This window comes from Asparagus officinalis, chromosome 4 (genome assembly GCF_001876935.1).
Source record: "Asparagus officinalis chromosome 4, Aspof.V1, whole genome shotgun sequence".
NCBI classification, from domain to species: domain Eukaryota; kingdom Viridiplantae; phylum Streptophyta; class Magnoliopsida; order Asparagales; family Asparagaceae; genus Asparagus; species Asparagus officinalis.
This window is the reverse complement of record NC_033797.1, coordinates 28,814,356-28,881,857: the sequence shown is the minus strand read 5'-3', so window position 1 is coordinate 28,881,857 and position 67,502 is coordinate 28,814,356. Positions and strand designations below refer to the sequence as shown.

At 37.4% G+C, this 67,502-nt stretch overlaps 3 protein-coding genes across 3 annotated transcripts; 2 read left to right on the top strand and 1 right to left on the bottom strand.

The window, feature by feature from the left end:
* Window positions 22,117–22,987, top strand: LOC109835871 (heavy metal-associated isoprenylated plant protein 45-like). The gene is made up of 3 exons (XM_020403854.1): window positions 22,117–22,228; window positions 22,322–22,397; window positions 22,478–22,987. Exons 1-3 carry the CDS (start codon window positions 22,181–22,183, stop codon window positions 22,795–22,797), a joined length of 444 nt encoding a protein of 147 aa, XP_020259443.1. The 5' UTR covers window positions 22,117–22,180; the 3' UTR covers window positions 22,798–22,987.
* On the top strand, window positions 30,460–35,776 carry LOC109838413. The gene is made up of 3 exons (XM_020406863.1): window positions 30,460–30,562; window positions 35,007–35,408; window positions 35,681–35,776. The coding sequence occupies exons 2-3, from the start codon at window positions 35,007–35,009 to the stop codon at window positions 35,774–35,776; spliced, it is 498 nt and encodes a 165-aa protein (XP_020262452.1). The 5' UTR covers window positions 30,460–30,562.
* LOC109838412 lies at window positions 44,541–45,152 on the bottom strand. Its single transcript, XM_020406862.1, has one exon. It carries the CDS (start codon window positions 45,150–45,152, stop codon window positions 44,541–44,543), a length of 612 nt encoding a protein of 203 aa, XP_020262451.1.

Genomic DNA, 67,502 nt, shown 5'->3' with positions numbered 1-67,502 from the left:
TCCATGGGTGAAGATGAGGCTGGGAAGATGAAGTTCAGGAGCGAGCTTCGAGCAAACGAGGGTCAGCTTCAGACGAGGTTCAGGCGGTCGAGGTTCGTGGTTCGAGTGGGCGACATTCGAGTTCGAACGAGCTTCGGCGAACGAGGCTCGAGCTCAGCGCATGAGCTGGCGACAGACTATCACCAGCGTAACCCTAGGGTTTCCCTATAAAAGGGAAACCCAGCGCTCGAGCTCTGTGTGCTCTCCCTTTCTCTCGTGTGCTCTTCTCCAGCGGCGGCGGATCCAAATCGCAGTTGTGATTTCTCCCCAGGCGGCGACCATTTTTCCCTCCTACTCTTTTTCTTTTTTCCTCCAGCACTCTCGATTTGGGGGGAGGATTTTAGAGAGAGAGAAGAAATTAAAGGGAAATTAAAGGGGTTCCTAAGAGCATTGAATAGGGATTATTCCCTTTGGTTATTTAACACTGTAGCTACAGTGTTTGTTTGAGATATCTCAGTTTGAGATCTGCTCTTGTGGTGTAATTTCTTGTTGATTAATAAGAAATTTATTGTGTGGCTCCCGAGGACGTAGGCAGTTGTCGAACCTCGTTAAATCTTGGTGTACTTTTTCTATTTTGCATTTTTGCTGCATTTGGGGGTTTCGGCGTTAAATTCCCAACAACTGGTATCAGAGCGTGAACAATCTAGAGGAAGTCAGATTCAAATGGGAGTCATGGCCGTAGATGAAGGAAAAATGAGACTTGAGAAGTTTGATGGAATAGATTTCGGATTCTGGAAAATACAGATAGAGGATAATTTGTATCAAAAAAATCTGTATCAACTACTCTCGGGGAAGAAGCCAAATTCTATGAAGGCAGATGAGTGGAACCTTCTAGATAGACAAGCCCTCGGAGTTATCATATTAACGTTGACTCGCAATGTTACGTTCAATATAGAGAAGGAGAAGACCACGGCGGGTCTTATGGCAGCACTCTCAAACATGTATGAAAAGCCATCAGCCACGAACAAAGTTCATTTGATACGGCGGTTATTCAATCTGAGAATGGCAGAAGGTGCGTCAGTAGCACAATACCTCAATGAACTCAACACGGCCACAACCCAATTGAGTTCAGTTGAAATTGAGTTTGATGAGGAAGTTCGGGCGTTGATACTTTTATCTTCCCTACCAGAGAGTTGGAACGCTACAGTCATAGCTGTGAGTAGCTCGTCGGGAAGCACCAAGTTAAAGTTCGACGACATTCGTTATCTGGTTCTCAGTGAGGAGATCCGACGGAGAGAGTCGGGTGAAGTTACAACCTCTTCAGTATTACATACAGAGTCAAGAGGTAGAAATTCAACCAGAGGGAACGGACGAGGTAGATCAAACTACAGAGGTAGATCAAAGGACAGGAGGTCCAAGTCAAGGAATCTAAGCAACAGCTCGAATGCTATCGAGTATTGAAATTGTGGAAAGACCGGACATTATAAGAATCAGTGCAAGAGTGCTCAGAAGGAGAAGGAGGCGAAGACAGAGATGAATATCACTTCCACCTCAGGAGGAGACGACGCATTGATATGCTCTTTAGAGAGCAAGGAGGAATCTTGGGTGTTAGATTCAGGAGCGTCGCTCCATGCTACTTCTCAGAAAGAATTCTTTGAGAAGTATGTTCCCGAAAATCTTAGATACGTATACCTTGGTGATGATCAACCGTGTGCTATTGTGGACAAAGGTGTGGTGAAAATTAAGTTGAACGGGTCAGTATGGGAGCTGCAGGATGTCAGACATATTCCCGATCTGAGAAAGAACTTGATATCCGTAGGCCAGTTGGCTGGCGAAGGATACACTATGACCTTTCATGAAGATGATTGGTAGATCTCAAAGGGCACAATGATGATTGCCCAAGGCAAGAAGACTGGTATACTGTATATGACAGCTGGTGCATATTGTTTGATCTCAGTTGCAGCAGGCAATGAGACTTCAAAGCTGTGGCACCAGAGACTCGGTCATATGAGTGAGAAGGGGATGAAAATCATGCACACAAAGGGAAAACTGTGAGAAGGGGATGAAAATCATGCACACAAAGGGAAAACTCCCAGGACTGCAGTCAGTGGAGATGGATATATGTGAAGAATGCATACTTGAAAAGCAGAATAGAGTCAGCTTTCATACAAGTGGCAGAACCCCTAGGAAAGAAAAGCTAGAGCTCGTTCACTCAGATGTTTGGGGACCAACCACCACCACGTCCATTGGTGGTAAACATTACTTCGTGACTTTTATCGATGATCACTCTCGGAAAATATGGGTCTACTTTCTGAAGCATAAGTCAGAAGTGTTTGAAGCTTTCAGGAGATGAAAAGCTATGATCGAGAATGAGACCGGTCTAAGAATAAAGAAGCTCAGGACCGACAATGGCGGTGAGTATGAAGACACCAGATTCAAGAAGTTCTGCTATGAGCATAGGATCAGAATGGAGAGAACCATTCCCGGTACACCTCAGCAAAATGGTGTAGCTGAGCGGATGAACCGAACGCTAACAGAGAGAGCCAGAAGCATTCGGGTACAGTCAGGCCTACCGAAGCAGTTCTGGACAGAAACAGTCAACACAGCAGCTTACTTGATCAACCGAGGTTCATCGGTTCTATTGGAGCACAGAATACCAGAGGAGGTATGGTGCGAAAAAGAGGTAAAACTCTCACATATTAAAGTTTTCAGTTGTATAGCTTACGTGCATATTAGTGATCAAGGTAGGAATAAGCTTGATCCCAAGTCAAAGAAATGCACTTTCATCGGCTATGGTGAAGATGAGTTCGGCTACCGCATTTGGGACAACGAAAACAAGAAAGTGATTAGGAGCAGAGATGTGATATTCAACGAGAAGGTGATGTACAAGGACATGCACAAGACAGGTGACTCAGAGAGCGAGTCAATATTTGTAGATGCAGATGATGTCCCGAGTAACCTCTCGGAAGAACCCAATGCAGAAGGTCCTCAGCCAGAAGAGCCTGTTGGACAAGATGGTGCGCAAGAGCCCGACACACCAGCTCCGATTTTAAGGAGATCTTCACGGCCTCCTGTGCCCAACAGGAGATACATGAACTATTTGTTTTTGACAGATGGAGGGGAGCCTGAAAGCTATGATGAAGCTTGTCAGGGTGGAGATGCGAGCAAGTGGAAGCTTGCTATGAAAAATGAGATGAAGTCTCTCATCTCAAACCAGACGTGGGAACCAGTTGAGTTACCTACGGGTAAGAAGGCACTTCACAATAAAATGGGTGTACCAGGTGAAAGAGGAGCAGGATGGTTCCAGAAGATATAAAGCCCGGCTAGTTGTCAAAGGATTCCAGCAGAAGGAAAGAATTGATTACACCGATATTTTCGGTCCCGTGGTGAAGCTAAATACTATCAGGACAGTTATGGGTATTGTAGCAATTGAAGATCTTCATCTCGAGCAGTTAGACGTGAAGACGGTGTTTCTTCATGGAGATCTAGAAGAGGAGATATACATGTACCAGCCAGAAGGTTTCTCAAAAGAAAAGAAGAAGAACCTGGTGTGCAGAGTCAAGAAGAGCTTGTATGGCCTGAAACAAGCCCCAAGGCAGTGGTATAAGAAGTTTGACGGCTTCATGCACAAGGAAGGTTTTCAGAAGTGCAACGCCGACCACTGTTGCTACTTCAAAAGATATCAGTCCAGTTATATCATCCTACTGCTGTATGTTGATGATATATTGGTGTTTGGTGGAAAATTTGTAATAAGAAAACAAGGAAAGAACTGTATTTGATTTTATTCTCTCTAACTGCTTAGAAAAAGAATGATTACAATTCTCTTAACTCTCGATTACAATTTGAATTCCTGGTTACAAAAGAGAAGAGAATGATCTAGATTCTCCCCTTTGTTTAATTCTGGGTTCTTCACGGTAGCGATGGAGTGCCTTCCTCGAATGCTCGCGTCGAGTTTGCTCTCCGTTGACGATCCGAATGTCTTAATTCACTGGAACAACAGTCTTGTCTTGTTGATAACTCTTGACGAGTTTTGTGATTCAAACTCTAATAACAGTAATAGAGATGTTCAGACCGAAAATGATTCGGTTAATAAGCCAAGTATTCGAAGATCTGGAATTCTCAATGGATGTTGATTCCCCAGACTGTGTAAGAAATCAATCCCCTTTTTCTAATCAAAATTCGATGCTATCTTCCGACCCTTCGATCTGATTCTTAAAAATCCGATCCTTAACTCTGTTGAGTTTGTTGATATTTATAGGAGGATTAGGGGTGTAACCCCCCCCCCATAATCCGCTCCTAAATGAGGGTTTAGTTACCTCATTAATCGGTTGTAACAACCCACGTAAGCCACTCCTCAAATTGTGGGTGAAGAGCAGTTTTCTAAACTGCTTAGATCGTGTTTGAACAGGTCAGAGCTTTGACGTGCGTTCTGGCATAGATTCTGTGTTTGAACGCAGCATCTAGAGGTGCGTTCTGCAGTGATGTTGAGCTGCGTTTGAGCTGTGCTTGGCAGCGGTTGGAGCTGCGTTTGAGCTGTGCTTGGCAGCGGTTGGAGCTGCGTTTGAGCTGTGCTTGGCAGCGGTTGGAGCTGCGTTCGACGGCGCTGATGAGCTGCGTTCGAGCAGCGGTTGATGAGTTGCGTTCAGGTTTCTCTATCTTTCTATATGGATGACACTAATGATCAATAAAGAAGGTCTTATTCAGGTCATTTGTGACAATTGAGGTATCTCAATAACGCTCTATCAACTGCAAGTCACGATCTCCACTAAAATTTCATGTTTTAACCATGTGCTCCTCAGTGTGTCGAATATTTGTTCACAGCTCTCTAGATCTTCCTGCTTTTCTAAAATCATTACACTGCTCATCAGCATCTCTAATGGTTGCTAATATGATATTAGTCATGTTATTGTCGCAGCCATCAAGATCAATCCTCCCACATAAGAAGCGGCATTGGTGTTCGAATTGGTGTTATATCTTGACGATGGTATTCAGTAAGAGCTTCTACGTCTTGGTTTGAAGAGATCGTCGATTTGTAATCTCTTTCTGTCAGAGCGTTGCTAAAGATCGTCGTTTCGTAATCCTTGCTTCAACTCCTTGATATAGGAAAGTCTTCAAGTCGTAGCCTTCTGGAAGTCGTCAGATTATAATTTCCATGATGGGTGTTTGATGGGGAATCAGCTATCTCTTTTGAAAGGATTATTTATGTGATAAGCTGAGTTCGATCGCCAGAACGCATGTTTATATCATGCATTCTACGGTTTGGATGTGAGGGTGTGTTCGGTAACTGAAGCCCCTCTTTTTTGAAAACGCGAAAATCACGTTTCAGGTGAGATTTTGCCTAAAATCCCGCTTTGATTTGACAGCTATAGCTGTTTATAAATGGGCCATTGAGGTCAAATCAGAAAGTCATTCGACTTTTTCCCCTTTTCTCGATTTCTAAACAGAGCTCCTGTTCATCTTCTCCAGCGCTTCAACGGAGGAAAGGATCCGTTCTTAAATACTTCACTCATCTTCATCTTCTTCGTCACGGTTGCCATGGGACTTAAGAAGAAAACTACTTCTAAGCCGAAGTTCGCCGAAGCTCAGGGTGTTCCTTCGGCCAAGATCTCCGGGGATGATCAGGTTCTCCCGCCTTCGTCGTTGGTTTCTTCAACTAATGGTAAGATTGAACCATTGGGAGTGGGTTTAATAGATCTCCTCTCCCTGATCCCTGATTGACGATCTGTATTTAAGCTCAAGAGATAATTCTGGGCTGGTAATCAATTCCAAGAAAACGTATGGCTAGTTCCATCATTCATAAAATTTCAACGCAGGTTTAGACCCTGTGTTTAAAATCCATCGTTCAGAAAATTTCAACACAGGTTCAGACCCTATGTTTAAAACCTTAGATGTATGTTGAGACCCTGCGTTCAAGACTCCGAACGCATGTCCGAACTTTACGTTCACAACCTTAGACGTGGGTTGAGACCCTGCGTTCAAGACTCCGAACGCAAAGTCTAAACTTGGACTTCTTTTGACTAGCTTTTCTATTTGCAGTATGCTACTCCAAAGAGCCTCTTTCCTTCAACCACTACTTCGGTCATGCGGGAGGCGCGGTGAAAAATACAATCTTCAGTTTTGTCTTCGAGTATCCCATATTCCAGGATACCCACAAGGAACGGGCAAAACTCATCACTCAGGCTTTTCCTAGGACTCTCAGGTCTTTGGTTACGAATGCCAAATTTGAAAACACAGAGCGTGAGATTTTAAAGAAGCCATCTTTCCTCTTCGGGGATTCTGTTAAGATGGACCCCAAGCGAGTGTCGGAAGGGAACTACAAATGGCTGAAAGTTGTCAACAACCGTCATCTTTTCCTCCCCAATTTGGAATGGATGTGGCCGATCTCTTATTATCAGTGCGCTTCTATCCCGCGGTCGATGAATTGGGAACTTGTTCAGGACCAAGGCGGTGTTGCTACGGGGCACATCACTCATCGGGGTACTCATCCCGCTGGCTTCAATAATTTTATGGCTTTGAAGCCAGGTTTATTCCAAAAAGAGCATCCTGTCGGAGAGCCTGCTAAATTGGCGGAGGGGGTCATTAGAACATTCATCTCTGTCAAAGGAGAGTTCCCTGCTCGGGATTTCAGGGCCCCTACTTGGGTTCACTCCAGTGATGCGGACTGGTGGGCCCGGATGATAAATTTCGTTTTGAAGGAACTGGAAGAACCTTTGAGAATTTCGGACTTGAGAGTTCCTATAACAGCCACTAGATACGGCATTTCTCCGAACTACAGCGGACTCTTTGCTATGCTGGAATTCTACAACCCTCACACCGGCACCTTTTTCACCCCTGTTGGTGAATTAGGCTTCGCTCTTCACGAGATGTTCGAGATCTCTGGCTTATCTTTCGGAGAGTTGCCTTATGAGGAGTTCGTTCCCGGTAGCAGGGAATTAGAGATCCTAAAAAATGGTGCTCCCGATATCTACAACACTTATTGGGAATTGATGTGTCATTTCCAGATCTGTGCGCAAACAACCGGTAAAAGAGCAAGCGGCGTAAAACAAGGACAGTGGGCGGAGTATCTTTTCCGAAATCTGTGGGACAAGGAGGCTGAGGTGACTCGTTTGGCCGCCAGCACTCTCGAGGAGATCACTGAACGCATCAACGATACAACCTCTCATTATACTTGCGAGGTAGAGGAGGATGTCTTCCCCGCGTTTACCACGTTCGAAAGCTTCCACTATCAGGCAGAAGTCCCGATTTCTGACATGGCTTTGTTCGCTGGTTTTCTGACCCTTTGGTTGAAGCGTTGCGTGGTACCCACAAGACCGGTGGATGCTATTACAGTAGAAGTCTTGTATCCCGCCGTTCTATTGGCTTATGGACGACCCTTGAACCTTCTTTCAGCCATGGTGTGCTGCTTACAAAGTGGCTTGAGGGAACTATCTTCTGAGTTTATTGCTGTCAGGAAAGTGGATTCTGACGGGAAGACTATCATTCAAACCCCCACTCCTCGAGTGCTGATGCCATACATTTATTTGGTATCTTGGTTCGTGTTGCACTGTCCTCCAATAATGACTACTCCTGAATCCAGTGGCACTTCAAATCCTCTTGTTCAGCAATTAGAAACCTCTGAATGGGCTGGTTGGTATCAAGTTAAATTCCGTGAAATATTGAGACGGGATTATAACTATGAGATCGCTTGCACGTTTCCCGCTTTCGAGGGTGGCGCGTATGGAGAACTTCATCAAGACACTCCGGGACCGAATTAGCAGAGGTGCCTTTTGGTGGCTCATAAATATTCGTCCGGGCTATCTTATTTTTCGACAAGGGAGGAAGTGTTTCATTGAACCATATCAACCTTATCGCTTTTCTCAGCAATTTGGCTATGATCAACTCTATGTTGGGAACCCCAACCCTACTCTTGCATACACAGGTAATGTGTACGAAGGAGCGAGAGCTTGGTTCTACTCAGTGGCTGGTTGTACCAGAGCAAAATTCCGACTGCCACATAAGATGCCCAATGCCCGTACTTCTCTGAGCTTCTGTACCTGGTACTAGGCCGCTTCTCAGATTTCTGCTTACAATATGAATACTTCTTGTTTGAAGGCCATCCGCAAATGGTATGCTTCGAAAAGAGAGGCTAAAAGGTTTCGTGCCCGAGGTGCCAACGAATATTTCTTCGAAAAGAGAGGCTAAAAGGTTTCGTGCCCGAGGTGCCAACGAATATTTGTCATATGAAAAGTCAATCACAGAGGGCGAACAACAACAGTCACCGGAGCGAGCTCAGGGAGAGGTCAGGGTGCCGGAGACTCACGTGGTGGAACCTTCAAGAATTCTGACTCGGAGTAAGAGTGCTCTTGGAAAAAGGGCGCTAGGGCCGGTTGACGAAGCCAAGTATGACAAAAGAGCTCGTCGGAAGTTAGCACTTGAACCTCCTGCTTCCAAGCTTATGTCGGACGCTCAGAAAGCATGGCGTATCGAAGAAGAGGAACAAGAATCGACTGCCGTGGATCTCTCGCCTCGGCTGGGTCTCCCCACTGTTGGTCCTGCTTTAGGAGGCCATGATTCTTCTGCTCACTCATTGCACGAAGAAGAGCGTGGAGATGAGTCTTTTGCAGGGGGCGCAGAGCTTATCCCTGAAGACACGCTTCATGACACTGCCTCTACTGACTCTCATGTTGCAGGAGACATACCTCATGTCCAAGAACCTCCAGAGGTTGCCCAGCAAGACTTAACAGCGGACAAGTCTCCTTCCACTTCTGTGTTATTGCCAATTGTAAACGACTCACAGCCTAGCCCCACTACTGGAATCATAGCAAAGCCCACTGTTAGTGAAGATGTGCCAACATTCCCTCCCGTATGTGAAGAGGAACCTATGGATCACAGCGATGGTGCAGATGCCACAGATGATGATGGTGACCGAAGTGGAAATGAAGGGAATGATGACAACCTGAGTGATGACAGCGATGATCCTGATGATTGGGATATTCCACCACCATCTTTTTCTGACAAGGCGTCAATCTACGTTCCCCTGCCTCTCACTGGTAAGCATCATTTGTTTCAACTTAACTAATCTTTAATCTGTATTTAAACAGTTTTCTCATACAGATCCTATGATACATGAAGCGAGTACTGTCACCCCTCCTTCATCGCAACAGCTTATGCTACTACCGGCTGAGGTGTCAGAGCCACCTCATTTGGAGACCTCAACGACGACTCTCCCACCGACGACTTTATTGACAATTTCTTTAGCTTCTACGGAGGTTGTAGATGTGCCAAGGTCGTCTCAAATGGGGGAACTGCTTATGCTACTACCGGCTGAGGTGTCAGAGCCACCTCATTTGGAGACCTCAACGACGACTCTCCCACCGATGACTTTATTGACAATTTCTTTAGCTTCTACGGAGGTTGTAGATGTGCCAAGGTCGTCTCAAATGGGGGAACTGATGGCTTTGCAATCGAGCCCATCTCAGCTGGATATTGGTACTCCTTCCCAAGCTACTACACCAAAATCACCTGCCGGTCTTTTACTTGGCTTTGCGTCTTCAGAAGTTTCTGTACCGTCTCCTATCGCCGCTTCGAGTCCCACGGACGTGCCGGATTTTCTCAAAATTTCTCTTGGCTATTTGGAAAGTCTTACCAAGAAAGTGATTGAGGTTGTGCTGGCAGGGCGAGATACCTTTGATACCTACAAGCCTATGCTCACAAATGGTTTGAACAACCTCAAGTTCGTAGGCGAGGTCGATGTTGTTCAGCGTTGCGCGGAAGCCATCTCACGTCTAGAGGGACAACTCAGATTCTTGGAGGCTTTGGGTCGCGCTGATATCCAAGCGCGGATTGCATCTACTTTTGAGGATATTCGAGCCGAAGAACTCAATAAGTATGAAGCCGCTCGACGTCATATAGCTGAGGAAGAGGTTGAGGTTGAACAACTGCAACAGCTACATGCTCAAAAACAAGTTGAGCTGACACTTTCGAATACTTCGGATTTATCGCTCTATTGATGAGAGTCGATAAGTTAGAAGTGTTGCGATCTGAGCAACTTTGAGAACTTATCGCTTTATTGATGAGAGTCGATAAGTTAGAAGTGTTGCGATCTGAGCAACTTTGAGAACTTATCGCTTTATTGATGAGAGTCGATAAGTTAGAAGTGTTGCGATCGGAGTAACTTTGCGGATTTATCGCTCTATTGATGAGAGTCGATAAGTTAGAAGTGTTGCGATCGGAGTAACTTTGCGGATTTATCGCTCTATTGATGAGAGTCGATAAGTTAGAAGTGTTGCGATCTGAGCAACTTTGAGAACTTATCGCTTTATTGATGAGAGTCGATAAGTTAGAAGTGTTGCGATCTGAGCAACTTTGAGAACTTATCGCTTTATTGATGAGAGTCGATAAGTTAGAAGTGTTGCGATCTGAGCAACTTTGAGGACTTATCGCTCTATTGATGAGAGTCGATAAGTTAGGAGTGTTGCGATCTGAACAACTTTGAGGACTTATCGCTCTATTGATGAGAGTCGATAAGTTAGAAGTGTTGCGATCTGAGCAACTTTGAGGACTTATCGCTCTATTGATGAGAGTAGATAAATTAGAAGTGTTGCGATCTGAGCAACTTTGAGGACTTATCGCTCTATTGATGAGAGTCGATAAGTTAGGAGTGTTGCGATCTGAGCAACTTTGAGGACTTATCGCTCTATTGATGAGAGTCGATAAATTAGAAGTGTTGCGATCTGAGCAACTTTGAGGACTTATCGCTCTATTGATGAGAGTCGATAAGTTAGGAGTGTTGCGATCTGAGCAACTTTGAGGACTTATCGCTCTATTGATGAGAGTCGATAAGTTAGAAGTGTAACAGAATTCCGATTGCAGCTGTAAGGGTTCAAAGGAACAGAACTACCCCCTGCGTTTGGGGTCTTTGAATTGGATTGTATATGCTGTGTATTTGAACGCACCTTCAGACTATTGCGTTTGGCTTCCTCTATACATTTTCCAAACGCAAGGCTTTGTCTTGCGTCTCATCAAAAGTCTAAACGACTGTAATGATGATGAAGAGACCTCCTTTGGGCGGGAGTCTTGGGACTCCATACTACCCACAGTAATTATATATATAAATAGTCTTGATTGGTCTTGTCAAGAGCCTTAATCACTTCGGCTTCCTTCTTGAAATTAGAAACGAGTTTCTTCTCGTTAATTCCAAAAGCTGTTCGGCAGTTGCGTTTCATCTTCCAGCGATGGCTCCCAAGAGATCTTGCTCGAGCGATGACGACAAGATGGTGCATCCTACCTCGCCGTCAGAGAAGGTTTTTGGGTCCTCTTCCAGGCCGACGTCGACGCCTCCCATACCTGGTCCTCGATGTATGTCCTGCTGCCTTCATCGTTTTAAGCACTCTTTGTCAATGGGTTTTCTTGAAATTCTCTAGATGAATTCTGGTTGAAGATGACGAATAAAATTCGTCTTTTTAATCTTGAATACGAAAAGAATTTGCATGTCTCTTGATGAAGACTGTTCATCTTCTTGACTTTGGATCCCGAAAGAGCTTCTTGTGTCCATTGTAATAACGAAAAATTAAACCCTTGACGTAGAACACACAGGAAAGTTTTTGTGTTCGTTGAAAAGATTTGTTCATCTTAGATACAAACAACCATTCATGTGTTCTTTGATCTTGAATGAGGAAGAGGACTTCCGTGTTTATTGATAAGATGAAAGATTGATCCCTTAATCTTGAACGCAAGAGGAACTCTTGCGTTCATAGCTGTTCAACGCAGGTTTAGTTTACTGCGTTCCAGCTGATCTTGACGCATGCTCAACTTACTGCGTTTGCATTTATCTGCATTTCTGACTTTGCTTTTTATTTGGCTGTAAGGTGGGACTTCTGCTGCTGATCCCCTCATTGTATCTGATGATGAAGAAGAAGGGGTGCTCCAAGAGGACGCCCCTCTGATCACGCCCCTTGCTATGGTCCCTCGTGGTAAAGTGTTCACACCCGACTTCGAGAGTGTGCATTTCCTCACGGAGCTTCTGGAAAACATGGTGAAGCAAGCCTACCTCATCTCTGAGCAAGGATGGGCCCCCTTTTCAGATTTTCTGGATTCGTTCTTTGAGGTGATGGACTTGCTTGAGCGTATCAATCGTAGCTGGACTGATCACTGCGCCAAAAAGGTTTTCTTGTTCAGACGTACTGTGGAAGCCTTAGAGAAGCTGCAGAGCTCCAACTTGAAGCCTGAGATAGAGGAGGCCCTTCGGGCTTTGCAATCAGAAGCTGACGCTACTGCTCTTACCGCTGAAGAATTAAGGGGGAGGGCTGAGGCAGAGGTTCGAGCCAAGCATGCTGCACGTATAGCTCAGGCCAAAGCTCGTCTTACATCCTTTTCCCTTCGAGAACCACCTTTTTATATTAAATAGCTTTTTAGTCTGTAATAACTTTTTGGTACTCTTGTGACCATTATTATTTTTGTCTGTGATGACCTATGGACGTCTCTTGAAACGATATAGTCTTTCTTGTGGTCTGAAAAATTATTCCCTTGCGTCTGAATGATTTGAACGCAGGTCCATTAAGGACATTTGACTTTGTCAAACAGGTTCGACTGCAACTTCAAGACTTGGGTTATAGTCATAACTTGATTTCTTCCAGCTTGTAGAGTACCTTCTAGAAGTTGAAATGATCCTGTTGTGTGTTTGTTGATCCGAACGCAGTGTCGGGTTCTGCAGCTGTAGGACTTGAAACGCAGTTGTTTTGAACGCAACCGTAGGACTTGCGTTTAGGAGGGCTGAACGCAGTCAGGTCTTGCAGTTGTAGGACTTGACATGCCGCTGTAGACTTGTTTTGAACGCAGCCGTAGGACTTGCGTTTAGGAGGACTGAACGCAGTCAAAATTTTAGACTTTTTCACCAACCAAATTATGCTGATAGCTATCTGAAAGACTTTGAAAAATTCTTTTATTATAATGATTCTCAATAACTTAAATCGTCAGAGGTGTAATGTTAACTTGACGACATACAAAGTAGGAGAACTTCTTTATTCAAACGAACATTTGATAAGCAAACCTCCAGCTAAACTCAAGAGACTTGCAGCTTACGGGTAATATTTCTTAAGAAACTTCCCATTAATTGGCATCATAAGTCTGTCGCCTTTCTTATTGATGAGACGGTAAGCTCCGTTGGAATAGACTGTCTCAACGACAAAAGGCCCTTCCCATTTAGGGTTAAACTTCCCTTTAGTTTTATGAGTCATCACCATGGGTCGTCGATTGACCAAAACCAGATCGCCCTTCTTGAAAATCCGTTCTTTAATCTTTTTGTTGTAGGCTTTGGAAATACGGGCTTGATAAAGCTCAATCTGTTGCTGGGCTTGAAGTCGTTTGTCGTCTAAGGCTTCAAGTTCTTGCAGACGTCGTTGATGTTTTTCTTCTTCTGTTAGTCCCATTGTAATAGCAACCCTCAGAGAAGGGATCTGGATCTCAAGTGGTAATACAGCTTCACAGCCGTATACTAAGGGGAATGGCGTAGCTCTGGTAGAGGTCCTCACTGTTGTTCGGTAGGCCCATAAACACTCCCCAAGTCTTTCGTCCCAATCACGTCGGCTTTTGGAGACAAACTTTTTGAGAAGCTTTACTATGGTTTTGTTGAAAGCTTCCGCAAGACCATTTGCTGGCGGATAGTATGCCGTAGATGCAACACTTTGGATGCGAAATTTATCACAGAATCTCTGAAATCCAAAGCTGACGAATTGTGTCCCATTGTCGTGGACTATCCGTCTCGGGACTCCAAAACGGTAGATGACGTGATGCTTGATGAACTTGATCACGTTCGAAGTCTTGACTTCTTTCAACGGGATTGCTTCCGCCCATTTGGAGAAATAGTCGGTCACGGCCAGAATGAACCGGTGTCCTTTGGAAGTTGGGGGAGAAATTGGTCCCACAATATCCATGCCCCACATCTCAAATGGCCAAGTTGCAGATGTAGGATGTAAATTACCTGGCGCTTGATGGATAAAATCTCCATGAATTTGGCATGCGTGACAGCGTTTAGCATAGTCAACTGCGTCTGAAAACATCTTTGGCCAATAATAGCCAATTCGTCGAAGACGATCTCCTAATTTAGCTCCGGGCTGATGAGCCCCGCACATTCCATCGTGAGCTTCCTTAAGGGCCTCCTTCGCTTCCTTTCGAGAGAGACATCGAAGCAAAACTCCGTCGTGTGATTTACGATATAGGGTTCGAGAAACCGCATCATAATAGAACTGGAGGGCCTTTCGTTTGATAGTGGCCGCTTCCTTAGGGTCATCAGGCAATATTCCGTATATGGCATAGTCGATATACGGGAATCGCCAATCTCTAGCTTCAAACTCCATCGAGGTTGTACAGACTTCCCCTGTCATCGTCTCATCGGAGCTTTAAGCAGTATAACTCGCGTCCTGTAACCGAGATTGTAGTTTCAGCCCCTGGAGGTAACGCTAATGAAGTTGCCAGCGAGGCTAAAGCGTCTGCGTAAGCATTCTGAGTTCGTGGAATGTATCCGATAAAGAAACCTTTAAACTTCTCAGCTTGCTTTAACACTGCGATATGATACGGGATAAGATCCTCATGCCGCACTTCGTATTCCCCTCGGACTTGATTAACGATGAGCTGAGAGTCACCGTAAGCTTCGAGGTGCTGAACATTAAGTTCTTCGGCAAATTGCATCCCTAATAGCAGAGTATTATACTCAGCTACATTGTTGGTACAGGGTTCGATTAGGGAGAACCCCCTTGGGATTACGTGACTGTTCGGAGAAACGAGTACGACTCCCACTCCTGCAGTGATTGCTCTGTGAGGGTTTGCTCTAGATGTCCCGTCGAAGAATAATTTCCACACATGCGTGGTTTCTTGAGTAACGCAAGTTTCAGCGACTTCATCAGGCAACTCTTCATACAACTTGGATGTCCCTGGTACCGGGTGATCAGCTAAGAAATCTGCCAGTGCTTGACCCTTGACAGCCTTTTGGGGCATAAACTGCATATCATATTGTGACAAGAGAATGGCCCACTTTGCGAGTCGGCAATTTAGAGATGATGGTTTCGTCATCAAAACTCTCAACGGATTCACCTTAGAGATGACGTGAATTGTCTGTCCCACTAGGTAATGTCGCATCTTTTGAACCGCGAAAACCAAAGCGAGACATTCTTTTTCAACTGGATTGTATCGGTGTTCGGCTCCCATCATAGTCCTGCTTAGGTAATAGATGGCTTGCTCTTGACCCTGATCGTTATTCTGGGCCAACAGAGCTCCAAGCGAATGTTCCATGGCTCTCACGTATAGCAGGAATGGTTTTCCTGATATTGGGGCCACAAACAAGAACTGGTGGTTGAGTAAGGTACTCTTTAATCTCCTCGAATGCTTTTTGACATTCTGTATCCCAGACAAATGATACTCCTTTCTTCATGATCTTAGAGAAAGGTTGACAGCGTCCTGAGAGATTCGATATAAATCTACGAATATAGGCCAATCTCCCTTGCAAACCCCTGAGCTCTTTGAGATTCTTAGGCGGTGGCATGTCTTGGATAGCACGCACTTTTTCCGGGTCGAGGGAAATTCCCTTGGAGGTAACGATAAATCCCAGGAATTTTCCACTTGATACCCCGAGAAACGATTTTGTCGGGTTCATCTTCAATTGATGTGTTCGCATAATATCGAACATTGTCTTCAAGTCTGTAAGATGATCATTTTTGTGTTGGCTTTTTACAGCTATATCGTCAACATAGCACTCAATTTTCTTACGTAGGTGCTCGTGAAAGATGACATTCATTGCACGTTGATAAGTTGCACCCGCGTTTTTCAGGCCGAATGGCATTACTGTGTAGCAATACACCCCCAGTGGTGTTCTAAAAGCGGTATGCTTTTCATCTTTTGGGTGCATCTTGATCTGATTGTACCCGGAAAACCCGTCCATGAAAGACATCCTTTCATATCCACAGGTGTTATCGATCATGACGTCGGTGATAGGAAGCGGAAACTCATCTTTTGGACAAGCTGCATTAAGGTCACGGAAGTCGATGCATATCCGGACTTTACCATTCTTCTTGGGCACTGGGACGATGTTAGCCACCCAGTCGGGGTGTTGCTCTTCCCTAACGAAGCCCGAATCTATGAGCTTTTTAACCTCTGACTCAATTGATTCCATGATCTCTGGACGAAACCGGCATTGCTATTGTTTAACAGGTTTGGCATCCGGATCAATGTTGAGACGATGCATGGCCACTCTTGGATCAAGACCAGGCATGTCTTCATAATTCCAAGCAAAGACATCTATATATTCTCGGATGAGAGATATAAGATCTTCTTTTTCGGATGATGATAAGTCTTCGGCTATGAAAATAGGTTTGGGGTTTGATTCATCTCCCATGTTGACCTGAATCACTTTATCTTCGGTGGGTGGTTCACGTTGTTCGAAGCGCATATCCCACAGGATGTTAAGACGTTTGATCCAAGGATCATCGGTTGATTCGACTAACTCTTCGTCACCCCCTGCGTCTACATCTGGATGACTGGTCGAAACCATGTTCACAGTTAGGCTTTTAAAGAAAGGCCCAATACTGACATCGGATTCGCAAGAAGACGTTTCAGAGGAACGGTTGTGACACAGGTAGTTACTAATTTCGTTTTCTGAGGCTGGCGGGGTTGTGGCTCTTCTTCAGCTTTGATCCGAGCTACAATCTCTTCAGCTTGCTCTCCTTGCAACACCAGTTGTCTCCAAGAGCGACACTCTGCTACCCCCATCTGAGCGAGAAGCTGGGTCTGCAAGTTGTGCCCGCATGTTTCAACCAAAGTTGATTGAGTCATACCTGATGGGCATCGCAATGCCATGCTGCGAAACCTTTCGACATAGGTCTTGATGGACTCTCCTTTTTTCTGCTTAGTGGCGAGAAGAGTCGGGACTGAGACCTCTGTGTCGTCTTCAAAGAATCTGGCCAAGAAAAGCCTTTCCAAATCTACCCATTTCTGAATAGATCCAGCAGGCAGTTTCATAAACCATTCAAACGCGACACCTTTGAGAGTATCGATGAATAGCCGGGTCAAAATGGCGTCGTTTGCCATTGCATTAAGGCGGGCTTCTAGCTCATCTACTTTGGTTGACTGAGGATATAGCTCTTTTTCCACCTCCTTCTCACCTTCAGAAGAGGATCCCAGGTTGTGAGTCTCACGATCTGGATGTTTGTGTACTTTTTGCTTTCCCTTTGATGTTGTCTTCCGGGAAGATTCAGGTTTTTGACCTTTTTCTGCTAAAACCTGGGCCAACATGTCTTTTAGTTGGAGAAGTGTCTCCTGTTGCGCCTGTAGCATGACATGATGTTCGCCCACCCTTTTGGCTATGTCCTCGGGATTTCCCGCCATATAAGCAGAAACCTCTTGTGGTCCGACCGAGCTCGAAGATTGAGATTCGGCTATTGCCGAATGTTTATCACTCGTTGTAATCCCTTTGGCTAACTTTTGATAATTAACCGGTCGTATAGCTCCGGTCCGTGACCGAGTATGCTGATACACCCCTTCGAACTCCTCACAGATTTCTCGAACAGTCGGGGAATGACTCCTTTCTGATTCATCAGAGCTAGGATATGAGATCTTCCCTCTGCCGGTCATGTTGATAGTAACCTGAGGGTACTCGGCTTCAGGATCTTTCTTCTTATGATGATGTCGTCTCTTGGTAGGTCTGACGACATCCGCCAATCTGTCGAACACCGATTGTCGGGGTTTAGGTGCGCAACATTGGCATTCGGAAAGGACTGCTGAGATAATCCTCTCACAATGGCAGGAATGATTCGCCTGCTGAATTGGTTTTCTTCTAGAGAGTAAATCTCGCAAGTCAGAACCTTGAGATTGATTCTTCATCGGAGATAGGACCCTCTGTTTTTGAGGGGGCGAGCCTGGTTCTTGGTGGACGTGAATCTTGAGTCCACTTCGATCCTCTTGAACTTGGCGGACCACATCGCATTCGGAAGTCGAAATGCGAGGGTCGCGTTGTGATCTATAAACACTAGGCCTTGGCCTGCGTTTAGTTGATGGAACAGGCCCCTTAGGGTCTTGTTTTGTTTGGACGCACTCATGAGGTGCCTGTTTTCCCTTAACAGGGCTGTGTTTTGATTGGACAACGCACCACTGAGGGTTGCGTTTAAGTTGAATCACCCGAGGTTCATAGTCGGATTCATTACCTCGAAGGATGCGTTCTGGAGTATGAACGCACTGTTCGGGTAAAACTTCGGCCACACAATCCTTGCGTTGGGCGAGGGATTGATATTCACGGAGATGTGCTCGTCTGATGGATCTTCTCCGTCTTCGAGCGGTGTTTTTCTTGGCTTGTTACAAAGCCTTAGCTGCAGCGTCGTTGGCATTGATTGAACCTTTCTCTATCATAGGCCTCTTGCATCCTAATACACGCCGTGTCGAGGTGGGCGTGGAATCTTCAGCTTGTAGAGCAAGTATGAGGCTTTTGCCGAAGGAGAGGGCTTTCTTCGGTGTTTCAACAGCAGTCAATACATCTTTAAAGCTCTTAGAGGCATCTCGCCTAGCTTTAGGGCTAAGCGATCCAGCGGAGAGGGCCTCCTCGTATTTGGCTTGGTCAAACTCCACAACAAGAGTCTCGACCGTGGTTCCAGTGAGGTGAACGTCGGACTGCGCCACCACTTCTTCGTCAGAGAAGCTAGTCCCCAGCAGAGTCGCCATCTTTTGTTTGGTGGAAAATTTATAATAAGAAAACAAGGAAAGAACTGTATTTGATTTTATTCTCTCTAACTGCTTAGAAAAAGAATGATTACAATTCTCTCAACTCTCGATTACAATTTGAATTCCTGGTTACAAAAGAGAAGAGAATGATCTGGATTCTCCCCTTTGTTTAATTCTGGGTTCTTCACGGTAGCGATGGAGTGCCTCCCTCGAATGCGCGCGTCGAGTTTGCTCGCCGTTGACGATCCGAATGTCTTAATTCACTGGAACAACAGTCTTGTCTTGTTGATAACTCTTGACGAGTTTTGTGATTCAAACTCTAATAACAGTATTAGAGATGTTCAGACCGAAAATGATTCGGTTAATAAGCCAAGTATTCGAAGATCTGGAATTCTCAATGGATGTTGATTCCCCAGACTGTGTAAGAAATCAATCCCCTTTTTCTAATCAAAATTCAATGCTATCTTCCGACCCTTCGATCTGATTCTTAAAAATTCGATCCTTAACTCTGTTGAGTTTGTTGATATTTATAGGAGGATTAGGGGTGTAACCCCCCCCCATAATCCGCTCCTAAATGAGGGTTTAGTTACCTCATTAATCGGTTGTAACAACCCACGTAAGCCACTCCTCAAATCGTGGGTGAAGAGCGGGATCGTGTTTGAACAAGTCAGAACTTTGACTTGCGTTCTGGCATAGATTCTGTGTTTGAACGCAGCATCTGGAGGTGCGTTCTGCAGCGATGTGGAGCTGCGTTTGAGCTGTGCTTGGCAGCGGTTGGAGCTGCGTTCGACGGCGCTGATGAGCTGCGTTCGAGCAGCGGTTGATGAGTTGCGTTCAGGTTTCTCTATCTTTCTATATGGATGACACTAATGATCAATAAAGAAGGTCTTATTCAGGTCATTTGTGACAATTGAGGTATCTCAATAACGCTCTATCAACTGCAAGTCACGATCTCCACTAAAATTTCATGTTTTAACCATGTGCTCCTCAGTGTGTCGAATATTTGTTCACAGCTCTCTAGATCTTCCTGCTTTTCTAAAATCATTACACTGCTCATCAGCATCTCTAATGGTTGCTAATATGATATTAGTCATGTTGTTATCGCAGCCATCAAGATCAATCCTCCCACATAAGAAGCGGCATTGGTGTTCGAATTGGTGTTATATCTTGACGATGGTATTCAGTAAGGGCTTCTACGTCTTGGTTTGAAGAGATCGTCGATTTGTAATCTCTTTCTGTCAGAGCGTTGCTAAAGATCGTCGTTTCGTAATCCTTGCTTCAACTCCTTGATATAGGAAAGTCTTCAAGTCGTAGCCTTCTGGAAGTCGTTAGATTATAATTTCCATGATGGGTGTTTAATGGGGAATCAGCTATCTATTGTTATTTTTAAACAGCCTACAATTGGTTGCAGGAGCAGATATGGAGGATATCAGGAGTTTGAAGTAGCAGCTGTCAAAGGAATTTGACATGAAGAACTTGGGTCCAGCGAAGAAGATCATTGGAATGCAAATCACGAGAGATAAGAAGAGATGTCTCTTGCAGTTATCTCAGACGGAGTACATCAACCGTGTTTTGCAAAGATTCAGCATGGGCGACGCCAAGCCAGTGAGCACACCCTTGGCTAGCCATTTTCACCTATCGAATGATCAGTCTCCTCGGTCAGAAGAAGAGAAAGAGAGTATGGCTAAGGTTCCTTACGCCTCAGCTATCGGAAGTTTGATGTACGCAATGGTCTGTACGAGACCAGACATTGGTCATGCAATGGGAGTGGTTAGCTGGTTTATGTCGAATCCAGGAAAAGCTCATTGGGAAGCGGTCAAGTGGATTCTGAAATATCTACAAGGCACCACACAAAAGTGTTTGCACTTTGGTAAGGGAGAGGTGGAAGTGCAAGGGTACGTAGATGCAGACTTTGACGGTGAAGTCGATCACCGAAGAAGCACCACCGACTATGTATTCACTGTTAGAACTACAGTTGTTAGTTGGATATCACAGATACAGAAGATTGTCACTCTGTCCACTACAGAAGCTGAGTATGTTGTAGTGACTGAAGCCAGCAAAAAGATGATATGGCTTCAGGGTTTGTTAACAGAGCTGGGATTCAAACAGGAGAAGAATGTTCTGCACAGCGATAGTCAGAGTGCGATTCACTTGGCTAAGAATTTTGCATTTCATTCTAGAACAAAGCATATTAGGCTTCGGTACCACTTCATCAGATCCCTGTTGGAAGATGACGTGTTAAAACAGGAGAAAATTCCAGGAAGTAAGAATCCAGCAGATATGTTAACAAAGGCAGTGACCGTTCAGAAACTGAAGTTGTGCGCAACTTCAGTTGGCCTTCATGCATAAGTGATGAGGGCGGAGCCACACAGGAGATGATGCTTGTTGAGATAGCCTGCTGACGTCGGTTTGATCTCCAAGTAGAAGATTATTGGAAATAGGGGTGTGGATACCAACCTCCGCCGGCAAGGAGCTCCGACGAGCTCGAGATCCACGCAGGCAAGCGTGGGCGACGTCCGTGGGTGAAGACGAGGCTGGGAAGACGAAGTTCGGGAGCGAGCTTCGAGCAAACGAGGGTCAGCTTCAGACGAGGTTCGAGTGGTCGAGGTTCGTGGTTCGATTGGGCGACGTTCGAGTTCGAACGAGCTTCGGCGAACGAGGCTCGAGCTCAGCGCATGAGCTGGCGACAAACTGTCGCCAACGTAACCCTAGGGTTTCCCTATAAAAGAGAAACCCAATGCTCGAGCTCTGTGTGCTCTCCCTCTCTCTCGTGTGCTCTTCTCCAGTGGCGATTTCTCCCCAGGCGGCGGCCATTTTTCCCTCCTGCTCTTTTTCTTTTTTCCTCCAGCACTCTCGATTTGGGGGGAGGATTTTAGAGAGAGAGAAGAAATTAAAAGGAAATTAAAGGGGTTCCTAAGAGCATTGAATATGGATTATTCCCTTTGGTCATTTAACACTGTTGCTACAGTGTTTGTTTGAGATCTGCTCTTGTGGTGTAATTTCTTGTTGATTAATAAGAAATTTATTGTGTGGTTTCCGAGGACGTAGACAGTTGCCGAACCTCGTTAAATCTTGGTGTACTTTTTCTATTCTGCGTTTCTACTGCATTTGGGGGTTTCGGCGTTAAATTCCCAACACTCTATCTATAATTGATTAAGTTGGTGATTAGGTTAATACTTATGAAAGATGATGAGCACTTACGTATGCTAACAAAAAGAATTGATAAGCCGATTAGGAGATCCCTAGAATCAAAAGTATCTTGCCGCGTTTACTTTGTTCAAAATCATGTTATATAATCCTTTTCCTTGAAAAAAAAAGCTCAATTATGTATTCGTACCTTTTCCACTTCTAACCCCACTAATCAATCCACCACATTTTAATTCGCACCAAGTAGCCCTTGCCTCTCACTATCTTAGATAGTGAGGAAACTCTGTATATATTAGCTATGTAACCCCTCCCTTCAAATTCTTTATAAGCTAAGCAAATCCATTCAATTCTCTCAAAAGTTCTTAGAAAATATATCATGTTCAGCTTCCTGAGAGCAAAGAAATCTATACCAGATGCTATATCTGTAAGTATCAAAAGGGCAAAATCTTGTACTTCTCAAACCTATGTATATTCCTTTGTTCAAATAATTTCTTGTGTATAATCTCCGATTCTTCAGATTGTGGAGCTTAGCGTTCATATGGACTGCGAGGGATGTGAAAAGAGAGTAAGAAAAGCAATCAAGAAGCTAGATGGTAAGTTCGATAATATTAACAAAAGTTTCATTTATGTTTCAAGTAAACATTCTTAAAATTTTGTAGTCTTCACTATTTAGGAGTTGATAATGTGGTGATAGACATGGATACGCAAAAGGTGACTGTTACAGGATACGTAGATCAAAGGAGAGTTCTCAAGGCAGTGAGGAGAACAGGAAGGAAAGCTGAATTCTGGCCACATCCATATGATGCAGAATATTACCCTTTTGCCCTTGCATATCTCGAGGATTCGACCTACTCATCAACACATAACTACTACCAGCATGGGTATAATTCGAGCGTGCATGGCCACTTTCCGGATCCTGCATACTCAACGGTTGATGACCATGCCATGGCTCTTTTTAATGATGAAAATGTTCATGCTTGTGTGATCATGTAGTAATTAATGTAGCTCAAAAATCATCGATAGATAAGAAATGAATAAATGACCGGTAGGTTTCATCTTCGTATGCTTCAACCATAATTACATGCCTGGAAGACCTGTATTTTATTTCCAAAGAATTTATTGACTACGATATGCAATTTTATCCAGCACATCTCATGGTTTCAGATCATTATGTACCCTGTACCCAAAACTCAGTAACATTGTTATGAAGCTACAGTTACTCGTGGGAAATGACCATCTCTTTTTAAGGGGAGTGTGTTTTCTGAACCGTTCTCTGGAGAACCTACTAAAACAAGTTGCGACATAATTTATGCTGCTCATCACAGAGATAGAGCATCATTTCATATAATAATTATCAATCACAGGATGCGCTGTAAGACTAAGAAACAAGGATCCCCTCATTGGAGGTGTTCCTATAATACTTTGATCAATGTTTGTGCCTTACGACAAGTCATTTGCACCGGTAAGCTATAGTATATTTATGTATCAACTCACTCAATGCAGATAAAATTGCAGAGCCGTTGTGTATTTAAATCCAGTGGTGATTTGAACTATAGTCCGCTCTTCTTCCTTCTTCTGACACCATTCAACTAGTTCAACAATACTTTTAGTCCATAGTCAAATCTTAAAACAAACATTTGGAAACCAGCTGAATATTTGTTCATGAGTGATATGTCTGGCAACTGCTAACTAGGCTTACTTTAGCTTTCTTCCTTTCTCTTAAAATGCATAAAAATATGATAATTTTAATGGGGGTTAAGCGGGCCGTAATTTTTATTTTTATTTTTTAGAATTTATTATAAAAACTGTTGCCATATATTATTTATCATCATGAATAGTGATTTGTATCCAATATATGGGTCTATGTATGACTGTTATGAATAACATAACAATTCTTTCCAAAGTATACAAGGTTACTTGCATTTTTTAGCTTATCTTTATCAGCATAGAGCTCTAGCTAGCTTATCTTCTCCGACATCAAAATGTGAAAATGGGGAATAGGTTTACTACCTAATTCAATAATTCATACTGCCAATCATTCATTTAGTTCAACTTCTTCCTATCCCCTATACTGGATATCAATTCTATGACCAGTTGAAAAAGCGTCATCTTTTGTACTTTCCACAGAACAGAAGCTAGAAGCAGTTGATTTTTCTAGAAAAAATAAAATGAAATAAATGACTGACTTTTACAAATTAGACATTTCTCTCAATAATAAAACTTTGATTGTGCAGTAGATAATGTATTTTTGCTCCTTTTTTTATTTTTTTCCCCTCTCTATGAAGAGGGTATGATAAGCCAAGTTCTAGCAATATAAGAGCATAATAAGCAATCTTCAGAATCTCTAGTCCTAATGTCAACTTGATTTTTAATGGAAAACGAACTAAACCTTTGCGCAATCTATCACTTCATGCAATTGTCAGATGATGCCTTGTGCTGCAAAAGAGGGAATTATTGGTAGCTTTGCCTGCAGATACTCTAAACAGTGGAAGACAATGTGTGCACAAGTTGTCGAATGAGAGAATATTACCCAACGGTACGTCCCATGATGGTAGAAAATGCTTTGTTCTAGTTTTCTGTCGACTGAATTGATCGATACGAGTGAGAGGAAAAATGTTGGAGGCAGATTTTATCAGGGGATTGTCGGAACTTATTTGAAATGGAAGGACACGGAGCATTATTCTCTTTTGCCCAGCAGAAATAGCGATGCTTGAATAAACCGAAGCTCGTTGCGAGGAGATGAGGAGAATGCGTGGTACCACACTCAACTTGAATCTCAGAGGATTGTTGACAAAGTTTTATTGGTATTGATTCCTTGCAGGGCCAAACTATCTTGATTTTATTCATTGGATAAATATTCAAACACCTTTGCTTTAACGAATTTATGAACGGATTAGGATCCACAGTTGATCTAATGAAACTAGGAAAAATAAGATAGGTTTTAATTTTTGAAACTGGAAAGAGAAAATTTCGACTGTTGTTAAGGCACTGCAAACTGCAGCCAATATCATATTCCTATTTTATTGGATGCCATTAAGTTTAATCTAGCTTAGACCATCAAATTTTGAAAACTTGGCCAGTTAGTAGATTGCTCTGATATGCATTCTAGTTTGTAAATGTTCTACCAGCAGCTGGTCATACAGGGTAAGATGAATAGCTAGAGAAGCTTTGCAGCGCTGGGCAAAGGGCTACGGGCATATTAGACCCTTAAATTATCCATAATTACAAATTAGTCCCTTAAATCTCCATATTTGGTCATTCGTGCCTCAAATCTACATAAACGAGAACACATAGTGGACCTCCGATTGAATTGTAGATTGATATTGGAAGCCAAATCTTTTATTGCTTCTAATTAAACGAGGAGGAAAAATTACGAGAGGTTAACGAATCAAAAACAGTCTCGTGGTTTGCGAACCCTCTCCCAAGGCCTAAACCCTACGACGACCCCCTCACTTGAAAATTCTCTTCAAAAACAACGGTGGTCATATTATTCTGATCAGATATTTCCATTTTCAACAACTCTCCAGGTTTTCAGCAAACTAAACCTCACATCGAAAATAAGGAAAAGATTCCGAGAAACACCATGGTGGGATCGGAAATCGCGGGGGGCAGGCCCCGGAAACGCTCCCTACTCAATTTTAGGTTTTTTTTTTCAACTCTATTTCCTGATATCTTCAATGTTGTTAAATTTCTGAAAATTTTTTTCTTAGTGTTAATTGAAATCCGATATCTAGAATTCCAACTGGCTTCGAGAGTAGGGGCGATTTGGCAGTAAGTAACCATGATTACTGCAATCGCTTTATTTTTGTTGATAGTTTCCCTTTGTGATGATTTTTGATGGGTATCAAATAAGAGTCCGTCATTTGATTGCTGCTAAGGTTTTGGCTTCAGCGACTAATTCGCCGTTCTGTACATTTTGAGCTTGAGGTTTGGAGAAATTGCCTTCTTCTTTAATGGTATTGCATGTTTTGCCACTTGGGAGGAACCTCAGTATCTTAACAAGGCCGCCAGTTTTGTGATTTCCATTGTTGGACGGGATTTCTCATGGTACCTATTCCTCTTTGTTATGCACCGGGAATTGTCCAGACGTTCTGTCTAGGGTTCGATTTTGGACTGGATTATAAAAAATGAGTTTTTCGATATTAGTCCCTTAAATCACTCCTATTTTGATATTAGTCCCCCAAATCTTCATGTTTTGATATTAGTCCCCCAATTGTATAAGTATATTGATATTAGTACTATGGTTAGTTAAGGTTAAAAAAAGAGGGGAATATTCCGTTAAAGTTAGCTTAAACCCATTAAACCCCTAAACCTCATACCCAAACCCACTTACACCCATTAAACCCGATAGACCCGACCCGCGAACATTGTTCATCTTCTCCAACGGTTAGTTTGTATGGAAACAACGACTCTTTTTTTCTTTCCTCTAACAGCGGAGGGAGGAGGTCGGAGATGAGGGCGCGGAGGCAGGACTCGAGGATGGAGGCGAGGGAGGGGTTGCAGGGGTGGTTTATGTCGCGGATATTTTTGGATGAGTTGGGGGACGTAGACTTCAGGAGGGGCGCTGCTGATGAGGTCGTGGATTATGCGATCGACCCACGCGGTCGAGTTCGAGGCGTCGCCCATGTCAGTCGAGATTTGTGGACGAGGGAGGGTCATTGTCGATAGTGTTGGTACTTAAAATGATCTAATACAGATCTAATAACTGTGATTAATCCAAAGAGAATTAATACAACCAGAACGGAAGCTATACCTGAATTCATTAGACAAACTCCCACTAAATCATGATATCCTCAAATAATACCACACCATATGAGCAGTGTGCTCATGAAAGACCTTAGGTGGTAATCCTTTAGTAAGAGGATCAGGTATCATGGAGTTTGTCCTAATATGCTCTATGGATATCTATCTACTCTGTACCCTTTCTTTCACAACTAGGAACTTAATGTCAATATATTTTGACTTAGTTGGCTTCTGTTATTTTTGGAATACATAAGTGTTAATTTATTGTACAAAATAACTTTAGTGGTTTTTTTAACATTTTCTAGAATGCGCAGTCCAGTGATAAACTTTCGTAACCATATTCCATGATTGGATACCTCATGTCAAGCTATAAATTCTGCTACCATAGTGGAGGAATCTACGAGTATCTGTTTGATACTTTTCCATGATATAACTCCTTCTGCTAACATATAAATGTAGCCTGATGTAGACTTCCTGCTATCTTGGCATCCAACAAAATAAGAATCAAAGTACCTAATGACCTCCAGCTATTCTGATTTTCTATATGTAAGCATATAATCTTTTATTTTCTGAAGATACTTCATAACCCTTTTGACTGCTATCCAATGATCTGTACCAGGGTTGCTTTAGTATCTGCCTAGCATACCAAAAATATTCGTAATATCCGGACACATACATACCTGAGCATACATTAGACTTCCTACAGCTGAAGCATAGGGAATCTTCTGTATTTCTTGAATTTCTAGGTTACTTTTAGGACACTGATTGAGACTGAATTTGTTTCCTTTAGCAACAAGGATGTCACCTGGTCTGCAATTTTGCATGCCAAACATTTTGAGTGCTTTATCGATATAGCTCTTTTGTAATAATCCAAGTATACTTCAAGAACGATCTTGATGTATCTGGAATTCTAATATAAAAGAGGCGTTCCTAAGATCTTTCATCTTAAAATTCTTTGATAGAAATCTCTTGGTTTCGTGCAACATGCATATATCATTAGTAATTCTTTGATAGAAATCTCTTGGTTTCGTGCAACATGCATATATCATTAGTGGCAAGCAATATGTCATCGACATACAGAACCAGATCTCTTGGTTTCGTGCAACATGCATATATCATTAGTGGCAAGCAATATGTCATCGACATACAGAACCAGGAAAATATACTTACTCCCACTGAACTTGTGATATGCACAGTCATTAATTATATTCATCTCAAAACCGAACGAGATAATTATTTGTTGAAACTTTTAATACCATTGACGAGGAGCTTACTTGAGTCCATAGATGGATTTTCTTAATTTACAAATCATACTCTTCGGGTCTCCTAACATAAAGTTTTCTGGTTATACCATATAAATCATCTCATCAATATCTCTATTGAGAAATACAGTCTTAACATCCATCTGATGTAACTTAAGGTTAAAATGTGCAACAAGCGCCGTGATTATTCTAAAAGAGTCTTTCGACGAAACCGGAGAGAAAGTCTCTGTATAATCAATGCCTTCCTTTTGAGTAAAAGCTTTAGCTATAAGACGTACCTTATACTATTCCACATTATCATTTGCAACCCGCTTGGTTTTAAATATCCATTTACAACCAATTGGTTTTGCACCTTCTGGTAATGAGACAAGTTTCCAAACCTTATTGTCTTGCATAGACTTGTACTCTTCATTCATGGCATCAATCCATTTTTGAGAGTTAGAACTTTTCATGACCTGAAGGAAGTTGATTGGATCATCTTCCAATATTCTATTATTTTCCTCATGGTCTTAGAGAAATACAATATAATCATCCGGAATAGCATTTCTCTTTTCTCTCATGGATCTCCTTAATGGACTAGTTCTTGAGGTTGTTGAGTTTGTTCTTCTGAAACAGGAAGTTGTTCAACACAATCATCTTGAGGTTCTGAATTTACTTCTTGATTAATAACAGATATAGGTACCTGAATATTATCAAAAGTAACTGTATGGATTGGGTCCGAAACTAATTCCTCCTCAAAAACAATGTTTCTAACCTTATTTTTCCCCAAACTTAACATTCTCAAAGAATGTTGTTGTTCCCGTCTCAAAAATATTCCTAAGTGTAGGATCATAAAACATATAGCCCCTAGAGCGTTCAGAATACCTAATAAAGTAGCTGCTAACTGTTTTAGAGTCCAATTTCTTTTCATTTGACCTATAAGGCCTTGCCTCAACTGGTCATCCCCAAATGTGTAAGTGCATTAAACTGGGCTTTCAACCAGTCCAAAGCTCATAAGGTGTTTTAGCAATTGCTTTACTCGGTACTCTATTCAGAATGTAAGCTGTTGTTATTAATGCTTCTCCCTAGAGTGACTCTGGTAAAGAAGAATGAGTAATCATACTTCTTACTATATTCTTAAGAGTCCTATTTTATCTTTCAGATATACCATTCATGCTAGGTGACCCTGACATGGTGTACTGTGGGACAATACTGCATTCCTCTAGGTATTTAGCAAATGGTCCTGAACGTTGTTCACCTGAACCATCATATCTATCGTACTACTCACCACTATGATCAGATCTAACGATTTTAATCATTTTATTGAGTTGATTCTCTACTTCAGCTTTAAAAGCTTTGAACATGTCCAGAGACTCATATTTTTCATGAATGAGATATAGGTACCCATAACGTGAGTAATCATCTACGAATGATATAAAATATTATTGACCATTCTAAGATGTCGTAGGGAATGGTCCATAAATATCTGTATGTATCAATTCTAAGACTTTTGAAGATCTGTTGGCACCTAATCTCTTAACTTTGATATGTTTTCCTTGGTACATTCAACACATACGTCAAAATCTGAAAAAAAATAAGGGAATCCAAAATATCATCAGACACAAGACACTTAACTTTACCTTTTGAGATATGACCCAAGCTCTTATATCATAATGTCGCTGAATTTTTCTTATTTAATTTACGCTTAGTACCACATGATTCCACATGCAAAGATTTATTATAAGAAGCAATTACTTCATGCAAATATAGGTTGTCATAAGTACTCAAGTAACCAGTTCCCATAACATTTGAATTAAAAGATAAACTGAATTGATTATTTCTAAATGAACATTAATAACCTGATTTGTTCAATACAGAAATATAAATCAAATTTTGTCTAAAAGACGGTACAATAAAATTATCTTTTAAATCCAAATATGAACCAGTTCCTAATAGCAACCTAAAGTGCCCAATTGCTTCCACGTCTATCGATTTTTCGTTGTCCATAAAGATGTATCTTTTAATATCACTTGACTTTCGGTATCTCAGGCAACCCTACATAGAAATACTTATGTGAGTCGTAGCACCAGAGTCTAACCACAAAGTATTTCTAGGTACTGAAGCTAAATTAACCTCATAATAGACCAAAGTAAGAAACATACCCTTCTTAGCATGCCAGGTGTGATATTTGGTACAATCCTTCTTTATGTGTTCAGACTTATTGCAGAAGAAACAACCCTGATCATCCTTATGTTGTTTCTTCTGAACAGGACCCTTAGCAGCTTTATTATTATTCTTTCTTTTCTTGCTCTTATCCTTAAGGTTGTGTTTGGAAAGGGGATAAATGAGGGATTAAGGTGGTTTAACCCTTCATTAGTCTGCCAAACACCAAAAAAAAAACCCAAAGGCTAACAAACTCGCACGTGATCATTTTATCCCATTTATCAGGCTAACCCGAGGGATTACTAATACTCGTGGGAAGGCGGAACAAGGCTTGTTCCACCTTCTCACGCGAGGGTAGCCAAAGGAATTAAGGAAAAAAGACAGGATCTTGTGCTATGAGGCGGCGGAATTCGACAACAGAATCGGAAGGTAAGATCTTGAGAAATCCCTCTATGCTTTCCCTCCCAATTTTCCCTCTAAAATTTCCCTCTATTTTTTTCACCAGAGAGAGCTTTCACAACTATATAGCGCTATTTTTGGGGGAACAATCAAGAAAAGAGAAATTTTTAGTCGATTGGGAGCAATTGGTGACAGGAGGCAAAGGATCTGAGGTATGTTATCTAAATAAATTCCTATTTCTTGATTTTCATGTTCCTATTTCTTGATTTTCATACTTTCTCCTTACCTTTGTGAAAAATTGAATGATTGGGAGCAATTGGAGTACTTTTGTTTCCGTGATGTGGTTTTCAACAAAGTTTTAATAGGAGAGAAATGTATCATGTCGCCGAGCCCAAAGATGTTAGTTGAAGACTGGAATGGTGATTAAGATCTATGTTTTTGGTCTTAAACATTAGTTTTCAACAAAGTTTTAATTGGAGTACTTTTTTCACCAAATTCATTTATTATTGCTCCCACATTAACCTCATTTGTAATGTAAATTGTTATACTTAGCTATCAGTTTTCCCAGATTATTGATTGACTTATTGGAACAGCCATTTGATGATATCGGGATACTGTCTTCATGAATTTTTCGCTATTTAGAGGTCCTGTTCAAGTTTACTAGCATTGGTTTATTTGAAGAAAATTTTCCTGAACAAAATCTACTTCCAATTCTACTTTTAATTCTTAACCAGACATGTTCATACCTGAGCAAAATCATTTATACTTACCTGTATATGCATATTTACTTCCAATTCTCAAATAAATGTACGAATGTAGATTGACAATGTAAAAAATAAGTCTTAACTTTTGCGTCTTCAAAAATGATACGTGTAACTGTTTAGTTGGTGTCAGATTACAAAAATGATATTGTCTTCATGAATTTTTTTCACTATTTAGAGGATCTGGTCAAGTTTACTGCCATTGGTTTATTTGAAGAATATTTCCCTGAACGAGTAATATAGTTTGTAAACATGCTCAACATAATAAAGGTGGTTAGGTGTTGAGAATCTTGAGATCAGTAAGCACTTGGTTACAAATTGATAGGAGGTCCTGTAAGTTTTCATGCACCTTTTCCAGTATCATCAATTAGGATTGTGCATTATCAAAGTATCCCTGTCAATTTAAGATGACTACATCAAAGAGGCACCTACATTTATATGTTTCATGATTAATCATGTGGTTCTTCATTCATTATTAGCTATAACATTCACTATTTACAGTATCCTTGGATGACAATCAGTACAGACACATTGGAGTAAGTTTGAAAGTAGCTTTTAGATTTACAATTTTATTTATAATCCTGTGAAATTTCTGTTTGTATATTTGTTCACAAAATTCCACTGAGCCTGCACTAAATCAAGCTCAGGATTTCCCTGCATAACAATTTGAATTATGTTAGCATACATTCTTTTGATATAAAAACCTTGCTAGAGCTGGACATTATTTACCTTAAAATGTGGAACTGTCTGCTTGAGGAAATCATGGTTTGGTAGAAAATCAACATCAAATATGTCCACAAATTCATAGTTCTTGACCTAATCACAGCTCAAGGCTGATTTAATGTTCCCAGCTTTGTATCCATTTCTCACCAATCTGTGCCTATAAATAATATTGACACCCTTTGGCAATACAACTACTTGAGAGAATGCATCATACCTTACAATGCATAGCCCAAATCTTATAGTTATTTATATTGATTTGTTACCAAAAAATGCATCAAAAGCATGGAATCATTTATACTTACATGTATATGCAATTCTATTTTTAATTCTTAATCAGACATGTTCATACCTATTTAGTTGGTGTCAGATTATACTTACATGTATATGCAATTCTACTTTTAATTCTTAATCATTTAAACTTACATGCATATGCAATTCTACTTTTAATTCTACATTTATACATAAATGATACATGTGTAACTGTTAAGTTGGTGTCAGATTACAAAAATGATACTGTCTTCATGAATTTTCCACTATTTAGAGGATCTGGTCAAGTTTACTACCATTGGTTTATTTGAAGAATATTTTCCTGAACGAGTAATATAGTTTGTAAACATGCTCAACATAATAAAGGTGGTTAGGTGTTGAGAATCTTGAGATCAATAAGCACTTGGTTACAAATTGATAGGAGGTAAAAATATGTTTTCATGCGCCTTTTCCAGGATCATCAATTAAGACTGTGCATTATCAAAGCATCCCTGTCAATTTAAGATGACTACATCAAAAGAGGCACCTACGTTTATATGTTTCATGATTAATCATGTGGTTCTTCATTCATTATTAGCTATAACATTCACTATTTACAGTATCCTTGGATAACAATCAGTACAGACATCAAATATGGCCACAAATTCATAGTTCTTAACATAATCACTTGATTACAAATTGATAGGAGGTCCTTTAGGTTTTCTTGCACCTTTTTCCAGGATCATCAAATAATTTGGGTGCTGGAATCATTAAGATGGTTAGGTGTTGAGATCAGTAAGATGACTACATGTAGCATACAGACTAGGACAGAGTCATGGCTTTGGTTATAGTTTGCAATCATATCGTGCAAAATACGCTGGAATCATTAAGTGGGATAACAAACTATGTCTAGAATCATAAGTGCACACAATACTATGTGTGATTGGTGTTTTTCCATTTATTGAACTTATGGTTATGTACATCCTTCCTCATATTTATATGTTTTTTCCACTTACTGAACTATATCTGGAAAATCATCATCAAACATGGCCACATATTCATATGTATGAATGTAGCATACAGACCAGTTACACATACGATTCGAAAGGACACAACGTGGCAGACCACTTACTGATTTATGCATGGAAAATCAACATCAAATATGGCCACATATTCATACATACACATTGTTAGTACTCTTTTATTGATGTGATGGTAGTTTATAGTATTCTGTAACTACAGTTCATAACATAGCATTTGTTATAGTTTGATTTTGTATTTCTTTGTATTTCCAACTCAATAGTTTACATAGCATTGTTCAATTGATTAATTTATTCTAAAATTCTCATTATGATCTAGAATGGCTAAGAAGAACTTCATATCACAATCTCAATCCGAAGGTGGGCAGTCAAGACCTCGTGCCAGGAACTGGACTATAGAGGAAGATAATTGTTTGATGGGAAAATTAAAGGAAATGGTCCTTAAAGGAAAGAACAATGGAGGTCATTTCACTATCGAGCAATGGCAAAATATAACCGATGAGTATAAAGTTAGGACTTGACAGAAGGATAGAGGCAAACTACAAATGCAAAACCGTTATAAAATTTTTAAAAAACAATATTTCCTTAATTACAAACTTCGAAATAAATCAGGTTGGAGTTGGGATGAAGGTAAAAATATGGTGATTGCGCCTACTGCAAAGGATTGGGAGGCATTGATAAAGGTATTATTTAAATTTCTACCATTAAAACATTTGAATATTATATAATTAAAACTATGATATATTTATTATGAATTTTCTACCGTAGGAAAATGATGAGTATTAAAGAATTAAGAACAAACCATTTCCTCAGTTTGATGATATGGATTTTCTATGTTGAGGTAACACATCTAAGGGGCGCTGGTGGTTTGAGACTACCAATGACTTCAATGAGCGTGAAGGAAGCACTAGTTCAGACAATGAATTAGATGATACTGAGGGGTGACACAGTAACAAGAGTCAAGACTTGAGTGATTCAGAGGAGGTACAAGTAGTGGAAGAGACACAAGTTCCTTTTAATGGTACACAACTACCATCACAACCAATACATATTTCTACTCCAAACATAAAGCAACAAGCTCAACCATCAGGTTTAAAGCGTAAGTTTAAAAATATTTCTCGTCGTCGAGTATCAGATATTAAAGTTGAAAATAATTTGTCAAAGATGATTGAGCTACAAAAGCAGCGAATTAAAATTACAAAAGAGCTAGTAGATTCCAAAAAATTGGTGCCCACTGAAATGAAAGAATACATGGATAAGATAATAAATTTACCAAGTGTAACTAGTGATCTATGTGTGGCAGGAGCAGAAGCTATTAAAAAGAAGGAGAATAGGCATGTTGTTAATATACTTAACGGTCAAATGCTATTATCATGGCTGAAGAAACAAATGGATTTACAAAATGCAATGACTGGTTATCCATCGTCTATTTACAATATCCAACATCAACCACCTCAAATGCACCAGTTCCAAAATGAGTCGTTAAATCAACCAAGCTGGCAAGGTTTTTCTCAAACTTCTCAGGGTCAATCACGAATGTCACAAGCTCATGATAACAACATGCAGGAAATGGAATCATTTGTCAGCTTACTAAAGGAGAAACAAAAATTAAATCAAAATTGATGCTTTATGTTCAAGTCTCAAGAGTCAAGACTAATCAAATTTAGTTTAGTAATATATTTTCTTGATTTTAGTTAAAGTTCATGTTCCAAAGAATAGTTTTCTTATTGTCAGACAATCAATTTATGATTTTGTAATGTTTAGATTATAGCATATGTTGGATGGTTTTTATGTTAGATAATTTTTTGTCAAGGATGTTGTGAACTATAGCCCCCATTCTTTATTAGCTAGTTATCTAATTTTTTTTGTTTCTAATTTGGTTGAAGATGAATTCATTTGAAGATTTTGCAAGCAATCTTAGTGTTGATGATATTGAAGCATTTGATGATGAAGATGATCTTATAGAGGCGTTGCTTTTGAATGATGACGATGAGGATGAATACATGTGGAACGAGATGCTTAATAGCGTCATTCATCAATCAATTGTGATAAAGCAGGTTCCTCGACCATATCGAACTAGACCATTCTCTGGTCATATGCTTGTGGAAGATATGTTAGCTGGACATCCTGAGTATTCATATTCTTGCTTTCGAATGAGTTCTGAGACAATTCTTTTGCTTAAAAATGTTCTAATTGAGAAGAATGCTTTAAGGCTAACTAGATATTTAAGTTGCAATGAACAACTTTGTATATTTCTATACAGAATTTCGCATGCTCTTTCAAATCGAGTATTAGCTGAGATATTCCAATATTCATGAGAGACTATTAGCAAACATTATAATAACGTGCTTAATGCTATTTTATCTTTAAAACAAGATTATATCCAGCTTCCCACCGTTGACGTAGACGTTCATCCTAAGATTCGAGAGAATCCTAATTTATTCCCATATTTTAAGGTAAAGCTAAATGAGTATATTTTTTCCATATATTTTAAAGTGTGTATGTGTGTATGTGTGTACGTTTCTATACATTAAATCTTTATACATTTTTATATTTGCAGAAAGCATTGGGAGCAATTGATGGATCTCATATTCCTATAATTGTGAAGAAAAAGAAACACAACAGATATCATAATCGAAAGAATTTTATATCTTAAAATGTAATGGCAGCGTGCTCCTTTGATCATACTTTTCTTTATGTGGCTGCTGGATGGGAGGGATCAGCATCTGATATGTCAGTTCTTCGTGCAACACTGAAAGATGGTAAATTTAATGTCCCTGGAGGTAAATTTTTACCTTTTTCCATCTTCTTTTTTAAATCAATTAGATCTAAATTCAGATTATTTTAAATATGTAGGTCGCTTTTACTTAGTTAACTCGGGATATGCTAATACTTCAAAATTTATCGCACTATATCGTGGATCACGCTATCATCTTGGAGATTTTGCAAATGGGACCACCAGAGCCTATCGAGATACTAAAGACAAATATAATCATAGGCATGCACAACTACGTAATGCAGTGGAAAAAAGCATGGCGAATTTTAAAACAAAGATTCAAAATATTAAAAGTTGCTGCTCCATTTCCTTATAAAACTCAAGTCAAAATCGTAGTAGCTTGTTGTGTTCTTCATAATTTTATTGCAAGGCATCAGGGAAATGATAAATACTTTAATATGCTCAATGGATTAGAGAAGAATGAGGATGAAGATGAGGTGGAGGAGGAAGAAGACCACCAATACATGGTTGGTGCAGACGAAAGTTTAAGGGGTGAGCAACTTCGTAACAGAATTGCTTTACAGCTATGGAATAATTGAAATATGTAATAGTCGAATATTTAATTATATGGAGGTTGAATTATGTATTTTACTATCTTTATATGAGCAAAACTTATAATTTTATGCAGAGATATCTAGTAGATTGTTTTTTCCTTGAATAATCAAATCTTTTTTGCATGGTTTATTGTTTCACATTGCACAGTTCAGATTATACACATGAATATCTGACTTGGATATTGTTACCTGGAGTTCAGATCTCTTTTAGCATTATGAACATGCTAATATTCTAAATCATGAGGATGAATTCAGCTTAACAGATTGTCTAAAACATTTTCAAGAACATAATCGCCTGGGATTTTCGGGAGGTCAGGGGATTGGTTATCGAAGGTTATGTCATGGAGATCATTTTGGTATTGGCACTGTTGGATTGAACACGGAGTTATATGACTGTCAGATTTTTATTCACTTGTTAGTATTAAGTTTGCAGTTTTCTTGATTCTCTTTCGAGTTATATGACTGTCAGATTTTTATTCACTTGTTAGTATTAAGTTTGCAGTTTTCTTGATTCTCTTTCACCTGCAATGCCCAAAAATGGAAGCTGATATACGTCATTGGATAGCGCCAGAAAGGCTTCGGTATGTCATGAGGAAGCCTGAAATACCCAGAGACCAGCATGAAGATTCCCTGCAGCATGGTGATGAAAATTAGGTTGTTACCCAAGACTGGATGTTTTCAAAGGGAAATGTATAAAATTTAAATAGAAAGTATGATCAAATAAGCACATGAGGATGACAATTTCAAGCTATCATCTCAGAGGGCTTTTTAGCTGAAATATTACAAGATTTGTTGCTGATCTAATTATATTATTGAAACTGATATTGTTCTCAGGATGCTGAAATTATGTGCACAATTTCAATGAGATTAAGTTTTATTTTCAAATGGAGATGGATATTTTACCTGATTCCCAGCTCCTATGATGATTCCCATGAGGAAATTAGGAACGACACTGGCAATAGCCATCATCAAGCTCTCAACCACCGTGACACTTGCGTACAGGCACAACACAAAGAACAAATAGTGCACGAAGTCCGGATGAGGTAATTATTTAAAAATCTCTAATAAGGGCGAAAGTGGTTTTTTTTAAAATATAATGAGATTAATCTCCTTAACCCATCTTCATTTGCCAAACACAAAAGAGCTAACCCTTTGTCTTAACTATTGTATCCAAACGGGTTTAGAATTTTTTTAACCATTCAGGATGGATTAACTAAGTTAACCCTTCTCGTTAATTCCTCCTCCTTAAACCTTTACCAAACGGGGCCTAAAGGTATAAGTCAAATGATCATTTTCTGTCTTATCTTGTTTCAACCTGTCTTCTGCTTGCACACAGTATAAAATGAGCTCATTTAGAGTCCATTTCTCCTTTTGATACCTATAACGGACCTTGAACTAATTAAGCTGTGTAGGAACAGACAACAGAATCAAATACACCAATAACTCATCACACAGATTGAGTTTAAGTGCCTTAAGTTTTGAAGCAATATGAGATATTTTCATAATGTACTCCCTGATATTTTCTTTGCCCTTATACTTCATTGAAATCAAGTGAGCTAAAAGCATGTTTGTTTCTACCTTATTGTTTTTCACAAAACGTTTCTCAATTTCGGTAAGGAAATCTTTGATCTTAGTAATCTCTTCGGATTCTATGCCCCTGAAGGCTTCCGGAACACCGCGCTTAATGATCATTAGACTCATGCGATTTGAACACTCCTGTTAGACCCTAGAGGGGGTGATTAGGGTCTTATGCTAATCTGATCCGATTATATGCCAATTAAAACTTATTAATAAATATATTCTTGCAAGATAGATATACAACTAATTATGAGCAAGAATATGTAATATGAACAAAGGAATATATCCTAGCAAAGAGATATACTATGAGATATATATATATGTAAGGATATGAAACTAATACAAGGGTAAACAATTTGAAACTAGATAGTGGGCAAACTAAATAATGAGACAATGGCGATATGAGCAATGAGCACAAATAAGAATAAACGCCAAAGCATACTCAAACACAATCAAATGATCACAGAGTTCGGACCTTCCATCCTACGTCTCTGCTCCCCACTCCCGGGGAGAAATTCACTATCACAATCAGGTTTTCTACGTTCACCCGAATAACGTTTACACCTCACACTCGGTTTTCTAGCTAACCGAAAACTTTACAATCAACACTCTTACAATCCCACTCTACATCCTCTCAAGTAATGGACCTAGACGTGTCTCTCTCAAGTGCTCGGATACAACCTCTCCATAGGTTCGTCAACTGACGCCACTCCTTTTGGGACGATCCCCGACTTACACCACACACTTCTCTCGATGTACAAGTGTATTAAAAAGTGAATCTCATAATAAGCACAATACAACAAATGATTATTCTCTAATATGGATGAGAACACAATGTAAGCTCACACTCAATTGTTACAACTCTCACCAACCCAAATATATTATGTATGAAAATACGATAAGCTCAAATGAGTGTGTGTAAACAATGAGTGAAATAAAATCAACTAAACTCAAATGTAAATACTAGCTTAATAGAATGATAATCAAACAATACAAAATGTAAAGCTAGATAGAGTTTAGAAAACTTCTCCAATAAATGACAAGAGAGAGAGAGAGATGGATTGAAGCTCAAATATCAATGAATTGATCTTCACTTCCTCTTGTGGAATTCTTCACAAACCAAACCCTTAAACAAACTTAAAACCAAACTTAAACTCTTTTAAAACTTGTTTAAAACATTTCTTGGATGCTTATAAGAACTGAGGTATAAGGGGGTATTTATATGCAATCCCAAACCCAATAGAAAGCTAAGAAAAGACCAAAAAGCCCCAAACAACAGCTGTAGGAAATAGCCGTTGGTGAATGAAAAGACAGTGCGGCGGTCGACCGTGAAATTCTCGCGGTCAACCGCGAGACATATACAAACCTGAGAAAACTTCCAGAGAAAGCTACGGTCGACCGTGACGGTCGATCGTGGGAACTTACAGGCTGACGGTCGACCGTCACGATCGATCGCGAAAGTCTCTGTTGGCTCCTCAGGAAAAAACATAGGCGCGGTCGACCGTGGTGGTCGACCGTAAACTGACATATGAAAATACAGGTTTGAAAGTTGATTTTCTGATTTTAAAACCTTGTTTAAAAATATCAAATAAATTCAAAAAAAAAGAGTAAAACTTTGGAGAATAATTATAGACATGATAATAAACATGCTACAAAGATTGGTTTTCAAAAAAGACCTCCCAAATAAAAAATATCATTATTTTGCAAAATAGTTCAAAACATAAAAATGTGAACATATGAGTTTTGACATTTTAGCTTAACTATGTTTTGAAACGATACAAAATGATTTTATAGACTTGAAGAAAGATGTAAACTATTGTTATGAAGTCTATAAACAATGAATACAGTATTTTATCAAAATACACATATAATGCACTAAAACATGATTTCATTGAACTAAATAAAATTGATATTGATGAAATCATATATATGCATGTAAGTATAAACAAAAATATGTTTTCTAATTATATTCAATTATTTCATATTAAAACTTGAAAACTCAAAACCATGTATGTATATATATAACTAAATATACATGGAAACCAAAACTTAACTTATGTATATATATATATATATATATATATATATATATATATATATATATATATATATATATACAAAGAAACCAATAAAATGTGTATGCATTTTATATTGAGCTTAAAGTACTAACACACATAATATAACACCTAAACTAAATATTACCCAAACAATCTTGATCTTCAATAAGCTTGACTTGGTACACTTTGCGGATGAAGCTTAAACTTGAATCTTTAAGTTGAATTAAATTGCTTCAACCTTCATTTGATATGATCGTTATGGCACAATCCATCCATCCTGCAATTCGTTGTTTGCCTAGAATAAATATAAAAACATAAACACTAGACAAACAACATTAGAAGTAAATTGTTTGTTAAACATTATCAAAACAAGAAGGCTAACAACTCCCACTTCTCATACTCCTTCTTTGCATCATGAGTGATATCCACATTGAGAGAGTGAGGTTGTCCAGTCCTTAATGCAATGTCTAGATCCATGCAGCCAAGAACAATTAAAATTTTCTAATTTCAAACCTTGAAATTTATCCCATTAAGTATGAAAATTGAATTGATATTAGCAGAAATTATTGTAGCAGATGCATTAGCTGAAATAAACAAAAGATTTTCACATTATTAACCATATTTAGTAATCAATAAAATTCAAATAATGACAAATCCCATCTTAAAAATCTGGCACAACATTAATATCAAGTCTTTAGATAGTAATATTAATTGCAAGTGATATCTTATTACAATGATCAACCACTGACAATAACTCATGTCAAATAATGAAATTATATTTGGATTGATTTATTATTCACATGTAAACCTTATAATTGTCTCGCGTTTATCATCGCAGATGAATATGCAATCTAAATAAATATTAGCATTCCTTTGGGCCTATTAAATATTTACACGAAAGCATACACATAAACATCTAACATCATTCATGAACAATTTACACAAAAGAGGTTACTTTGTCAACATATTGTTTCAATTAATTATTAAAGATGAGAGACAAACTTAATACATTAGTGTCATAATATTTGAATTAAATAAAATTCTAAAATTTACTTGAGCAATTAAAAATAGATTTCTCTATTTTAATTAACGACGGATAGGTCCATTAAAAATAAAGGCCTAAACTTAATTAATTATTTGAGAAATTCAAATAATCCAGACATTAATCACAGTCTCATAACTTAATAAAGCCCATAACTTAATATTTAATTGAAAGATTCAATTAATCCATAATTAAAATTGTTAATGGTCCAACTACAGGCCCATTTCCAAATAGATTTCCTCAAGTGGGCTTGGCCTGTGCCCTAACTCAAATGAGATAGCCCGTAGTTCTCCTCAACCGCAAGTAAATCTCGTCAAAAAAAAATTCCCAAATCGTAAAGCTCACAAAAGTATCATCTATGATTTCAAATTTGTCGAACCAAGAATCAAGCTTACCTGAGAGAGCTTCGAAACTCGCCTGAACGGAGTTCGAAGCTCGCCTGAATTTGAGGGTCGAGCTCGCCTTTGAGATTGAGACTCAACCCCGAAGCTCGCCTTTGTCAGATCGAGCTTCGCCTGAAATAGAAAATTGAGCTTGCCTGCAACAAGCTTCGACTTCGCCTAAGTCGAGCAGAAGCTTGCTTGAGTCGAACCCGAGGTTCGCCTGATTCTGAACACGAGGTTCGTCTGAATCGAACATGAGGTTCATCTGAAATTTCGAACATGAGGTTCGTCTAAAATTTCGAACACGAGGTTCGTCTGAAGCAAATCGAAGTTCGCTAGAATCGAACCAAAGTTTGTCAGAAGCTTTCAACAAAGTTCGCCCAAAGTTCAAAGTTCGACAACCGCATCAAGGCTCGCCTGAAGTAAACTTAAAGTTCGTTGAATCGAACCGAAGTTCGCCTGAGGTCAGGTAAGTCCTCAAGCCCTTATTTCCACCTTAGAGTTTCGAAAAACCTGAACCGCCGCCACTGCTGCTTGGGCTCCTTCACCTAGGGTTTCGAATACCCTAGGATTCCTGATTGTTGCCGTCGCTGTCTTCATTTGACAGCGGGGCCACCAGCGACAAATCGCCGGCGAGGAGCACAGCGAAGGACGGCTAAAGACCAAAATTTTGTTGTTCTTAATCCATAAATTAGATCCAACAACCCGAAATAAAGATGATAATCTTTCATACAATCTGGATCAAGAGTTTGATCCAGATTTAACATGAAGAAATCAAACCAAAAAATTGGCCGAATGAAGAAATCAAGCCAAAAAACATGAACTTTTACTGTTCATACGAGAACAATTCTAAAAATCATTGATTTAGATCAAAAAATCCCATTTTTAATCTTAAATCCCTAAGAACTAATCACAGTGGCTCTGATACCACTTGTTGGTACTTAAAACAATCTAATATAGATCTAATAACCGTGATTAATCTAAAGAGATTTAATACAACAAGAGCGGAAGCTATACCTGAATCCATTACACGGATCTGAATTAGGGTTTTGATGATCTTCTAATCTTGAGGGTCTCTCCTTAAGAATCTTTTTAGATGGGGATAAGAGAATAGAGAATGTTAACCCTAGATTAGGGACCATAACTCCTTATTTATAGGTGTTGTACTTTTATAATTTGGCCCCTCATCAAATTATAATTATAACTTGGTATCTGCACATTTTAGCCCATAATTTATTTAAACACCCATTAATCCAAATTAATTGATCACTTTATGCTGGTTATCCATAAGGATAGCAATACACACTGATTAATCATTTGTGCCTACAAATTAAATTTAATTAGAATTAAATCCAACAGATAGTGGTTCTATGCTGTTGGGCTCGGCTGGGGCGAGGAGAGGGAGGCCGGAGAAGTTGCATAAGGGTGGTGGTGGTGGAGAAGGAGGATTGGAAGAGGGAGATGGGTCGTCGAAGATTTAGGAGAAGGGTCTTTTTCTGACCATTTTGAAGGATGAGTTGAGATCTTGTTGCGGTTGTTGTTGTTGGAGGAGAAACAAGAGGAAGAGGTCTTCTTGAGATAAAGATTGGGATTGGGTGGTTAGTTCAGTAATTACCCACCTAGGGTTTGCACAAACCTAAGCTCATATCATCATTTTTAACCATAATCTTAGCAAGCACAAATATTAACAACTAAAGTGTAATTGAGAAATTAATATCAAAATATGAAGATTTGAGGGATTAATATTAAATTCACTATGATTTAAGGGACCAATATCGAAAATCCTCTCTCTAGTGAATGAGATTGAATTGGTATTAATCTTCTTTGATCATCTTTGCTTGTAATCTTTAATTTGGAATTTCCAATGTAGTTTACTAGTCTGCATTTCCAACCCAATTTAGTTCAAAAGTTTCTTAATTGGTTTTTGTTGCAATCAACAACCTTCCTGTCAAATTTTTCAAAAGAAAACCCAAAATTACCCTTAAAAACTCACTCTCAAGGTAAATGACTCATCTTTTTAGTGTTTAGGCCTTATTAGGATACAACTCACATGCCTTAAACTTTATTTTTAAAGCTTATTTTTGCAATCTAAGTAAAAATTTGACTGGGAAGTGGTTGATTGCAATAAAAACCTACATTAAAGGTGGTTTATGTATAAATTGAAAAGGAAAGTTAGTTTGTATAATTACCCTATTTTAAGGTGGTTTCTAGACAAAAATCCTAAGGGCGTTAGTCAAATAGGACTCAAAACTAGAATTAGGATAATTTGTAGGATAAAATTTTATATTGTTACTCATCTAGAACTAAAACTAGAACTAAATTTTACAATGTTAGTCAACTAGAACTCTAACAATACTAGAACAAGGATAATTGTATAAAATTATCCCACTCTTTTATTTTATTTTCTATCTATTTACCCTTTAAAAGAGGGAGTTCATGAAAAACTTTACCCTCCCCAAAATAGCCTTCCACCAAATTTAATTACCAAACATATCCCAAAATAGCCTCCCAAACTACCCCATCATCAGTTACGCCTATTTTCCTCCTACTCCTTTCAATTCATCGGTTATGCCTATCTTACTGAAATGTATCCTATCATCAGTTACGCCTATTTTACTGAAATTTATCCTATCATCAATTACGCCTATTTTACTGAAATTTATCCTGCGATCATATTCAATCATACACATTTAGAGCACAAGTCCCGGAGATCTCTGATTTATCCTGCGAATGATGGATTTAGGTGACTTTTTCCTTGAAAACCGTAGATCTCTGAATTCGATAAATCTCAAACTCCTTCGCAAAATTGATTATTTTTTTCTTCTCTGTTGTTATCTGTTCAGTGTTTGAGTTCCTTGGACAAGTCCCATTGCTGCAGAGACTCCCTAGTTCTTTTTTTTGTCAATGAAAAAGAGATTTTATTCATTACCAAATGTAGAAATAGGGTACATCATGATACTCATCATGTGAGATATCCCTCATTATAATACAGGAACAAAATCAAACTAGTTACAGGTTACAATGCTAGCATCAGATGCTTAAAATCCTCCGATTGATCACTGTTGAGAATATGTCTCTGATCAAATGCTCAACACTCTTGCTGTTTTGGCCAAAAATCCTTGCATTTCTTTCTCTCCAAACACTGTAAACAGTCGCTGCCAATGCCATCCTCTTAACCTTGTGCTTGAGTCCATTTCCCTTCAACCTGGAGTTATACCAGTTTAGAAGTATACACCAATCACAAGATCTCCATTTAAAATGAATCCAATCCATAATTCCATTCCAAACATCTCTTGAAAAGCTACAATCAAAAAACAAATGATTCCTGCATTCAGTAACAGCTCCAGAGCACAATTTGCAGTGATTGATATTGATAATTCCCCTTCTTAGAAGTTTATCCTGTGTGAGAAGTCTATCATGAGCAGCTAACCAAAGAACAAAAGCATGTTTAGGAAAGCTCAGACATTCCCATACTGTTTCACGCCATAGGACATTAGCTGATGCTGGATACAGGGCATAATATAAGGCTGATAGCTTCAGTTTAGAATTTATATGACATGAACTAATTAGTTGCTTCAGGTTTGATACACCACCACAGAAATTCAACACTTTATCACGAACTTTCAAGAGTTGCTTCCACATCCATGAATCCCCAACTTTGATTTCAACTTGCCAGATATCTCTATTTTGCAGATATGTTTCATGAAGTCACTTGATCCAAAGAAGCTCTTTGTTTGTATGAATATACCAAAGATTTTTTAGAGCAGAAGCAATGTTCCATGTGACTGCTGAGAAGATCCTTAAGCCACCCTGAGCTTTCCCTCTACAAACTATGTCCCATGAGACAAGAGGATGCTTGAAAGAATTATCTGTTTTTCCCCCAAAGAAAATTTCTACACAGCATATCAATTCTTTGAAGAACTTTAGTTGGTAGAATGTAGCTTGACGTCCAATATAATTGGACTCCCAAAATAACACTTTTCTTACAAAGATCACTGAGCTCGTAAGGATCAAGCGATACAGTGAATTTCTCAATTCCTCTCAATCTTTTGAAATATTTTGTTTAATTCTTCAGAGGTTGCTTATTGAATAGTGGTGTTTTGAAAGGTGATAGGATGAACAGTAACGTATTAGATTATTGCGAGTTTAATGAATTTTTGGGATTTATTTTGATATTTTTCGTTAAAAACCTATCTATTAGAAAGTAGCTGGTAATTGACTTTGTTTGTGGTCCACTCAGGCGAGTCAAAGCCAAAAGCCTGCAATTTTAGTTATAATTGCAGTAAACTTTAAGCATTATTTAATTTTACAAATAATAGAAATTTCAGAAAGTTTTGGTTAATTTTTTCGAAGATTTCTTGTTGCTTTGAAAGTTTGACCCATGCACACACATCCTGTTGTCAAAGAAATGTTGGTTTATTCAGTATGCAGCAATAAAAACACAAATTTTCACAATGAGAGCACTAAAAAGGTTATAATTATTGGTGATTCCTTCTCCAAGGGATCAAAATGGTGGGTACTTTGCACATTGCTGGTCTAATTAAAGTGTCTTAGTGTTGGTTTGGCAGCCTATTACCAGTAGACATGATTGTATCATATAAATAGCTTTTAATCCAAGGAAAATTTCTTGAAATATGCTATAGATATTTATTTATTTTTTAACTCAAGTTTTTGTCTCTTATTTATCTAATTTCTGAACTGTCTTCTTTTTGGGATATTTGTGTATAGATCCTGGTGAATATGTTGTTCGAGAGGGGGAAGTTGGGGAGGCACTGTACATTATTTGGGAGGGTGAGGTATTAGTACCGACTCTTCTTTCATTTGTATGATGCAGTGAAAGGATTTAAAATGTGGTTCTGTTTCATATTATTGTACTCTCTCATAAGATCAATTATCTAAATGTAGTTAATCTTAATTATAAGTTGTTTCTGTAACTATAGTGTGATTCTCTAGAAAAGAAGACCATTTTTGAGAATATGGCATTTCTATGTTCGATGGATTTAGGTGGCTTGGTGCTGGAGAGCTAAAAGAGAGCTGTTAAGTGGCAAGAAGATTTTAGGACAATGAAAATATATAAAAGAATGAATATATCTACCTTACATATGATACATAAGTACAACTATGACCTAAAGGATGAAAGTAAAATAATCCAGTAGAGATGACACTTAAGAGCAAAGTGAAACTACAAAACACATTGGTGATTTTTATTAAAAATACAAGACTGCTAAAGATAGCAACATTTAATGAAGTCCTTATTCCAAATTGCGCGGTTGCTACATTAATCCTTTATGAAGTCCTTTATTTTATTTTTTTCCCCGAACTCTCTTTAATTTATTTGCTTCATCATAATTTGTTTAGGGTTTCAATATTCAAAGGGAAGCAGGAGCAATATTAAAAAGTAAGTTTAATCTCAATCTTTACATTTCTCAGTTTAAAGTACTTTGAGCCTAACCAATCACGACTGGAAATCATGTGAAGAAGCTAAATCATAATGAATATGCTTCTCCAACAGGGTTGAAGAAGCAAAATTTCATCTGGGAAGCACTCATTTATCTCATTTATGAAGATTTAGTTTGGTGTGTCACCCATAATAGTGTTTGATCTTTTTTATGAAGTTTCATCTAGAGAGAGTTCATGGCTTCCCTCTCTGTTGCACTTCAATATTACATACATTTGAGATTGAACCGGACTCAAGGATGGCAGTCTACAAAGGTAGGGATCTAGATGTCAATTATGCAGCGCCATTCAAGTCCTTGCTCAACCTGGCCATTCTTTGCACAGCAATGTAATCATTGCTGGTTTTCTTTAAATTGCTTTGGTTTTCAGGATACTTATCTCTCTAATTATATTCATGGAGCTCTTCATTGGGTGATTATGTGAAGGTAATCTTATCTGATTCAAATGTTCCTGGCGAAGGAGAGCAGAAAATCATGACATACACTTCTGACTCGTCGTTTGGAAGAACTTCTCCCTATTTTTTCTATTCCCACAACACCGCCATCGTCCAAACCTTTTTTATGTGCAGGATGCAGATCTGATAATGCTCTCTCTTGCTACACATGAAGTTTATTTCTTAATTTTAAGAGAGGTATGTAAAAGCTTTCTGCATCTTTATGAGAGAAATATATATTTCACAAATGCATGTGACCTTTTATATGTTTCCATACGCAATGTCTTCTTTATGTGTAATGCTTGACTGGTTATACAGGTGGTTACAATGCTAGGGCAACAAGATAAATGCTTTTCCTGTGGTCAAGTAGGACATCTTGCAACTGAATGTAGAGGTACAGAAGCAAATGACAAGATTTATATTACAATTCACAAGAAGAAATATCATGTGACTTTTCGGATGTAAAGCATGTTTATAATTCAATTTTGAAATTCATGTTTTGGCTTTTTATACAATTTCTATTAGTTATATATCATCACGTGACTTATTCTTTTCTTCTGTTGACAGTTCCTGAACATCTGGGTATTGCGGGAGTACTGGGAGAATGATCTGGACATATCACACCCTCCGTTTGAGATAAACTTTGAACGTATTGTGGATGATTTTGTTTTCATGTGCTTCTTTGTGGGAAATGACTTTTTACCACACATGCCCACTCTTGAAATCCGTGAGGTTCATAACAGGCCTTATCACGTGCTTGAAAATTTTAAGCTTAATGCCTGAATTGTTTCAATACATTGTTGAGCACACATTTATTCGCTGTATATCCTGAGCTTGAATATGTCGAGTTACTTATATCTTATTTCCTGTGATCTCTCTGTGTTTTAGGACGCAATCAATCTGCTAATGTTTATCTATATAAGGGACTTCTCAGCGATGGGCGGTTACCTCACTGATGCTGGAGAGGTATTTTTTCTCTTATCAGACAACATCTTTCATTTTTATTTAGAGGTAGCACATTTTGTAAAATTTTATGTTTTTGGGAATTGCAAGCATGTGAAATGTTGTGATTAACATTTTTTGGGATTTTTTCCTGATAAAATGTTAAAGTTCAAGGGAGTTTTATGATAACCACTAAATCTACGGGATGTTTTCTTATATTTTGAAAATTATATGAGAGTTGTGTTATAAATCTTTCGAAGCTAAGATGTACTCTTGCAAATAATTAGCCTAAAAATAATAATAACAGCCCTTGAGCAAAGCTACCGTAGGAAACAATTGTTATGCAATTTGTTGAATCACAAGAATACAATATTTTTAGTTGTATAGTATGCGTTTGGATCTGCACCATCCTGACTCTTATGCATAAGGTACTTTTTTGCTGCATTTGACATAATCCTACTTGTTTACATGTGTTTATGTAATTTAAATGTGAGTATATAATTTCAGATACAGCAGCTTTTTTATCTTATACCATCCTGGCATCACAAGCGAGGACAGCATGATATTTATAGCTCTGGACTACATCAAAGTACCAAAAATGTTTCATTGCATATTGGGTTTCATCTATTGGCTATCATGAGGGAATGACTTCATCCTTTGGTTTTTGGTAATGACAATCCTCTGAAAAATACTTCATTAGGATACCAAACAAGTGGAACTTCTATTCCGATTATTTCTATGCAACTATCATTGCTCTTGAAAATTATGTGCCAAGTATGTATCTTATATTATCAAAATCTATGTCGATATTTATCACAAAAAAAATTGTTACTTCCTATTTGGCCATCGATAAACTTCTTTTGTTAGAACACATCTTGTCATAGGGAGCCCACACATGTATACTTACATGCTCAGGCAGCGAAAGAAGGATCTTTCAAAGGCGAAGATGGAATGAAATGTGATGAAAGAAGGAATAGTAAATATTTAGCGAAAGAAGGATCTTTCAAAGGCGAAGATGGAATGAAATGTGATGAAAGAAGGAATAGTAAATATTTATTAATGTATTATTTGAAGAATGCATAGCTGTTAGATGGTGGCTCTGCATGAGTGGTTGTATTGGTGTTCTCTAATCCCTAAGATTGTCTTCTTGTTGGAAGGGAGTGCTTTTGGTATAGTTGTGAATGTATTCCTCTGAAAAAACATATTGCCAATGTTTTATGATTTATGGATTAAATGTTTTTTATTTCATCTATGTGCTCATCTAAAAAAGCCTTATTTTATGAAACGTGATAACAGTGAACTTATTTGGATTTATTGTTTGGTTATTTTCAACGTCTAAAATATACTATAATACTTCTATAGACATTTGTTTAAAAACTACAAGTGTTTCTACTTTCAAGATTATTAAGGGTTCATGTTTGTTTTCATCCTTCAATTATGTCAATTTTTTGACTGAAGCAATTTCAGAAAATGAACATTTATTAGCTTAATTGGAGGAAGATTTCCAACAATTTTACCCAAACTTAATTTAATTTGAGGTAATAATTATTTAATTTCCAAGATAATCTATAACAAAATCCATTATGACGTTATTCTTTCTTGACGAGAAGAATCATTTGTGATTAGTCTATTGTGTTTTTTGAAAGGTCATGTGACTTTGTTTTACTTCGATAAGTTAAATGCAATGACTCTTACGACATAGGACTTCAAAGATGACTCTACGGAGTTGAGTTATGCTTGAATAAGTAAGACTAATTTTTTTTATAATACTATTTTAGTAACATTTATATTGGATGATTTTGATTAAATAGGTTGTCTGATGTCAATTATATATAGGTAGCATTGGTTGATTGAAAATAAATGGTGTATATCAAATAAAATTCTTTTATAAAATTATTCATTGTTTTCTATTGGTAAGTATGCAAACAATCTAGTGTATATCAAATAAAATTCTTTTATAAAATTATTCATTGTTTTCTATTGGTAAGTATGCAAACAATCTATTATCACCCAGTTCATACATAATGTTTTCTATTGGTAAGTATGCAAACAATCTATTATCACCCAGTTCATACATAATGTAATTCCATTTTTCAATCATTTTTAATGTTTAAATTCTATCCATATGTTTGAAACATGGATTAAATTAAATAAATCATAATGAAATGAATCAATAATAAAATAACAAATTTAAAAATTTACCACGTGCATTGCACGTGCAATCCAACTAGTCTATATAAAAGTGAGAGTTCTAGTCTCTCAAATTATTCCAAGTTTTAGCTTGGAACTAGGTCGTAAAAAACTAGAACTCCTAGTTTATTTTATTATTTTTTACTTTTTATATTTTTTTCTTTACTTCTTTCTTACTATGGTTATCACCTTCACTAGACCATGCCGTCAGATTAGATCTCATCTTCTCTTAGTCATCTTTGATATTTTCTTTTTTATTGAATATTATGATTATATGATTAATTTAAAAGTAAAAGTTGTATTAATATATCCATAATTTATTAAACAATAAAATTGATTGAGAGATGAGGAAAAGAGATCTCGGGGAGAAAAAAAAGGAAGGAAAAAATATTGATAGTTCTTGATTGGATTTTTTTAAATTAACTCACGGATTGCCTTGAGTGTTGCATTGATTTGTCAAATAAAGAGGCATATGTATTGTTTGGCAAAGTATCAAAAAATCACCCATTAACTTTGGACGATTATTTCATAACCCCCATAAGTTTCAAAATATCAAAAAACACCCCTAAAGTTTAGGGGTTATCAGAATACCTTTTTTAACTTTAAGATTTTTTCAAAAAATAATAATACTAAAAGCATGAACCACAATTTTACCTAAAAAAACCTTAAGAAAAATAAAAGTGTGAAACCACAGTTTTCACTAGAAAATATATCCCTCTGCGTAATTTTACCCACCCATGTGAAAATTGCAGTTGACTCTATTTAGGGGTTTCCTGATAAAATCTTAAAGCGAATGTTGGATTTTATGATAACCTCTTAAGGGGGCAACTTATGGGGGGTTATCTGATAATCATCCAAAGTCAATGCGGGTTTTCTGATATATAGCCTAAAGATCTCAGGCTAGAGGTATGGGAGGTTGAGTTTGTTTAAGTTGGAGCTTCACGTTTTTACTTGTTAAAAGCTTTTTAAACTCATCCATGTAGAAAGGTGCATGTCGTGTCACTCCAAAGACTGAATTGCCTGTTGTGACGATTTATCTTTTGGCAACTGGAAGTTTAATGCTTATAAGGATGGAGGCATAATCAATTTGGGCTTTGTGAAGTTATTATCCACAAGCCTATAAGAGGAGTGAATGCGCTTACATCGTGCAAGGAAGTTATGATGTTGTAGCAGATATACTTGTTATTTACGGCTATGGAGTACACCACAATGAGTATTGGGATTCCATTTCTAAGCCTTTGATTAAATCTGAAAGAGAATTCAAAATTGGTAAAATTTTCTCTTTTGTACTACCTTATCTGTTTTTTAGCGTACATAAAGTCGCAGATTATTTTCAAAGCGATTTAGCTTAAAGAAATAAGTATTTCCGAAAAAAAACAATATCACAATTTGTAAGCAAATCAAATGTGGATGCATTCTGCCAAATAAGATAATTTTTATATATTAATGATCAAAGAATTAAGTGATTAACAAGTATGTAAATATCTTTTCATTTGTTCCTTTGTATGTGAAAATTGTTTTTCAAGTGATGTGCAAACATTTGAATTATATAACATACTTACTCCCTGATGCTCGTGCGTGTTAGTTATTTAAAAGAGAATCATATTAATGCTCTGCTCCACAGTCTAAGGGTGTGTTTGGATTTCAATGGGGTTAAGGGAAGTTAAGAGAAACTAGGTAAGAGAATGGAAGGGAAGGGAAGGGAGTTCCCTTCCCCTTGGTTACACCCCAATTTGGGGGGTAACACATTTTATACTATTAGGGGGTGAACCAAGGGGAACTAGGGTGAATAACTTCACCTCCTAAATGTTCCCAAATAAGGTGAATGGTTCCCCTAACTTCCCTTAACCCTTATTCCCCTCAATCCAAACAAGCCCTAAAGTTCCTGACTAAATTTCGATAGGAAAGATTGTTTAACTATCTAGTCACACTTAGTATTTGTATATCAATTATTGGAATGCCTCTTCTAGATTATAGATATGTGCCACTTGCGCCAACTGTGATATCCTTTAAGGTGGTTAATTTCTAATTGGCTGCAAAATGTTGAATTGAAGTTTGTACATGTAATGCATTTATATATAGATGAAATTAATCTGTCATCGTCCGTGCAAGGACTTCAATGAACTGCCAAATAAAAAGGTTGGATTGGGATTCTTTTTTTTTATGTGTCCTATTCCACCTTTTGAACCTCAACAGAAAATGCGTTGAATTCTTAAGAAAGTTTGGAATGATAAGATTGTGATCTTAGTAAATGTTTAGGTTATTTTTCCAGCAGGGGACTGTAGATCATCCTCTAGACAATTCTTGAAGTCCTGAGATTTGCCTTATGTGTAGAGACAGTATATATTGTTATGTTAATGCCGGTTATCTTAAGAGTGTTTTCTTTCAAAAAGTTTCCAAGCTACAGAGTTCTTAATTTGTTGTGATAAAGGAACACTGAGTTATCTAATTCTATAGTAGATTTACTCTATCATAAAGAATGTGACGGCCAATAGGCTAGATTATAGATATTGTAACAGATTGTTAGCTAGAGATTGGGCAGTTTCAAAATTTCCTTCATGACCAAAATCATGTAGAAAACAAAATCATTTGATGCCCGAGCATAAGTTATCAAGTTGAACAATGCATAGATAATGCTGATTTCGAACTAATTCCTATCCAAAGATCTTCACACGCATGCACATATGCATATATGCACGTGCGCACACATGTACACTCACCCACTCCTTCCATACATTTATTTGTTTCATATTGCATCTTTGACATATCTGTTCATTTCATTTATATCAAAGATTAGTGGAAACTTGCCATCAAAATGTTGAGTTGTATGAAAGTTTAGACATGTGTAACGACTTGTATGTAGTTGAAGTGTTAAGGTGTATTCCTGTTGGGAAGTCATATAAATCGATGGTAGGTCATTTCTTAGCATATGTTTAATCATTGCATGTCCTAAATTATTACAATTAAAAATAGTTGCCTTTGGTTCTTGGGTGCATGAACATTTCTATTTATGCATTTACTTTGCCACACACAAATAATGTGTCTATATTACTTAGGCTCCTTTGGATACCATGGTGTTTTACTTGTTTCCATAGTGTTTTTGTCAAAAATAAAACACCATGCGTTTAAAAACTATAATGTTTTTTGAGCTAAATCATCCTCAAACAAAAAACACAACACTTATTTCAAAACACCTTTTAGGTGTTTTAAGTTTTGTTTTTTGATTTTGAGTTTGAGAAGGTGCTAATATAATATCTAACATAATATAGTAAATGTAATTAATATAGAGTTATTATCAACATGCTTATTATATTAAACTATATTATACTAAATTATAGTCAATTTAATATATTAGTAATATTTATTAAATAATATAAAAATATAATAAATAAAATATCTTATATAATAATATAATAACATATTAAATACCAATATTTAATATGTTAATAATGTATTATATAATAAATAAATAAATAAAATATAAATAAACTAATAAAAAATATTAAAAAAGTTATTGTTAATAACTAATAATATAATAATGATAAAATAATATACTATAAATAGTCTAATCCCTATAATATCATTAACTTTTTAATAAATAAATTGTAATAAATTAATAGTTATAAAATATTATATAATAGTAACATATTTAATAATAACATAACAATATAATAATAATAATATTATAATAACATATTGTATAGTAAATGTAATATAATATATAAAATATTAATATATTAAATAATAATATTATAATAACATATTGTATAGTAAATGTAATATAATATATAAAATATTAATATATTATGAATAAATAATATAATTTATTATAAAGTAAAATAATTTATTGCTAACAAATGTTAATGTAAAAAAATATATTCATAATATAATAATATTTATTTATATCATAAAGACTAATATATTATTAAAGTACTATTAATAAACTCTAACATATTAATACTTATAATACTATAATAATGTAAACTAAATATTATAACATTTTATTTATAATATATTTTATTATTATTAATATATAATATATTAATAATATATTTAATACTAATATTATAATAGGTCAAATTAGTGTTGACCAAAAATACTTTAACATGATGTTTTGAAAATATTTTAAGGAAAAAACACAACACCATGATGTTTTTTTACCAAAACACAATAATAAAAACATCATGATATCCTAACGAAGTCTTAGGTTTTCTTTATTTTGTACAATAAATTCAAGATGACTAAGTCAAAATACCAAAATAACATTGCTTCTACAGTATCTAAAGTACTCGTTAGATTTTATTTATTTATTTATTTATTTATTTATTTTTGCGCCAACGCGCTTGGAGTAGTTCTACAGGGACCATTTTTATGGGATAGGGGAGGGGACAGATGAGGTGTCCCCTCCCTCATTGCTTGGCGTACTGTTCATGAACAGTGCATCAAGTAATAGAGAGGAGACACCTCACATATCTCCTCCCTCTGTCCCATAAAAATGGAATTGGGATCCTCTCCTAATAAACAGTGTGTCCTAAGGGTTCCTAATGCATCTCAACCTTTGATTTTGTGTGTGGGCACAAAAAACAAGGAGCTCCTATGCAATCAATGGTTGAGATGCATTAGGAACCCTTAGGACACACTGTTTATTAGGAGAGGATCCCAATTCATAAAAATGGTCCCGAAGGCATTTTCCGTGAGCTTGTGTGTGTGGTGGGGTGGTGATGTGTGTGTGTGGGGTGGGGGGGTTACATTAAAACTTCCATCACATCTCCAAAGTTTATTTTCATCTTTCCTAGCATTTTTTTCCTTCACTCATCTGTAAGTACTCACCTATAAAGAATCATGTAGACAGACAGCTGATCTTTTCTTGAAAATTGCTCCCAGGACGTCCATCTGAAGCGTCAGCTCATAGAAATCCTCAATAGTTGTATCCCAGTCAATGGTGGACCCAGTATCTTAATAAAGACGGGGCAAAATTAATATATACTTTTTATCATGACAAAAAGTCGAACAATTTAGGAAATGTTATAAAATTAATAAAGTTGAGTAGAGAAAATAGACAAGAAGTAAAAAATAATTTTATTTTCTTATTTTCTTCTTAAAGTAAAGTAGGAATACTTTTATTTATATACAAACTAAGATGATGATACATGAATCATATTAATTACTCATAGAGAATTTCAAGGAGTAATACATGTATCAATCTCTTTAGAAAACTAAATGGATATCCACATCATTTAATTGTTTTATAGCACTCCTCCTTGGATGTCCAACATTACATAAAGAATATGCCTCGTTAAAAAACCTTACTAGAAAAAAACCCAGTGGGAAAAAAATCCTAGTGAAGGAAAAAGAGTACACTATTATTGTGTATTAGTTTCTCCCCTTGATTCAAATATCATTTGAGATCTTTTAACCGGTGCATTCCAATATTTTTTACCAATTTCTCAAAAGTTACAGTCGGCAATAACTTAGTGAATAAATCTATTAGATTATCACTCGATCGGATTTGTTACACAACGATTTCATCATTCTTTTGCAAATCATGTGTAAAGAAGAATTTTGGTGAAATGTGTTTTGTTCTATCTCCTTTAATATATCCTCCTTTTAATTGAGCTATACAAGTTGCATTATCTTCAAACAATATACTCGGAGGATTTTTATTTTTAGGAAACAATCCACTATTCTTCCGGCTATAGTGGATCATTGATCTTAGTCTAATACATTCTCGACTGGCTTCATGAATTGCTATTATTTCAGCATGATTCAAAGAAGTGGTAACAATTGATTGCTTCGTAAATCGCCATGAAATAGCGGTATCAACACATGTAAATAGATAACCAGTTTGAGACCTTGCTTTATGCGGGTCAAATAAATACCAACATCAGCATATCCATGCAATTCATGTCGAGAATTATAAGATTAAAATAAGCCAAGATTAATTGTTCCTTAGAGATAGCGAAAATATGTTTTATACCGTTCCAATCTCGTTTTGTAGGAGATGAACTAAATCTTGCTAATAAATTCACAGAAAATGATATATTTGGTCTTGTACAATTAGCAAGATACATTAGTGCACCTATTGCACTGAGATATGATACTTCAGGACTAAGAATCTCTTCATCTTCCTTTTTTGGTCTAAAAGGATCCTTAGCGGGATCAAGTGACCTGATGACCATTAGGTACTTAATGGATGTGTTTTATCCATGTAGAACCACTTTAATACCTTTTGGGTATAAGCAGTTTGGTGAACAAAAATCTCATTTTCTAAATGCTCAATTTGTAAACCAAGGCAAAATTTGGTTTTCCTAAAATCTTTGATCTCAAATTCTTTCTTCAAATATTCAATCAACTTTTGGATCTCTTCAGGGGTTCCAATCAGATTAAGGTCATCAACACATACAACAATGATCATAAAATTTAACTCATTCCATTTTATGAAAACACATGGACATATAGGGTCATTTGTATAACATTCTTTGACTAAACATTCACTAAGGCGGTTATACCACATTCGTCCATATTGCTTGAGTCCAAACAAAAATCTTTGCAACTTAATGGAGTACATTTCTCTAGGATTTGATTTACATGCTTCAGGCATGCTAAAGTACATTTCTCTAGGATTTGATTTACATGCTTCAGGCATGCTAAATCCTTCAGGGATTTTCATATAGATATCATTATCCAGGCATGCTAAATCCTTCAGGGATTTTCATATAGATATCATTATCTAATGTTCCATATAAATAAGCAGTAACTATGTCCATCAGACGCATATCAAGTTTTTCATGAACTGATAAACTCACAAGATATCTAAATGTAATTTCATCCATTACTGGAGAATATGTCCCATCATAATCAAATTCCGGTCTTTGTGAAAATCATTAGGCTACAAGTCTTATTTTATATCTCACAATTTTATTTTTCTCATTTCTTTTCCTCACAAATACCCATTTATATCCTATTGGCTTTACACCTTTAGGTGTTTGGACTACAGATCCAAAAACTTTTTGTTTAGCCAGTGAATCTAATTCAGATTGGATCGTATCTTTCCATTTTGATCAATCATTTCTTCACCGACATTCATCAACTGATTTGGTTTCATGATCCTCGTCTTCTTCCATAATATCAAGTGCTACATTATATTCAAATGCATTAATGACAATTACTTCTCTTCGGTTCNATAACAAAATTTTATTAAATTTTTTGTAGTTTCATTCTCTTTAAGAGTTGGCTCTTCAGGAGCGACCTCTTCAGGAGGTTGAATTTTATCATTAGTAATATTTTAATCATTCGATCATCTTTTCTTTCGAGGATTCTTATCTTTGGAACCAAGAGGTCTACCACGCTTCAGACGTTCTTTAGATTCATTAGCACTTTTAATTTGTCCTTCTGGGATATCAATTTTAATCGGAGCATTCTCTGCTGGAATATGTGATTTAGTAATTCTTCTAGAATCACTAAAAGCATTTAGTAATTGGTTTGCAATATTATGTAAACGTATAATCCTTTAAACTTCTAGTTCACATTCTTTTGTACGAGGATCAAGAAAGTCTAATAATATTTTTTAAGTAATTTTCTTTTTTGGTTGATCTTTACCTCCCCCTAATGTCGGAAAATATGATTCATCAAAATGACAATCTGCAAATCTTGTAGTAAATAAGTCACATGTTAATGGTTTAACATATTTAATTATAAAAGATGATTAATACCCGACATATATCCCCAATCTTCTTTGAGGGCCCATTTTAGTATGTTGAGGCGGTGCAATAGGAACATATACCGCACAACCAAAAATTCTTAAATAAGAAATATTGGGCTCGTGACCAAGAACTAATTGTAAAGGAGAATAAGTATGATAATTTGTCGGCCTAATTCTCACAAGTGTTGCTGCATGTAATATAGCATGTCCCCAAGCAGATAGAGAAAGTTTAGACCTCATTAACAATGGTCTTACAATTAATTGAAGCCGTTTAATAAATAATTTGGCTAGACCATTTTGTGTATAAACATGAGCTACATGATGTTCAACACTTATTCCAATATATATATAATAATCATCAAAAGCATATGATGAATATTCACCAATATTATCTGGGAAAAAAAATTTAATGGGATAATCAGAAAATTATGCTTGTAATTTAATTATCTGAGCAAGCAATCTCGCAAACGTCAGGTTACGATTAGATAATAAACATACATGTTACCATCTTGTTGATGCATCAATTAGCATCATAAAATATCTAAATGGTCCACATGGTGGATCTACAGTCCCACATATATCACCATGAATTCGTTCTAGAAATGCAGGGGATTCAGTTCTCACTTTCGTTGGTGATGGTCTAACAATTAACTTCCCTTGGGAGCAAGCAACACATTAGAATTCATTAGAATTTAGTATATTTTGATTTTTCAATGAATGTCCATGTGAATTTGCAATTATTCGCCTCATCATTATTGAACCAGGATGTCCAAGGCGATCATGCCAAATCATAAAATTATTGGGATTAGTAGACTTCTGGTCTATAAGGTGATAAATTTCAGTAGTACTTATTTTTGTATAATATAAATCAGAAGATAGAGAAGGTAACTTTTCTAATAGGCATTTTGTTAGACCATAGGGGGGGTGAATAGAGTCAAAGCTAATCTAATTTTGATTTTATGCCAATTAAAAATAATTAACAAATATATCCTAGCAAGATAGATATTCGATTGAATTAAAGCAAGGATATATATGCAAAGGGAAAAAATAAACAAGAAACAATATAAACAAATAGTGGACACAAAGAGCAAACCAAACAAAATAATATGATCACGGAGTTCGATCCTTCCGACCTACATCTCCGCTCCCACTCTCGGGGAGAATCCACTATCACAAATGGGTTTTCAACGTTCACCCAAAAACGTTCACAATCAGTTTTTAACACTCACCGACAAACGTTTACAACATACACAAGATAAACACACTCTACACCCTTTAAGTGGTGGCCTAGCCTGTGTCCTCTTCCTCAAGTGCTCGGATTTACAACCTCTCTCTAGGCTTTACAACCGATGTCACTCCTCTTAAAATCGACCCCGTCTCTCACCACACACTCCTCTCGGTGTATAAGTGTAATACAATGTGTAACTCACAATATAGGCTCAATTATAAATGATTTATTCTTTATAATGGATGAGAACACAATGTAGCTCACTCTCATAATATCACTAACCACAACCCACAATATAGTGTATGTAATCCTAGAAGCTCAAATAGGGATGTGTACGATAAAATGAGTTCAATAAAATCTAACTCAAATAGCAAACTAGCAATAATATGAATATGAAAATCAGTAGTTCAATAAAATCTAACTCAAATAGCAAACTAGCAATAATATGAATATGAAAATCAGTAATAAAATGCTAGATAAATGAGTTATAACTCAAATAGCAAACTAGCAATAATATGAATATGAAAATCAGTAATAAAATGCTAGATAAATGAGTTAAAAAAATTTCTCTATAAACACAAGGAGAGGATAAAATTGATTGAGGATGAATTCCTCAATTGACAATGTAAGCTTTCTCTTTGTAAACAAACACTAAACTTGAGAAGAAACTTAAACAAACTTTTAAACTCTTTAAAAACACTTGTTAAACCCTCTTAGATAAAAAAATTCAGAAGTAAAATAATGAGGGGTATTTATAGGATGAAAGCCAAAGCCAAAAAACCAAGAAAACCCAGCAAAAAGATAAAAATATAAAAGGTTGGAAAAAATAGCCATTACAGGCATCGGTCGACTGATAAGTTGAATCAGTCGACTGACGAGCTGACTGTTACAGGCAGCTAACAGCTTATCAGTCAACTGATAAATCTCGTCAGTCGACTAATGACCTCATTAGTCGACTGGTTAGTCGACCGAATAGGAAACAAAAACTATAGATGATTTCAGGTGGTTTCATCAGTCAACTGATAAAAAACATCAGTTGACTGATAACTGGTTTTCAGCCTGAATTGAATAGTAAAAACGAAATTCAAACCTTTTTTTAAAAATAACAAATAAATTCTAAAAATATAAAACTTTGGGAAAAGTTATAAACATGAATATGAACTTGTTGGAAAAGGAACTTTTCAATTTACTCTTACCATTTGTGAAATCAAAAAAATATTCAAAAACACTAAAATACATGTGTTTATAAACATGTTGATTTTGACCTTTAGCTCAAATCAAGTTTCGAAAACTTGTGTAATGCTTTTATGGACTTACTAAAAGATGTTAATAATTTTTATTAAAATATATTTTTCATAAAAACACCTATGATTTGAAAATTTTCACAAATAAATGTGTGTGTAAAATTTGAGCTTGTAGAATTTGCACACATTATATAAACCTATACTAAGTATACCAAGATAGAATCTTCTAAAGCTTGAACTTGATTGATTGACTTAATTTGCATAGGCTTCAATTATCAATTTATCTCAATTTCCTATATATACTAAACAACACAAAACAAAATACTAAAAACAATATTAGTCATAAATTATTTGTTAAATCATGTAACGCCCCGCCCCGGAATCCTGGAGTCGGTACCCTATTAGATCTGATGGACTGGCCTCACAAACCATCACGTGTCTTTTCAGCATGTTTTGTCCTCACTCACGTGCTCCCTGGAAAACTTCCCAGGTGGTCACCCATCCTAAAATTTCTCCAGACCAAGCACGCTTAACTTTGGAGTTTCTAAGAGTTGAGTTTCCAAAAAGAAGATGCATCTTGGTGGTATGAGTATTCCAATCAAATCTATCAATACTAATCACATCACCCTCTCAAGGGTTGGGGTATTACAAATCATCATCAAAACAAGAAGGCCAACACATCACTTCTCATAAATGGTATTTGTAATCAATAAGTATTCATCATTTGTCTCATTTATTGTCTTGATATGATATCCATTTCAGCGGATATCTTTAAAACTTAGCAAATTTTTTCGAGACTTTATTGAAAGTAGTGCATTATTTATGACAATTTTAGTTCTTTCGGGGAGAAATACAGTGGCTCTTCCGGAGCCATCAATCAATTTAGCACTACCACTTATTATGTTAACATTTGTTTCTTCCATTTTTAAATGAGAAAAGTACTTCATGTTTTTAAGTATAGTGTGTGTAGTAGCACTATCAATGAGACAAATATTATCATCATCATTGTTTGATCCCAAATGTTTAGTATCTATTTCTTCTTCAGAAAGAAATGACAAAAAAATTATAAATAAAAGTAAAGATCAATAAAGTCCATAAATTATAAAATTTATAAAGAAAGTTGCATAAAATATGTGAAAATAACAAAATTTAAAATGTCGGGTATTTGTCATGAGATCATTTCGTAACTTCAGGTTGCTCAAGGAAATCAGCTACATCGAGATGTGTGATATCATAAAGATCATCATAAACATTGTTTTGATCAATAAAATTTGTCTCGACATATTTGCCTTTTCCTTTTAATGATGCCTGATAGATGTCAACAAGATGTTTTTTTGTACGACAGGTACGGGACCAATGACCTTCTATTCCACACCAGTAGCATATTTCCTCATAATGTTTCTTTTCTTCACTTTTCTTATCATTATTGTCCCACTTTTGGGAGTTGTTTTGTCTTTTACCATGGTTATGATCATTGTGATTATAAGGCATATATCTACCACGACCTCTCCACGATAACAGCTATGTCCTCGACCTCCTCCACAGCCAAGTCCACGCCCACGACCATGATTTTAAGATTTAGTTGCATTCGTTTCAGAGAATGAGCTAGAACCAGTAGGTCGGGATTCATGATTTTTCAATAATAATTCATTATTTTGTTCAGCCAAAAGGAGGTATGATTTCAATTTAGAGTATTTCTTAAATCCTCTCTCTCGCTACGGGAGCATATTCGAGGCATGAAAGGTGGAGAATGTTTTTTTTAGCATATCGTCATCAGTGACATTTTCTTCACACAATTGCATTTGAGAGGTAATTTTATACATTACAGAATTATACTCACTGATTGATTTAAAATCTTGTAGCATTAAGTGAAGCCAGTCATACCAGGCCTTTGAAGCACGACCAACTTCAGGTAGTCAAATCTCTCTTTCAAATTATTCCACAGAGTAAGTGCATCTTTCACAGTTATATATTCAGTTTTTAATCATTCATCCAAATGATGGCGAAGGGAAATCATAGCTTTGACACGGTCTTGATTTGATGTCTCATTTTCTTCCACAATAGTATTTTCAAGATCCATTGCAGCAAGATGTATTTCAACATCTAACATCCAAGATAAGTAGTTCTTTCTAGAAATATCAAGAGGCGTAAATTCTTATTTTGTAAGGTTAGTCATAGTGAAAAATGAATTGAATTGGAAAGAGAAATTTTACCTCAATTTTGTAAGGTTAGTCATAGTGAAAAATGAATTGAATTGGAAAGAGAAATTTTACCTCAAAGGTTTACCCAAAATATGAACAAGTCATAGTGAAAAATGAATTGAATTGGAAAGAGAAATTTTACCTCAAAGGTTTACCCAAAATATGAACATGTGACCAACGATGGATCTAATGAACTTGAAATGGATTATTTCAATGGTAGAGTCTCGTGCTGATAACGTATTATAAAACTAATAAAATAGAGTAGAGAAAGTAGATAAGAAGTAGAAAGAATTTTATTTTCTCATTTTCTCCTTACAAAGTGAAGGTAAGAATACCTCTATTTATATACAAACTAAGATGATGATATATGAATCATATTAATTACTCATAGAGAATATCAAGGGGTAATACATGTATAAGATCTCTTTGGGAAACTAAATGGACATTCACATCATTTAATTGTTTTATAACAGGAAATTTTTTTAACTTGATATAGTCTTAATGTATGAATTGTATTAATCTACGTAGATTTTGACACAATTGGTATATGGCATATACTATTTCCCAAGGACAATATCAAAGGTTTATTAGAAGCCGGAATTGCCAAATTTGAGTAGGGCATCTGGGCATGTGCTCTACCTCAAGCGAAACTTGGCCCTGCACCTGATCACAGTAAATAAAATGCACAAATTTGATGCTGCAGATGAGACTACTTTTTATCATTTTAATAGTTTACTTTTCTTTTTGGCTGTGACTCATTCCGACAAACAATAAATTGACAACACCAATAGCTCTAGAAGAATCATGTCAAGCCTGTAAGTGCCGAACCCTGCACATGAGGTGATCATATTTTACCCAGTCATTATCTCAGAAAAGCAAAATGCTGATCTCCTTTTGTGAGTCACATCTTGTTTGAGATCTTGTGATCTTGTTGAATGTTCTCTCATGGCCTTGCTCAGTGTAAAGTTGAGATTTCTCTCTTTTTCATCACCAGTCTGTAGTAGTTTTCTCAGTTGAAGCTTCATATCAAGTTGCTCTATGAAGAGCATTGATGAGCCCAGTGTGTATGAAACACACGGAGCAAGTTTTCTTTATGAATAGGTTTCCTTATTGTTACGGATAAGCTACTGAGATCTCTATTGGTGATGCATGATGTGTTGTTGCATTGAACTTTTTTGTCGGATGAGATACTGCATAACGCATCCAGATTTCTCGCCGCCGATTTTTATCGAGTGTAACAACCTTGTTTGCCTGTTTTTATCCACTGTGATATCTAGTGCGGTACTGGATTTCAAGCACTCAAGCATTTATGTAGGTTAGGTATCCGATATTTCGCTCATTCCCAAATTTAGGCATACACGTATCGGTGACATAATATCTTTTCTTCATCTAGTTACTTCTAAATGTCAATATCATATATCTTTTTCTTGACATTTCTTTATCGATTTCTTTATCTGTTCAAAGATAAGTGCCCATGTTGTTGGATTTAAATCTAATTAAATCTATTTGTGGGCACATATGATTAATCAATGTGTATTGCTATCCTTCAGGATAACCCACTAAAGTGATTAATTAATTTGGGTTAATGGGTATTTAAATAAGTCATGGGGTTATATGTGCAGATACCAGGTTGTAATTATGATTTGATGAGGGGCCAAATTGCAAATGTACAACATCTATAAATAAGGGGTTATGGTCCCTAATCTAGGGTTACATTCTCTAATTCTCTTCACCCCCATCTTGAGAGAAATTTGGCTAGAGAAACCCTAAGGTTAGAAGATCCAAAACTCATCTTAAGTTTAATCTATGGATTCAGGTATAAGCTTCCGCTCTTTTCTTTTGATTCTTGTAAATCTCTTTGAATTAATCATGGCTTTATGGTTTAGATCTTAAGTTTTTATTAGATCTAACAAGTGGTATCAGAACCACCTTGATTTGTTCTAAGAGATTAAGATTAAAATTAGGGTTTTTGATCTTAATTGTTTTTTGATTCAGTTTTTGTTCACGGATGAACAGTAACGACTGTTGGAAAAAAATTGGATGAATAGTAACATATTTTTTTTGGATGAACAGTAAATATTTTTTTTTTTTGGATTTTTCTTTGATTTTTCTTGGATCTGGATTAAGAAAACTCAATTTTTTTTCGATTCTGGATCTGTTTTAAAATAAAATCGAGAAATTCTTTTGGATCTATTGTGTTTTGGTCGTTGATCCCGTGCTCCTCACCGGCGAAGTGTTGCTGGCGGCCTCGCTCGCGGGAACAATGGCGGCGGCGGTTTCAGATTTAACCCTCTAAGGGTTCGTGCGTGAAAACGTGCGGGAATTTAACCCTCTAAGGGTTCGTGCGTGAAAACGTGCGGGAATTAAGGAGGTGGTTACCTCAAATTTTGGCAAAGCTGAAAGCTTCAAACGAACTTCGCGTTCGTTCTAAGTTAAGGAGGTGGTTACCTCAAATTTTGGCAAAGCTGAAAGCTTCAAACGAACTTCGCGTTCGTTCTAAGATGAGCCTCGCGCTTAAATTTATTCGAACTTCGCGTTCTTTCTAAGGTGAACATCACGCTCAATTTAAATGAACTTCGTGTTCGTTCTCAGGTTGAGCCTCGTGCTCAATTCAAACGAACTTAGCGTTCGTTCTTAGGTGAGCCTCGCGCTCAATTCAAGTTGAGCCTCGCGCTCAGTTCTTAGGTGAGCCTCGCGCTCAATTCAAGTTGAGCCTCGCGCTCAGTTCTCAGGTGAGCCTCACGCTCAGTTCTCAGGTGAGCCTCGCGCTCAGTTCTCAAATGAGCCTCGCGCTCCATTCAAGTTGAGCCTCACGCTCAGTTCTCAGGTGAGCCTCGCGCTCAATTCAAGTTGAACTCCGCGTTCATCCTCAGGCGAGCCCTGTGCTCAATCCAAATGAACCTCGCGTTCGTTCTCAAGTTGAACTTCGCGTTCATTATCAAAACGAATCTTGCGTTCGTTCTCAAGATTGAACATCACATTCAGTTTTTAAACGAACCTCGTGTTCGTTCTTAGGTGAGTCTTGTACTCAATACAGTCGAACCTCGCGTTCGAAATCAAGCGAACTTCATGTTCACTATGGTTAAGCCTCGGCTTTTCATAGGTCCACTTTGGTATACTTAATTTATTCAATTAAGTCATGGGCCCTATTTAAGCTATGAAAATTTAAATTAAATTAATTTAAATTTAATTTAGTTTTTTAATCAATTATTTAATTCAAATATTATGACACTAAGGTATTAAGGTTGTCTCACACTCTAATTGATTAATTGAAATAAGAAGTTGCCAAAATAACCTCTCTTGTATAGATTGTTCATGAGGAATGTGAGATATTTGTGTGTATGCTTTCGTGTAAATATTTAATCGGCCCAAAGGAAGGTTAATATTTATTTAGACTGTATACACATCTGCGATGATAAGCGTGTGACAATTATAAGGTTTACATGTGAATAATGAATCGATCCAAAGATAGTTTTATTATTTGACATGAGTTATTATCAATGTTTGATCATTGTATCAAGGTATCACTTACAAGTTAATATTACTGTCCAAAGACTTGATATTAATGTTGTGCCAGATATCTTGGATGGGATTTGTTATTATTTGAATTTTATTGATTACTAATTATGGTTATTGATGTGAGCTTTTTTGTTTTATTTCAGCTAATGCATCTGCTGTAACAATTTCTGCTAACATCAACTCAATTCCCATGCTAAATGGGACAAATTTCAAGGTTTGGAAAGAGAACATATTAATTGTTCTTGGCTGCATGGATCTTGACTATGCATTAAGAACTGAACAACCCCAACCTCTCAATGCGGATAGCACTCCTGATGCAAAGAAGGAGCATGAGAAGTGGGAGCGTTCAAATCGCATGAGTCTTATGATCATTAAGCGCGGCGTTCCGGAAGCCTTCAGGGGCATAGAATCCGAAGGGATTACTAAGGCTAAAGATTTCCTTGCCGAAATTGAGAAGCGTTTTGCGAAAAACGATAAGGTAGAAACAAGCACGCTTTTAGCTCGCTTGATTTCAATGAAGTATAAGGGCAAAGGAAATATCAGGGAGTACATTATGGAAATGTCTCATATTGCTTCAAAGCTTAAGGCACTTAAACTCGATCTTTGTGACGAGTTATTAGTGCATCTGGTTTTGTTGTCTCTTCCTGCACAGTTTAACCAATTTAAGGTCAGTTATAACTGTCAAAAGGAGAAATGGACTCTAAATGAGCTCATTTCATACTGTGTGCAAGAAGAAGACAGGTTGAAGCAAGATAAGACAGAAAGTGCTCATTTGGCCTATGCCTCTAAGGATAAGGGCAAGAAAAGGAAGAATGATAAGGAAGCTGCTAAGGGTCCAGTTGAGAAGAAACAACATAAGGATAATCAGGGTTGTTTCTTCTGTAAGAAGCCTGGACATGTAAAGAAGGACTGTACAAAATATCACGCCTGGCGTGATAATAAGGGTACGTTCCTTGCTTTGGTCTGTTCTGAGGTTAATTTAGCTTCAGTACCTAGAAACACTTGGTGGTTAGACTCTGGTGCTACTACTCACATAAGTGTTTCTATGCAGGGTTGCCTGAGCTACCGAAAGCCAA

What these genes read in the sequence shown, in the direction of transcription:
- LOC109835871 (XM_020403854.1), top strand. Translation starts at nt 22,181, where the DNA reads ATGTTCAGCTTCCTGAGAGCAAAGAAATCTATACCAGATGCTATATCT. An exon ending in CTATACCAGATGCTATATCT is followed by an intron (nt 22,229 to 22,321) that starts GTAAGTATCAAA and finishes CCGATTCTTCAG; the next exon opens with ATTGTGGAGCTTAGCGTTCA. An exon ending in AGCAATCAAGAAGCTAGATG is followed by an intron (nt 22,398 to 22,477) that starts GTAAGTTCGATA and finishes TTCACTATTTAG; the next exon opens with GAGTTGATAATGTGGTGATA.
- LOC109838413 (XM_020406863.1), top strand. Translation starts at nt 35,007, where the DNA reads ATGAATTCATTTGAAGATTTTGCAAGCAATCTTAGTGTTGATGATATT. An exon ending in CGCATGCTCTTTCAAATCGA is followed by an intron (nt 35,409 to 35,680) that starts GTATTAGCTGAG and finishes TTATATTTGCAG; the next exon opens with AAAGCATTGGGAGCAATTGA.
- LOC109838412 (XM_020406862.1), bottom strand. Translation starts at nt 45,152, where the DNA reads ATGTGGAAGCAACTCTTGAAAGTTCGTGATAAAGTGTTGAATTTCTGT.